The sequence below is a fragment of the Panthera uncia genome, chromosome B4 (assembly GCF_023721935.1).
Source record: "Panthera uncia isolate 11264 chromosome B4, Puncia_PCG_1.0, whole genome shotgun sequence".
In the NCBI taxonomy this organism is placed as follows: Eukaryota; Metazoa; Chordata; class Mammalia; order Carnivora; family Felidae; genus Panthera; species Panthera uncia.
This window is the reverse complement of record NC_064809.1, coordinates 42,526,135-42,598,223: the sequence shown is the minus strand read 5'-3', so window position 1 is coordinate 42,598,223 and position 72,089 is coordinate 42,526,135. Positions and strand designations below refer to the sequence as shown.

At 39.7% G+C, this 72,089-nt stretch overlaps 1 protein-coding gene and 1 long non-coding RNA gene across 4 annotated transcripts; one reads left to right on the top strand and one right to left on the bottom strand.

The window, feature by feature from the left end:
- Positions 1 to 29,499: 29,499 nt before the first annotated feature.
- On the bottom strand, positions 29,500 to 61,580 carry CLEC2D (C-type lectin domain family 2 member D). Of its 3 annotated transcripts, none has more exons than XM_049625064.1 (5): positions 61,494 to 61,580; positions 46,281 to 46,391; positions 39,783 to 39,967; positions 35,656 to 35,759; positions 29,500 to 34,103 (listed from the first exon to the last, which is right to left on the bottom strand). In XM_049625064.1, the coding sequence occupies exons 1-5, from the start codon at positions 61,501 to 61,503 to the stop codon at positions 33,965 to 33,967; spliced, it is 549 nt and encodes a 182-aa protein (XP_049481021.1). In that variant the 5' UTR covers positions 61,504 to 61,580; the 3' UTR covers positions 29,500 to 33,964. The 3 variants fall into 3 exon arrangements, with proteins under 3 accessions (XP_049481021.1, XP_049481020.1, XP_049481022.1); XM_049625063.1 differs by lacking the exon at positions 61,494 to 61,580 and adding an exon at positions 49,235 to 49,392; XM_049625065.1 differs by lacking the exons at positions 46,281 to 46,391; positions 61,494 to 61,580 and adding an exon at positions 49,235 to 49,392.
- LOC125918836 (uncharacterized) lies at positions 49,366 to 64,992 on the top strand. Its single transcript, XR_007456596.1, has 3 exons — positions 49,366 to 49,454; positions 58,740 to 61,811; positions 62,202 to 64,992. It is a non-coding gene; the product is annotated as an uncharacterized LOC125918836 (long non-coding RNA).
- Positions 64,993 to 72,089: the final 7,097 nt, after the last annotated feature.

Sequence of the window (72,089 nt, the reverse complement as noted above, 5' to 3'; positions counted from 1 at the left end):
CTGTAACCAGGCAGAGGCAGCTACTTCTTTTGTTACCTCTCCTATGACTGCAAATAAAACTTTTCTTCTTGTTCATTGGTCTTCTGACAGTTAATTCACATGCCCCCTGGTAGTAACTTAAGAGGGTGGAGGAAAAGTTTTTCCTCCCCTACAATGCAATGAAATATAACCACTTACTTGTGAAGTTTGTATTGTCCTGTTGTTTCCTGGGAGAAATATTCATGCCATCACAATCTTTGGTTCCTTTCTCACTACTTAGGCGACATACTAGCAAATAAAGTAGTAACACCAGTTAGATTTCTACAGGTACGACCTTGTGCCTTTTAATTATCCACTAAAGCAGAACTACAAGTGAATGTTCACACTGCTGGTTGAGAAATCGGTCTATAGCATTTCAATACTATAATGTGACAAAGGATGAATAAACTTAGAGACTCTGGAGATTTCCACTTGAAAACAAGTAAGTAGAAACAAACAATAACAAATTATCTAAATAAAATGAAACTATATTGAAATTTGTATCTGTTAAGTATGATAGGTTAGACTGCTGTGTGATCTTGAACAGATTACTAGCCTTTTCTGTTTCTCAGTTCCCTCATATATAAAAGGGGAAAATGTTGAACAAACCTGGAGTGTTTTGAGGCTAAAAAATAATGCATGTAAAATGCTTAACACAATTCCTAACACATAAAGGGTCACAACAAATAGAAACAATAACAGATATAATTACCCATAGCTCTTCTTGAAGCAGAGCTCATTTTAGGACTATATCTTAACTTTAACTGGGCCTTAAATTTTTAAGCAGCTCATAAATTTTGTCAAAACGTCAAAAAATCAAGTTACCCCTAAAGTCCAAAAGTTTTATGTAAAGGGCCAAATCAACTTCCACAAAATGAAGTGCTTTTACCAAAATACAAAATTTCAATTCACAGAATTGTGACAGCCATACCCACACTATTTACCAATTGATTATAAGTGGGGACGCCTTGAGTGGCTTGGTTGGTTAAGCAATAAACTCTTGATTTCAGCTCACCTCATGATCTCACAGTTTGTGGGTTTGAACCCCGTGTCTGGCTCCACTCTGGGCAAGGAGTCTGCTTAAGATTCCCTCTGTCCCTCTCCCTCTGCCCCTCCCCCACTCATTCTCTCTCTCTCTCTCTCTCTCTCTCTCTCTCTCTCTCCCCCCGTCTCAAAATAAATATATAAACTTAAAAAAAAATAACTATGGGGTGTCTAGGCGGCTCAGTCAGTTAAGCATCCGACTTTGGCTCAAGTCATGATCTCATGGTTCACGAGTTCAAGTCCCGCGTGGGGCTCTCTGCTGTCAGCACAGAGGGCGCTTCAGATCCTCCTCTGCCCCCCTCTCTCTGCCTCTCCCCCACACACTCTCTCTCTCTCAAAATTTTTTTAAAATTAAAAAAAAATAAATAAATACAATTATAAGCAGAATAGACTTTACAAATTAACAAGTTTGTTGTTTCCTGTGTATAAGAAAAAAAATACTTGCATTAATGAAATTATCAACTGTGTCCTTTAATATCGATGCAATTGAAGTAACAGGTAAATGTGAAAAATGATTCTGGAAAAGTTAGAGAAATGAAGGTAAACGCCAAGGAAAACGTATTAACCTCTCTAGTTGAACAGAGAGCTTTCAATTTACTTACCCAAAATGGTTAGTCCTATCACTATGGCAATGAGTATAACCAGTGCAATGCTGGACAATCTCAGAGCAGTTTGATGCCACTTGGGACATTTAGGGTAATCTGTAATAAATAATTTTTCTTTTTGAAACATATAGGCATTAAAAATGAACTTGGAAATGTGTCGTAGAAATGTAAAATTCTGAGGGTACACTATGTCTTAAGGAGGGGGGAAAGAAATATACAGCCTCTGTTTAAATTACCTTGATATGATCACATACATAATTATCTTGAAAGAATTGGATTTACTGATTCTAAGAGGTCAATATCTTTTATTTACTATTTATTAACTATCCTTTTTATGTAACACTTCTAGGAGAAAACTCCAATCCACAAACAATCAAATGGGTGGGGTATTAGCTGATCAACTGCTTAGTTAAAACATTTCCACTAAAATTTGTCATCTACCTTCATTTACATCTTTTCTCCATCACACAGGTAATATTCAGTGGGTTTGAAGTCCGGGAAGGCAAAATATAAGTAATACCAAAATAACTGACTAATAATAAAAATGAGCATCCAAAAAAGAAACATAAGATTGAGTATTGTAGCCGCCTTCTCAAATGTTGTTTGAAATAAAACTTTTATATTTATATCAATTAATGAAACCAAACTCAGATGCTAACTTTTATAATTACGTACTTTGCCTAATACAGCAGCATTATAACACTTTCACAATCTTCAACCCAGGTCAAATCACACCTGATCAATTACATTCAAGTTCACAATATTTATAAGGACATAACTACATACCAGAGGCTGAAATGGGTGTGAAGCTACAGATAAAGAAAAGGGTACAGTCTAGTGAAGAGGTATCTATGTAAACATATTTAAAAATAAGATAAAAACATTTCTCAACAACAGATTCTAGTTCAAGTTCTTAAAATTTCTCATTAAAAGTCTAGGATTAAAAGACCCACAGAAAATTCTAGCTATATTATAATCTGTGGTCTAATGGGAGGTTATGGATTCCTACCTTTGCATGTCCACTTGTGTTGACAATGATAGGGCTGTTTTCTTGTCTTCTGCATCATTGATCCCTCTGTGTTTTGCATCTGTCCAAACATCCTATAAATAGAATAATCCATATTTGAATGAGATGGAAAGAGAGGCATTACCTGATCAAAGCAGAGTCAGTTTCTCAGAACTGTGGCATTGAAATAAACCCAACAGCTGTAAAACCACAAAGGATATGATTTAAGAGTGAGGTGACCTTCATTTTTTTTTAAATAAACTATTCCTTTCAGGATCATTTTAGGTAGGCAGAAAAATGGTGAAATTAGTACAGAAAATCCCCATATACACAGCACCCAAATTTCTCTATTATTACCGTGTTACATTAGTATGGGACATTTGTCAAAATTAATGAATCAATATTGATGCATTATTATTAATTAAAGTCTCTACTTCGTTTTTACTTACTACCTTTTCTATTGAAGGACCCCATTTTGGATACCACAGTATCTATTTATTCTTTAAAATTTTTTTTTTAATTTTTATTTATTTTTTGAGAGAGAGAGAGACAGAATGTGAGCAGGGGAGGGGCAGAGAGAGAGGGAGACACAGAATCTGAAGCAGGCTCCAACTTCTGAGCTGTGGGGCTCGAACTCATGAACCACGAGATCATGACCTGAGCTAAAGTCAGACGCTCAACCGACTGAGCCACCCAGACACCCCATATTCTTTATGTCTTCTTAGGATAATCTTGGCTGACAATTTCTCTTGTTTTTGATGTATAGTTTTGGGTTTTTTTTTACGGTTTTGAGAACTGTTGATCATATGTCTTGTAGAATATTCTCCAATTGGAATAGTCCGATGTTTTTCTCATCATTACACTTGGGTTAAAGGTTTTTGGAGGAAGACCATAGGGATAAATTGCCATTTTTATCACATCTTGTAGAGTGCGTAGGACCAACATGGCTTATCACTATTATTATCTTTGATCACGTGGCTACAGTCGTGTTTTTCAGTTTAATCTACTATAAAGTTACTCTTTTTTCTCCATTTCCATACTGGACCCTTTGAAAGGAAGTCAATATGTACAGCCCACACTTTAAGAAGTGGAGAGTTATGCCCCACCTCTTCCATGACAGAGTATCTACATAAATTATTTAGAAATCTGCAGGTGATTTTTGCGTAGTCTCCCATTTACTTATTTATTCAATCATTTGTATCAGTAAAACTCATTCAAATTCATTTTATACTTTCCGTTCTAGCCCAATACTACCTTATTTATTTTGCTCCTCACACCGTTCCAGTTTGGCCATTGGAACTCTTTCAGCTGGTTCCATGAGTTCATGCGGAGGAACTTCAATAAATTACAGCACGGATCATCCTAACCCCCACCCTTCCACTTCCATTACCTCCTGCTCCAGCAGGTGAGAAACATGGCTGCCACCATCACCATTTATTTACTTTATTGCTCAATTCCAGGATACATTTTTTGTGGCTTTAGAATTGTTATCTCGTACCTTGTGGGAAACTACCGAAGACAGTGCTTATGTACAATTCCTTTTGTTACTAGTCTTACAAGTTAAAACTACACATTTTCAAGATTACTTAGATCTACGGACTTTATCCCCACATCCTTCAGTGAGGCTGTTTCATACGTCTACAATACATCAGATTCTTTTAGCAGTTCTTGCAATTCATAGTGGGGTACCATGGTGTGCTTGCTTGTGTTTCACTGAAATAAAAAGATAGGGAAATAAAGGATTTAGGAGACATAATTGGAAAAAGACTGATATGATTTTGGACATAAATGTGAGATATCTATTAGATATCCAGAGGGAAATGTCAAATAGGCAGTTAGATATTTGTACCAGGAACTCAAGAAAAAGAACCGTACGTGAAGCAGAGGGAGCTCACCTAGATAAAGAGTACTGACACGGGGTTGAGTCCTGTCCTTTGAGGATCATGACCTTGACTGTTGGAAAGCTAAAACAGAGGGGAGCCAGTAGGTAAGACGGAGAAGAGGCAGCTAAGAATAGAGGAGGAAATACAAAGGCATGTTCAGAAATCCATAGAAAAAAGTTTTTGTCAGCTGTATTATATGCTGCTGAAAGGTCAAGAAACGCAACGATAGCAAAATGGCCATTGAATTGGCAATGTGGAATTCCTAGTGACCGTTGTCAGAAATGATTTTGTGAAGAGAATAGAATGTATTGAAAAGAGAACAGAAGGTGAGGAATTTGAGGGTGTGAACTTAGCCAACTCTGTGGCAAGTATACTCTGAGAGGAATAATGGGATAGTAGCTAGAGGAATATGTCTGATCAGGGTGGTTTTTTTTAATGTTTATTTATTTATTTTGAGACACAGAGAGAGAGACAGAGCATGAGCAGGGGAGGGGCAGAGAGAGAGGGACACAGAGAATCTCAAGGAGGCTCCACACATCAGCACAGAGCCTGACACAGGGCTCAAACCCATAAACTGTGAGATCATGAACTGAGCTGAAATCTAGAGTCAGATGCTTAACCAACTGAGCCACCCAGGCGCCCCCGGTCAAGGGAGTTTTTAAAAAATATAGCGAGTGCTGGTGCATTTTATGATAATAGAAATGAATCAGTGTAAAGGAAAAAATCGACAGTGCAAGAAAGAGTGGAAGAGGAATAATTCAATAGCTTTTTGAGAGGTCAAGAGAAAATGGGTTTCAGAGTACACGTAGCTGGGTTGGCTTCTTATAGGAGCAAAAACATTATTTCTACTGGAACAGTGGAGAAAATAGGTAAGGATAAAGGTTTTAAATATATACTGTTGGTGACTAGAACAAGGATGATTCTATGCTTTGAATTCTAGACACGTTTGGTTCAATCTGCCGAGAGTTGTGTGCAGAACTACAAATTGTTTTTGTACATCAAAGAAAAGCAGCTGTGGAAGGCAAGCACAATCTCATCCTCTGCTGGCTACTCATTTCCTCTCTGCAGTGGTTCTGGCATTTCTCGGGTATATTCTGAAGACTGTGGTTAACCTAAAACTTTCATATATGTCCTATGCTTTCGTGATTTGTTTGAAATTTTGCAGAAAAAATAACAAATTAGACCAGCACGCATTTAAATGGAGATGACAGCAAACTGACTGCTTGGAAGCTAACTATATTATCTGTGTGTGTGTGTGTGTGTGTGTGTGTGTGTATAATATCATGTGTATTATATTAAAAGGAGAAGATTTGGAAGTAAAGGAGAGGCTCTTTCAATGGTATCGTTGCTTGAAGAGACTACTCTCCAAAAGGCTGGAGGGCAGTGAAGGAAATAGAGGGCAGAATATTGGGGGGAAATGTGAAGAAAAATGACAGAGGCTTAAAAAGAAAATGGTAACAAGATTATGGCAATAGAATTCCTAGTAATTTAAAAAGCAGAGTAAAGGGGCGCCTGGGTAGCTCAGTCAGTTAAGCGGCCGACTTCGGCTCAGGTCATGATCTCACAGTCCGTGAGTTCGAGCCCCGCGTCGGGCTCTGTGCTGACTGCTCAGAGCCTGGAGCCTGTTTCAGATTCTGTGTCTCCCTCTCTCTGACCCTCCCCCGTTCATGCTCTCTCTCTGTCTCAAAAATAAACATTAAAAAAAATTAAAAAAAATAAAAAATAAAAAAAAATAAAAAGCAGAGTAAAAAGCTAAGATTAACTTCCAAGATCATTGAGTAACTAAGAATTTTTTGAATTCTTCTACTTACCTTATGAATATTGGAGTTAACCTGTATAAGTAGTAGACATAATTTCTTGTCTATCTTCGGATTTACATCACCTGGTAGAATGACTGACAAATGTAGCTTGAAAAATAGATGTGTGTTGGAGGAACCTGGGTGGCTCAGTTGTTTGAGTGGCTGACTTCAACTCAGGTCGTGATCTCATGGTTCGTGAGTTCAAGCCCCATTTCGGGCTCTGTGCTGACAGCTTGGAACCTGGAGACTACTTCGGATTCTGTGTCTCCCTCTCTCTCTTCCCCTTCCCTGCTCATGCTCTGTCTCTCTCTCTCTCTCTCAAAAGTAAATAAACATTAAAAATTTTTTTTTAATATGTGTGTTGAATAAACAAATACATGAATGGGGTTGATGAAGTCCAGTTGATGCAAAGGGCGGTTTGTTTACACAAACACACTCTGATTTGTGTGCCTTATGACTGGAGACAGAAAATGCAAAAGATGAGATAGGTATGCATTTATTTTGAAATAATAAACACATAATTTATGACTTCCATTACTTACTTAAATAATAGATATTATTTTTAAATTGTATTTTTAAATTGTATTAAATTAAATTGACAGCTGGGTGGTTCAGTCGGTTGAGTGTCTGACTTCAGCTTAGAGGTCATGAACTCACAGCTCATGAGTTCGAGCCCCGTGTCGGGCTCTGCGCTGACAGCCCAGAGCCTGGAGCCTGCTTCAGATTCTGTGTCTCCCTCTCTCTCTGCCCCTAACCAACTCGCATTCTGTCTCCATCTCTCTCAACAATAAATAAACATTAAAAAAATAAATTACATTGATTATTTACAATATTAAATGGACACATATTATCTCACTTAACCATTCAAACCACTCTATGAGAGCTAGAATGTGGATCTGTACAGTCTGATGCAGAGTCTGAACTCTTAAACCTATGGTTATATCATCTCTCAAAACACACACAAACACACACATTTTCCCAAAGGCATCTATTCCAAACCATCTAAAAGTCTCCATTATCTGTTTACTCTATGAGAAATTTTACCTGTTATTATCAATGTGTGAACAATCATCTTTTTAATCACCTACTGTGCATTTGGTTCAACCAAGAATAATATAATAATAATAAAATAATAATAATATAGTAATATAATAACAATTAGTTGTTATTAAAGAAACACTTTGATAGGTAAAATAGTCAAAATGAGCATGAGGAACTTCAGGGTCTCCAAGACTAAGCGAGCAGAGTAAAGTGGTCTTTGGACAACCACACAACAATTTAGTCATGTGGAAGCTAGATCAAAAGATTCAAGAAGGAGAAATAGGTTATAAAGAGAATGATTTTCTATAACTGTCTAGAAAAGACAGGAACCATAAAGAAAAGACAGATAGATTTACAAACAGATAGATAAACAAATGTAAAACTTGTGTATACCATACCAAAAATGAAAGAAAAATAGTATGGAAAACATCTGCAATGCATATATAAAATAAGGAGTCTTGATACATAAGAGGCTCTTTCTAATCAGTGAAAAACAAAACAAAACAAACAAAAAGAACCCCACAAAAAGGGCAGAAAATATGCACCAACCATTTATGAAAGAAGAAAATACATTGTCAGTCCCACCTGAAAAAAATTCTTACTTGTATGAGTAAATAGCCCATCTGAGAACATTGACCGTCTCTCCATTTGTTTAGACTACAATGTATAATTTTATTAAAGATTATAGTATCCCACAAAAATGCATGAAATGTTATGGAATTGGTAGATGCCTTCCCTTTTCAATACCATTCGCCACATAGTGAAATAACAAAGCAGTATTGGACGGCAAGCAGGTAATTTATTCAATGGCCAGAGAATGTGTAAGGGGAGCTCGTATTCTAAAGGCACCTTCTCCTGAGAGGTGGGGGGGGGGGGTGTATATGACAGGGCTCAGGCAGACCCGCTCTGTTTGATGTCAGCCAGATTCCAGGGGGAGGAGGTGGAAACTTCCAGGAACATGGGCCACTCCCTTTTTCTTTCTTATTTGGCCAAGGGTTGCCTGTCATAACGCTCTGGGGGAGGAGATTTTAGTATGTTAAATGTAACATAGTGGAGGAATCATGTGATCTTTGGCCCACTTTGTCATCCTGGGCGTGTCTAGTTGAGATACTAGAAAAACACCCAGCTTTTAGAAAAATTCCCTGTGGAGTTCTTTGGGGACTCACCTGATGACAGAAACACACCTTTTTATATGTTAGTTGATTAATTATATTTTCTCTTATATTTAAAATTTTTTAAGAGATCTATTGCGGTATAATTGACATAACATAAAAACCATATGTTTATGGAATACAAATTGATAAATTTCCATATATGTATGCACCTGACACCATCACCACAACTAAAATAACTAACATACCCATTATCTTCGAGACTACTTCTGCTCCTCTGTGACCCTCCGAAATGCCCCTCTCTGCCCCACCTCAATCACTAGGCTATGTCTTCTGTCACCGTAGTGAGGTTTGAACTGTTTTTGGAATTTTATGCACGTTGAATAATAAAGTATGCACCGGTTTATAAACAGACTTAGTTCCTTCACTACAATTATTTGAACACTCATTGGTGGTATTTTATATGCCTTATGTCATTGCTATTCTATCACCGAATAGTATTCTTTTATATGAATATACCACAATTCCTTCAACCAATTCACTTGTTGTTGGACATTTGGCTTATTTCCGGTTTGGGCTTGTTACAAATGAAGTTGCCATGAATATTTGTATATGAGTCTCTGTATGAACGTGTGGTTTCATTATTCCTTAAACAAAACCCAAAGAGTGGGATAGTTCAGTCATATGATATGTTACCTTTTAAAAAATAACTTTATTGAGACAGGATTTACATACCATAAAGTTCATCAGCTTAAAATGTACAATTCAAAGTTTCTAGCATACTCACAGGGTTGTACAATCATACATAAAGCTCTGTACCCATTACTAGTCACTCGCTCCCCGTCTCCACCCCGGTCCTTACCTACCCCAAACCCTAGGAAACCACTAATCTACTTACTATCTCTACAGATTTGTTTATTCTCGGTGTATGGACATGTTATATAATACGTGGCCTTTTGTCGCTTAGCACGTTTTCCTTTTCAAGAAATGGCAACGTTGTTAAAAAGAAAAAAACACCACCAACAAAACACCGAAAGAAAGAAAGAAAGAAAGAAAGAAAGAAAGAAAACCAGCAACAAAAGAAGAAATGGCCAAGTTCTTTTCCAAAGAGGTTGTACCATTTTCTGTTTCCCCACCAACATCGTATGAGTTCCAGCAGCTGCGTGTACTTGCCAACAGTTAATGTGATCAAATTTCTTGATTTTGTATGTTATAATGCAGGCGTCCTCATATCAGATTTTTGCTTTGATTTTCATTTCCTTAATGACCAATGATGGTAAGCATCTTTTCACATGTTATCTACCACCCATGTATCTTCTTTTGTGTAGTGTCCACTCAAATTTTTTTTGTTAGTTGCTTGTCTTATCATCGAGTTTGGAAGGATATAGATAAGAAATATCAATATATAAATGTTTTATCTATAACAGATATAAAATACATATTTTTTAGCCTTTTATGAAAGGCTTTGCAAAAATGTTTTTCCTACCCAGTGGCCTGTCTTTTCTTTCTTTAAGAGCATCTTCCAAAGACCTGTTCTTAATTTTAAGTCCAATTTATATTTATTTTTTCTTTTGCATATTCTGTATTTGGGGTTGTATCTTGAAAATATCTTTACTTCTCTCAAGCTCAAAAGGGTTTTTTCCTGCTTTCTTCTAGAACTATTATAGCTTAAGGCTTTATAGTAGATCAATGATTAGTAGATTAATTTAGAGATAATTAACTTTATCCCCAGGCTAATATTTGTATATGGTGTGAATCATAGACTTAAGTTCATTATTTTTGCATATTGATGTTATATGCTACAATATTGCTAAACTCATTTGTTGATTGTAGCAACTTTTTTCTATTTTCTCTAGTATTTTCTACAAGTCACCTACAATTCTGCCTTTCCAGTCTGGATACCTTTTATCCTCTTGTCTTGGCTTCCTGCAGTGACTAGATCTTGTACTTTTAGTACAAAATTTGGAGGAAGTTATGATAGCAGACATCCCTATCTTGCTTATGCTAATAATTTTAGGGAGAAATCATTGAGTCCTTCACAGTTAAGTATACTGTTAGGTGTAAGGTTTCTGTAGATACTCCTTATGAGGTTGAGAAAACCTCCTTCTACTAATTTGCTGAAAAGCTTTATTAAGAATGAATGTTGGGTGTGAAAGGATCATATATATTCCTTTTTTTTCTCTATTAGTAGGTGAATAGATTAAGCCTCACATGCATATATAAACTGTACTTGGTCATGATGAATTATCTCTTTATATCTACATTTTCAATGCTAAGAACTTTTGCATCTATATTAATGAGAAATAATAATTTCTGTTATACTTCTCTTGTAATGTCATTTATCTTGCTATTGGATTAATGTGAGCTTCATAGAATGAGTCAGAAAATATTCCCTCCCCTTCAATTTTCAGGAAGAACTTGTTTTATTTCTTTTTTAAATGTCTTCAGTAAAGTTCTCAGTAAAGTCATAAGGGCCTGGAGGTCCTTTGTGGGAATATTTTTAACTGCTAATTCATTTTTATTATGTAGGTATAGGGATATATCCAAAGTATCTATGTATGAGTGACTAAGCTTTGATAGATTGTATACTTCAAGGAATTTGCTCATTGCATCAAAGTTGAATTTATTAGGATAAAGTTGTCCATAGTATTCCCTAACTATTCCTTCAGAGTCTGTAGAATTTGTAGTAACATCACTTCTCTCAGTTTTGATACTCGAGCTTCTGTCTTCTTCCTTTTTTTTCCTCATCCATCTGGCTAGAGGTTTATCAATCTTAATGTTCTTGACAAAGAACCAGCTCTTGTTTTCATTGATTTTTATATGGTTTTTCTGTATTCTATTTAATCAACTTTTCAATTTTATCTTAAGGCTTTCTTTCTTCTGCTTACACTGGATTTTATTTGCTTTTCTTCCAGTTTTGTAAGACAAAATCTGTAATCCTTCATTTAAGATTTTTCTTCTTTAATTTGGAATTTAGACCTATAAATTTTGGAGTAAGTATTGCTTTACTAGCATCTTGCAAATGTTTGTGTTTGTATTAATTTATAAATAGTTTCTAATTTTTCTCCAGATTTCTTATTTGACCCACAAATTATTTATAAATGTATTGTTTAGCTTACAAATATTTAAGAATGTGCTAGATATCTTTCAGTTGTTGATTTCTAATTTATTTCCATTTTGGTCTAACAGCATGTTTTTTATAATGAGTAATTCTACATTTGTTAAGATTTGTCTTGTTTTATGGCCCAGAATGTAGCCTATCCCATTAAGCATTCCGTCTGCACTTGAAATATATATATATATATATATATATACTGCAGGTACTGGGTGGAATGTTCCATAAATGCCAATTCATGCAAACCACAGGTTGGGAGAAAATATCTGTAAATTATATATTTGATAAAGACTGTGTAAAGAACACTTACAGTTCAATAATAAGAAAATAAGGAACTTAAATGAAAAGTGCTCAAAATACAGGAATAGACATTTCACCTATGAAGATATATAAGTAGCTAATAAGCACATGAAAAAATGTGTCCAGGATACCACTTATGAATGTGGATATTAAAAACTTAATAGCGGCACGCTTTTCTCTTGTCCTGAAAATTCCAGCAGCCTTTGTTTCTCCGGTCTTCAGGCTTCTTCTCAACTCAGGGAGACGACCAGGATGGGCTTTATCTGGAGTCTCACTGCACTGAAGCCTGGAAACATCCTCAAGTCAGTAAGCTAGAGCAATCGCAGAGCATACCTCATTTATTTCCCATTTCTCAGTGATGACTGTCGCTGATGTGCAGTGTTCCTAAAAGCCATTTTTGTAGATACAGTTTGGTTTTTCACTTGTTTCAAATGGGAGGAACAGAATTAATAGGAGATATTTTTTGTTTGTTTGTTTATTACAGTTTATTACTCGTGCAGTTATGGAGGCTGAGAAATCTTGCAATCTGCTGTCTGCAGACTAGAAAACCAGGAAACCTAGTGGTGTAATTCGGTCTAGTTCAAAGGCCAGATAGCCACGGCGTCTAAAGGCAGAGACAAGATGGATGTCCCAGCTGAAGCAAGCAGAGCAAATTCACCCTTCTTTTTGCTCTAATTCAGGCCCTGAGCAGATTGGATGATGTCCACCTGTATCGATGAAGGTGACCTTGTTTACTCAACCTGCCAATTCGAATGCTAACCTCTCCCAGAAACATTTTTGCAGACTCAAGCAGAAGTACACATCTATGGCGTAGCCCGTCGCCTGGTTAACACACAAAATTAAGTATCACGTGCACCTTAAATTGCTTGGTTACAGCCTGAGAGAGAACTGGTTTAGCAAGTGTGAAAAATTTAAAGGTTTTCATTGACTCCAAGCTTAATGTGCATCAGTGTCATAGCAAGGTTGCCAAAGAGAAGGAAAGGAAATAACCCAGCTAAGCAACTTTAGTTTGGCTTCACAGAGATGAACGGTCTGGAATGGCCAAGACAATGTTTCTGCTTTGCCTGCCTTGCATGAAGTGGATTGCTCCCAGAATACTGCACTCAGTTCTGGGCATTGCTCTGAACTGGATGTGGCAAACGTGGGGCACAAATGAAGGAAAGGGCCCCAGCAGGTCTTTCCACTCACTTGGAGTGATCTGTCTTCTCAGCTCCCAGTTTAGACTTCCACATTAAGAGTCATTCATTCATGCAGCGCTTACTCTCCGAAAAGCACAGGAATCTGTCCCCCAGTGGATCTACTCCAAAGCTGGTGAGGCTGAAGATTCAAACTCCTCTCTTGCCTGACTCCCTTCTAAGGCATTGGATGAACTTTGGCAATGTGTCCTCACGGCTGTGTGTCGTCACAGGTTTGTAAGCCTAAGATATAACTCATCCATACTGTGTCTTTCTGTTCTGATCTGCCTTCCATTGCATCACATTTCCTTCCACTTGTATTGGATGGCATTGGAGGCCAGTATTTTCTTCTTCTTTTCTGAAGGAGAAGTTGAGATGGCATTTTCAGCTTAGTCAACTCTCATGAATCTATGTAGTTTTCTGTCATATCAAAGTCTATTCAGGGATCAATATATTCTTGCTAGCCTTCGTGATACAAGTATGGCTTCCAGGAATATTCTTAACTGCCCTGTATTCCAGGAATACTCTTAAATACCTTGTATTAGGACATAGAGATGTAAGACTAGAAATCATATCATGATATGACTGGATCCCATGGCAGCCAGAACCAGAAGCACGTAGGAAATGAGGCGGAAACAAGATCTGAAATGTACAAAGACATAACTTAGTCTGTGGAAAATTCTTCCAAGAGTCACACAAGTAAAACTGTAAGCGGAGGACGGATTCCCGTCCACTCTTAGACAAAATATTTCTTTCCTGTAGGATAACATAAAAATATACTGGCATGAGGACATCTATGACACATTGGAAAATGAAGGTCATCGAGTCAAAGAGTATTTAAGATTCATCCCTGAACAAGAATACTTGAAATGTTCCCAAATCTTACAGCTATTTTAGGAAATAACTTGATAAGCATTAACATTACCATTAACAAGTTGTGATTTTCAAAAAGAAAACATTTTCAAGCTCTTAATCATATAAAACAAGTGTTGGTCAACCATGCTGGTATCAAAAATACATTACAGATTATTTTTATTTTTTTATTTTTTATATTTGTTTTAAATTTTTTTTAACGTTTTATTTATTTTTGAGACAGGGGGAGACAGAGCATGAAAGGGGGAGGGTCAGAGAGAGGGAGACACAGAATCCGAAACAGGCTCCAGGCTCTGAGCCATCAGCACAGAGCCCGACTCGGGGCTCGAACTCACGGACCGCGAGATCACGACCTGAGCCAAAGTCGGCCGCTTAACCGACTGAGCCACCCAGGTGCCCCAAGATTATTTTTAAATAGGAGGGTTTCCCCTTGTTCCAACTGAAGAAGAAGCAGAATCTGCATTACAATTTAAAAATCAGAAAACATCACCGCTGTGAACAAATCTAGTGTGGGAATGACACACATCTATATTTGTGGACAGAGGCGGAGGAAACAAATGTAGGAGGGAATAATCTGCTGCTCTTGAGACTAAAGAAGTGACTTCTAGAACATAAGGATATATAACCTAAGTCTTTTGAGAACCGTTTTAGCTCTCAGTCAAAAATCAAAACTTGTGACTGGTGGTTTATGGAGAAGTAACAGGATAGGATCTCAGATGGATTAAAGACATGGTAAGCCAACATTACTTTATTAAGAGAATCACTGAATTTCTACTAGATATCAGAATATCCAGAGAAGTTAAAGTACCAGTTTCTCCTCTCTGATAGTTTATCTACAATTTGAGACCAGAAAAAACTCATTATACTACTGTTTCAACATTGAGATTATGTTCCATTCATTTTCTTCCATTTTTAAAAAATTTAATCATACATGAGAGAATTTTATATCTGTTTAAACCTTAAGATTGTTTTATTCCTTATTAATAAGGTAGTTGAAATCATGAAATGCTTTTCCTCTCATAAAATTATTAAAATTATTTGCTTCCTATTTTTCTATGATGAATTCTAATTCACATCTCACAAATAGAAAGACTGCTTTTCATTACTGAGCTATAGTGAGGAAATATATAGGATGGGACAGAAATATATGCACTTTTTTTTACTTAAAATGTTCATTCAGATTCTTGAAACATTTTGGCACACTCCAATAGTCTTATACTTTGAAAAAAAAAAATGGGTCTCTAAGTCTCAAGTCCGAAATGAGCATTTAATCTATTAATTTACTTTTTTTTTTCTGACCAAACAAGTACAAATATTCTTATTTGGTTTCATACTCTAAATAATCTTACGAAAGATAATGATCAGGTCATCTTTGAAACAATACTCACTGAATGAAAGAGTTGATTTCCTGAGTATTAGAGAAAGGAAGCCCTGGTCAGAGAATCAAGTGTGATTTCTGTGAAAAGGAAAAATCGCATCACCTGTTCACACGTAACCTGATGTTATTTCTACACGATCAGCACAGAAAAGCCGACCTCAATCATAAACTCTTACAGGGCTTGGTCACGGCAACTCATTATGTGTGGAAAAATTTCCTTTGTTCTTCGTGCGCTGATGAAAATTTAACACAATTGACAAGAAATCCTAAACTAACGGAACTAAAACATTCTTTTAGGATTGCGTCTCATAACTCCTCTGGTACCAATGTGTTAACATAAAGATTTGAGTTGTTGATCCTGGGAGACAGTATATATGGGCACAATGTAGAAATAATTACAGTGGTGTAAACAGTGTCTTAGTAACTAATGAAATACACAACTGTGAATCATAGAATTTGAGTGTACAAGGAAACAATGAAATGGACTACTTGCGTAACTTTGAAGCTGAAATCAACCGTAGATATTAAGCGTTGCTCCAAATTTGTCATCATAGCTCTTAAAAAGTGCCGATTACTGGTCCCCAACCCAGATGATTCTAGTCCAATAGACTTGGGGCAGTATATGCGAATATATATTTTAAACAAAAACTCTCCAGATTATTATGACTCACATCATAACATGGAGCCATCGACCTAAACAGTTCGGTTTTGAAAACGAAAAGAAAACACACCTTATGATGTTAACTGCTCACCCAGATAACTGTGATAAAGAAGAAACTGGAACACAGCCTACCCGACTCTCTCTCCAGCATTCTTCTTATCATACAATATTGCATTATTAATTATTGCATGTTATTGCAAAAGTGATCCTTTCACTTCCATAAGTGTACTCTGACTAAAATGGAAGCGATAGCTTAAAAGAGAAGTTAAGTAAAATACAGCATCTTGCTATTTTTATTACCCCAAATATCTGTCTTTACTAGCCAGGTCATATGCCAGGTCATATTTTCATTTAGTGCCCAAATCACACTATTCCAAGCTCTATTCTTTTTTTACAAAAGAACGTCAGCATTCCCCTTCTCAAATCTGATGCCAGGGAGATTTTTACCTTTTTTTTACAAATAGGCATTAAATATTTATTACTTCGGCCAGGATTGTTCTAGAAGGTAAAACTCAACTATGTAGAAGTTGAGTAGCTTGCCCAGAGTCACAGAGGAAATAAGCAGAAAGTCGAGGCTTCCCCCAGGCAGCCTGGTTCCTACGCTTAATATCAAGCCACTACCCTCTGTGGTCAAGATGCTGGAGCTCTTGGCAAAGCTACTCCCCAGGCAAAATCAGAGGGGCCTTCCCAGTCCCAAGAGGTTCAGATTCCACAATCTCTCACCTCCCTCTTGGTTTCTTAGAGTTGTTGTTGATGCACTTCCCTCAGGGAAGCCCCAAGGGGCCCACGGTCTGAAGCTGCCTTCTCAAATAGACTGGAGAGAATTTAACTGCCAGAGTAACCCCCCTGTAAATTCTGGGGGGCTGAGCCAAGACCACTGCTGGCCATGTGGCACCCTTCACACACAGGGGGAAAAGCTCCCCTGGTGGAGGACGGAGTGGGTAAGGATACTTTTCCTAAAGGTATCTGCTCTGTGTTGAAGAATTACATAAAGGTGCCCCAGCTGGGCCTGGGGTAGCGCCGCCTTCGCAACCCACCCAGATGCAGGATTTCTGGGTTTTCTTACACCTGATCGCTCCTCTCGCCGTTTTCTCCCTATACAGCTTTGGCAGATTTTTTTTTAACCCAAAACTGTTGGCTTTAAAATTACCTTCGCCACTGGCTGGAGTATTTTGCCTCAGAGATGCCGTTCTGTGCAACTGACAAATATAGGGACTGTGCAGCCGGAAGGCTTTCATGATATTGGGCACACAGGCACAACACCGTTGTGCTCACTCCCGGGACCAGCGGTAGGTTTGATGCGCCTCCCCGTAAAGAAATCAGTGCTCTCCGGTGTGTTTTCTTTCTGTTCCGTGATGAAACTGGAGGGTTCTGCAGAACCCTCAACGGAAGAAACAACGTTATCGGGTCTCAGCCGGAGGAAGTGGTGCACCGGCTTTCTTAGTTTTCTCCTTGCAGAGGCGGTGGGAAGCAGGGGAGCAGGGGGTGGGGGTGGGGACATGAGGTGGGTGGGGGACATGCGGCGCTCGCGGGTCCCCGCAGTGCGGCGCCCGCGCTAGCCGGCTGGTCCTCCCGCGCGTCCCCCAGTCCCTGCGTGCGGATAGGTGGGTGGGGACATCCGGCGCTCGCGGGTCCCCGCAGTGCAGGGCGCGCTGCCGGGTCTTTCCTCCACGCGTCCCCCGGCGCCTCTGCGTGCGTGCGGTGGCGCTCTCTAGCCGGGACTGGAGGAGTCGGGGGAAGTGGCGACATCTCCCTCCTCTGCCCGGCGGGCGAGTTCCCCGGAGCTCCAGGGGCGCTGCCATCCCTCCTACCCCCTCTCACCCTCAGTTATTTTGCTAACCAGGGCTCCTGCCCCGGTGCCATCCCTCCAGAAGGTGGGGGGGGGGTGCGCTGGCCGGGGAGGAGACGCTGATTCTGGATTAAGGGAGGCCCCCGGTGACCTGGACAGGGCCAGTTTTGGTGACGTGGTAAGGGAAAAACAAAAGCAAGCAAACAAACCAGACTTACCCCTATGGGTTCAAGAGAGGACCGAGGAGAAGTGAAGAGGGGATTGTAGGCCTCCTTTCTGAAGAGCTGTAACCGCTGGGAATTGTAATCGACACAGTGCAATCGTGGTTAAAGCTATAGATCTTTAACCCGAAAGGATCCTTAACTTCTCTAGACATTGGTTTATGTTAACTTATTTAAGAGTTAAATCGGTTTGCTTAAAACCATCGTTTTACCCCTGCCAGAGAATTAACCTCCTGGGCACTAAGGCGCAAAGTGAGTTTGGATGGAGTGGCTGGCTAAAGATCGAGAGTAATCTGGTAAGAGCAACATTGTTTGCAAGGGTGGGTCCGGTCACAGGGGACTGTGGCGGGACTGTAGCATCGAAGTTTCAAGATGGGGAGTAGAAACTGGGAAGAACACTGAAAGAATAATGTTGAATGGCAGTAAGAAAAACACAATATCCTTCACAAGGCTTCCGGAGGCTCCCCATGCTGACAGTCTTCACGTTATCTTATTTACATTTTGCCACCGGAAGCCTCTAGGTCTCTACTTGTTCATCAGAGAGATCGCCTTACCAAGAAACGTGCTAGTGGTTTTCAGAGAAGAATGACACCTGGTTGGAGAGCCGAACAATGTGCAAAGAAAAACATAACTGCTGTGGTCATGACCCAGAATCCAAACAAACACGTGAGGACTTGAATACATGCCTGGAAATGTCCATAGTTAGTTAGTTAGTAAGGGAATTGTCTCTGCAATTATGTTTTTGTTATTCCTTTCTGTGACATAACAAAAAAAAAATACTAATAATCCATTGTGAGACGAGGATTTTGAGTCAGTCATTGAGTAACTACCCATTGGTTACTATCTTTAGTTCCTAGGAAACATGACAGGTGCCTCTCCACCTGAGGGTATCATAGAGTGAACTAGCAGAGATAGTCAAGGATTTTTTGCTGTCAAAGAGCCTTTCGGAAAAATGCTCAAATATCCTATCAGCAATGCTGATAATGTAATTTTGCGGTGTTCAAGTTTAGATCTTCATTGCTGTTTCCCAAACGAAGTATGACCTGCTCTTCACACACGGCTTCTAATGGGGATGTCCTTAGCTCCACGACAAAGCATTGGCCGGAACTTGACTCTTACCTGTACCCACCGGCAGTTCTTTATTTTCACTGCTCGTTGGGCAGGACTCAACACCATCCCCTGTCACCATCACAAATCCTTCATTCCAGAGCATAATAGGACGCATATGTGTTACTGAAGGTTTATAGAGAGTTTAATCAGAGAGGATCATAGTGCATAGGATACACCATTTTTTAAAACGACATCATTTCTTGCTTCCATGCCATTTATTTCTTGAAAGCAGAGCAGACAGCTGATCTCCTTGATGTCACCCCTGCCTTCTAGGTATTGCTTCAGGAGAATCACACAACTTTAAGGGCATCTGGCTCTTGAAGTTAACCTACCCAGCAGCATGCCTTGAGTTCACACTGCCGGCGTAAGCTCTAAGAACCTTCCCTTTATTTATCTTTCTTCAATCGTGTGTTTCGTGTCTACACATTCTAGTCCATTCTTCTTAAGCTACTGTCTTAAACGGCGTATGGAACAAAATGATATGTGGGCTAATGATTTACTCTGAACATGGACTTTAAAGCCATACCGTAATATAATGAAGGCTTCAAGAAAAACGGGTCCACAGAGTTGTACAACTCCAAATTAAGGGACTCAAAGTGACAAGACTTTTGTGTCAATGCGTCTGCTTTTTATTGCTGCTGTCATCCCTTGCTGCTTAAACTCCTGTTCCTCTGTAGGCATATTTTCATCCCTTACTTCTCATCCACTGTTTATATATAGCTTGTGAACCGATCGAAGAGTCAAGCCCATTGGAATTGTGCATAGTGTAACTACAAAACTGATTTTGAATCCAGATCGGAATGGGACACTCTTCTGAAAGGTACATATTAGCTTTATTTTGAGCACATTGTTTCAGCAGACCTCTATAAATTGACAGGGTATTTTAAAGTATTTATGTCTCTGCTTATTAATTTATATTTTTTATTTTGAACTCAATTACGGGAATTTTTCCTCAAATAAAACTTAGTCAAATGTTTTAACTCTTGAGTAGTATACAGTTTCTGGTGACTGAATTTACATTTCCTAATGTATAGAAGCAGCGTGTGTCAAAGATGTCCTGGGAGTGATTCAGTTAATAGGGTCCCATATTTTCCCTTTTACAAATAAGGCTGCGGGGCGCCTGGGTGGCTCAGTCAGCTAAGCATCCGACTTTGGCTCAGGTCATGATCTCGTGGTTTGTGAGTTCCAGCCCCAGGTTGGGCTCTGTGCCGACATCCCAGAACCTGGAGCCTGCTTCAGATTCTGTGTCTCCTTCTCTCTCTGCCCCTCCCTTGTTTGCACTCTGATTCTCTCCTTCTCAAAAATAAATAAACATAAAATGTAAAAGGGAAAAACAGATAAGGCTGCAAGATACATTACTGCATGGGTACTTATTCTGAGATTTTCTCCCCATTAGAAAAGTACAAGTACATATACATTCATATATATATATATATATATATACACACACACACACACACACACACACACATTGCAAGTACATTCTTCAACTTTATTGGATATTGACAAATTTTTCTTAAAAAGTACAAGTATATATATTCTTCAATATCTATATCTATATCTATATTTGTAGAAAGTATATATATATATATATATATGTTCTTCAACTTTATTAGATATTGACAAATTTTTCTTAAAAGTAATTTAACTGGGACACCTGTATAATTGAGTCTATTAAATGTCTGACCCTTGGTTTCAGCTGAGGTCATGATCTCACAGTTTGTGGGTTCAAGCCCCGTGTTGGCCTCTGGGCTGACAGTAATCATTTATACTTTTATTAGACAATAATGAGAATTATAGAAAATGATTGATCCTTGACTCCTCAAATATTGCCTCTCTTATTTTTTTCTTTTATTTTTTTCCCCTAGAATTTTTATTAGACATTTTCTGGAATGTTCTCATTCATCATTCAAGTTTTGAAATGTCTTACATATTTTTAATCTTTTCATTATCCTCTGTTTTAACTGAATCAGTTCTCCACTTCATTAAAAAATTTACTATTATGTTTTTCATTTGTGAAAGCTGTATTCACTTATGTAAAAATGTTATTCTTGAGGTGCCTGGGTGGCTCAGTTGGTTGAGCATCCAACTCTTGATTTTAGCCCAGGTCATGATCTCAGGGTCATGTGCTTGAGCCTCACCTCAGGCTCCGTGCTAAGCACGGAGCCTGCTTGAGATTCTCTCTCTGCCCCTCTCTGCTGCTCACATTCTCTCTCTCTCTAAAAATAAATAAGTAAATAAATAAATAAGTTCTTGTTGTGGGTTCTTCTGTTTCTAATCCTCCTGTTTGTTGTTTCTGTTGACTCAGATAGTGTTTTTGGTTTTCTATTATGAACTAACCTTCAGTATGAATTTTCCCACATTGTGGAAGTGTCACTCCAGAATAGGTTTTTTTTTTTAATTTTTTTTAATTGACATAAAATCGTCATAATGTAAAATCAACTCTTTTAAAGTGAATAACTCATGGCTCCTGGGTGGCTCAGTCGGTTGAGCATCCAGCTTCGGCTCAGGACGTGATCTCACGGTTCGTGAGTTCAAGCCCCACATCGGGCTCTGTGCTGACAGCTCAGAGCCAGGATCCTGCTTCCGATTCTGTGTCTCCCTCTCTTTCCGCCCCTTCCCTGCTCATACTCTCTCTGTGTCAAAATAAATAAACATTAAAAAAAACAAGTTAAAGTGAATAACTCAGTGGCATTTAGTTCATTCACAACATTGCTAAACCACCACCCCTACCTGGTTCAAAATCATTTCGATTATCACAAGAGAAACCCTTATACTCGTTAAGCAGTTGCACCCCATTTCTCACCACCACAGGTAGCCCCTGTCAACCACCAAGCTGCATCTGTTTCTGTGTTTTCACCTTTCTGGATATTTCATATATACGGAATCCTACACTGGGTGACCTTTTTTGTGTGGCTTCCTCCACTTAGCATAATGTTTTCAAGGATCATCCACATTGTAGCGTGTGTCAGTGCTTCATTTTTTTTTTATGTCTAAATAATACTCCAACTCCAGAATCGCTTTGCATTTGTTTCTGCTCATCGCCATGGACTTATTGATGGTTTAACATCATTGTATGTGTGTGTGTGTGTGTGTGTGTGTGTGTGCGTGTGTGTGTCAGTTTCATGCCCCCGTGTGGCAAGACCAAAAGCAAACAAAACATAAATATCAAAATCAAGAGGAGAAGCTCCGGCCCTTTTTTGCTTTCTGCTGTAAGCTCGAGTGCCTTATGTCAAGATGGGCAAGTTCATGGAACCCAGAAAAGTGGTGCTGTTCCTGGCTGGACATTATTCTGGACACAGAGTAGTTATGGTGAAGACCATTGATAATGGCGCCTCAGACTGTTCATAGAGCCATGTTCTGTTGGCTGGAATTGACTGCTATCTGCTCAAAGTGACAGCTGCCATGGGCAAGAAGAAAACGCCTAGAGGTCAAAGACCAAGTTCAAGTCTTAGGTGAAAGTTTGTAACTACAATCAGCTTGTGCCCACAAGGTACTCTGTGGATATCCTCTTGGACAAAAATGTCACGTGAGTGGGGCAGGGGCAGAGAGAGAGGAAGACACAGAATCTGAAGCAGGCTCCAGGCTCTGAGCTGTCAGCACAGAGCCCAATGTGGGGCTCAAACTCGGGACCACGAGATCATGACCTGAGCCAAAGTGGGACACTTAACCGACTGAGCCACCCAAACACCCCTACAGGGACCATGCTCTTAAATGTAAGGCCCAACAGGGAGGAGCCAAGATAGCAGAACAGCAAGGAAGTTTTTGTGTGTCTCGTGTCCATGAAATATAGCCAGACCAACACTAAACCATCCTACACACCTAGAAAACTGATTGGAGGATTAACACAACAATCTGCAAAACCTGAACCACAGAATTCAGCAGGTACATGGTGTGGAGAGGTGAAGTTGGGAAGACAGAAGACGCGGAGGGCAGGGAGCCACTTTTGCATGCAGAGAGAGGATGGAGATGGGGCGGGGCAGGGGGGGGAGGCGGGGAGAATACGGGAGAAGCACCACTCCCCAAAAGCAGCTGGAGAGAAGTTGAAAATTGGAAACAGCCACAGGGACTGAACTAAAAAGGGAGAAAGGAGAAAGGATAGGGTTTAAATTCCATTAAGACTATAAACAGGGGGAGTACAGAGTCTGAAACTCCACAGCTCAATACGTGGTGCTGATCTGGTGGGAAAGGCAAATCCCCAGGAGCAGAGTAAGTCCAGGAGGTTCTCGGGCCACACTGGGAGAAGTGGTTCCACTGTTGGAAGCACATTTGGTAGAGGCTGTGAGGCCACCTGGGCCCAGCAGACCCCAGAGAACAGCCACATTCGCTGGTGCTAGAACAAGGTCGTTGGGGTGCCAGATGTGTGTTGTGATTTTCCATAATCTCTGAAAAGCTGCTGCTACACTGTCTCATGAACTTTTTCTGGGGCGGGATGGCACCTGGCTGCAGTCTCTGGGCATCAGCAGCAGCACGGTTCTGCGAGCGTTCCTGGGTGTGGCCAGCACCCAGCCGTTGCTCGGTGAGACCCTCCGCAGAGGGGCGGAGCGGGTCAAAGCTACAGTCCTTCAGAAGTGGGGGACCGGGGAAGGCAGCCACATCTGAGACAAAACACGGGAGGGAGGTGCTACCTGGGGCTTGGTCACAGACAGCGGTGGAAGTGGGGAGTAGAGAGAAGCTGAAGATGAAGGATGGGTGCATGATTACTGATCGGGGAGAACAGAGTTCTGATGCTAGAGACTGGATAGCTGGGTGACATCATTTTCACCGCTCCCGCACATGCACATACACACCTACAAGCACCACAACAATCCACCCCAGTAGGCTAGCAGTGCCATCTAGTGGAGAACGGAGCCGTTACACGGAGCCCCGCCCAACTGGGCCAACCTCCCTCTTCAAGAACACAAGTCTCGGGGCGCCTGGGTGGCGTAGTCGGTTAAGCGTCCGACTTCAGCCAGGTCACAATCTCGCGGTCCGTGAGTTCGAGCCCCGCGTCAGGCTCTGGGCTGATGGCTCGGAGCCTGGAGCCTGTTTCCGATTCTGTGTCTCCCTCTCTCTCTGACCCTCCCCCGTTCATGCTCTGTCTCTCTCTGTCCCAAAAAATAAATAAATAAAAAACGTTGAAAAAAAAAAATTAAAAAAAAAAAAAAAAGAACACAAGTCTCACTGCTCGCTTAGTTTATGGACTATAAAGCACTTCATTGTTTGACTTCTAGGGGAAAACAAAGTAATTTCAGTCATACTTCAGTTTGTTAGCTGGTCCAACCATTCAATTTCTTTTCTTTTCTTTTTTTTTCTCTTTTTCGTTTCTTTCCTTTTTCTTGAATACAGAAAGAGAAAAAATTCATTTTTATTTTTAATTTTTATTAAAAATATTTCCTTTGATTTTTTTCTACTATATTTTTAACTTATGTGTAAATTTTTTCAAATTCTATTTTACTTCCATCATTTCATTTTAGTCTACTTCAGTGTATTCATTTTTTCAAATTTTCAAATGATTTCCTTTATTTTTCTTTTTTTACCCTTTTTTCTCTAATCTATCAAACCACTTTCAACACCCAGACCAAACATACCTAGGTTCTAGCATCATTTATTCAATTTTGTGTGTGTGTGTTTGTTTTTAATTTTTTAATTTTAATAGGTTTTTAACTTTAATTTTTTTAATTTTAATTTTTCTACCTCATTAATTCCTTTTTTCCCTTAAAAATGATGAAACGAAGGAATTCACCCTAAAAGAAAGAGCAGGAATACACGACAGCCAGGGACTTAACCAACAGAGAAACAAGCAAGATGTCTGAACCAGAATTTTAGAATCAAGATAATAACAATACTAGCTGGAGTTGAAAATAGATTAGAATCCCTTTCTGCAGAGATAAAAGAAGTAAAAACTAGTCAGGATGAAATAAAAACTGCTATAACTGAGCTGCAATCTCGAATGGATGCTGTTGTGGCAAGGATGGATGAGGCAGAACAGAGAATCAGTGATATAGAGGACAAACTTATGGAAAATAATGAAGCAGAAAAAAAGAGGGAGATTAAGGCAAAAGAGCACAATTTAAGTATTAGAGAAAACAGTGACTCATTAAAAAGGAACAACATCAGAATCATAGGGGTCCCAGAAGAGGAAGAGAGAGAAATAAAGGTAGAAGGGTTATGTGAGCAAATCATAGTGGAAAGCTTTCCTAACCTGGGGAAAGACACAGACATCGAAATCCAGGAAGCACAGAGGACTCCCATTAGATTCAACAAAAACCAAGCATCAACAAGGCATATCATAGTCAAATTCACAAAATACTCAGGCAAGAAGAGAATCATGAAAGCAGCAAGGGAAAAAGAGTCCCTAACCTACAAGGGACGACAGATCAGGTTTGCAGCAGACCTATCCACAGAAACTTGGCATGCCAGAAAGGAGTGGCGGGATATATTCAATGTGCTGAATCAGAAAAATATGCAGCCAAGAATTCTTTTTTTTTTAACGTTTATTTATTATTGAGACAGAGAGATGACAGAGCATGAACAGGGGAGGGGCAGAGAGAGAGGGAGACACAGAATCTGAAGCAGGCTCCAGACGCGCGGGGCTCGAACTCACGGACCGTGAGATCGTGACCTGAGCTGAAGTCGGATGCTTAACTGACCAAGCCACCCAGGCACCCCTGCGGCCAAGAATTCTTTATCCAGCAAGACTGTCATTCAAAATAAAAGGAGAGATAAAAAGTTTCCCAGACAAACAAAAATTAAAGGAGTTTGATCGCTAAACCAGCCCTGCAAGAAATTTTCAGGGGGACTCTCTGAGGGAAGAAAAGATGAAAAAAAAAAAAAAGATAAATGAATGAATGAATGAATGAATGAATAACAAATAAATAAATAAATACCAAAATCAACAAAGATTAGAAAGGACCAGAGAACACCACCAGAAACTCCAACTCTACAAGCAACATAATAGCAATAAATTCATATCTTTTAGTACTCACTCTAAACATCAATGGACTCAATGTTCCAATCAAAAGACATAGGGTACCAGAATGGCTAAGAAAGCAAGATCCATCTATATGCTGTTGACAAGAGACCCACTTGAGACCTAAAGACACCTTCAGATTGAAAATAAGGGGATGGAGAACCATCTATCACCCTAATGGTCAACAGAAGAAAGCCGGAGTAGCCATACTTATGTCAGACAATTTACACTTTAAAATAAAGACTTTATCAAGAGATGCAGAAGGGCATTATACCACAATCAAGGGGTCTATCCATCAAGAAGACCTAACAGTTGTAAACATTTATGCACCAAATGTGAGAACACCCAAATATATAAATCAATTAATCACAAACATAAAGAAACTCATCGATAGTCATACCATAATAGTAAGAGACTTCAACACCCACTCACAGCAATGGACAGATCATCTAATCAAAAAATCAACAAGGAAACAATGGCTTTGAATGACACACTGGACCAGAAGGACTTAATAGAATATTTCATCCTAAAGCAGCGGAATATACATTCTTCTCCAGTGCAAGTGGAACGTTCTCCAGAATAGACCACATAGTGGGACACAAATCAGCCCTCAGCAAGTACAAAAAGATCAAGATTATACCGTGCATATTTTCAGACCACAACCCTATGAAACTCAAAATCAACCACAAGAAAAAATTTGGAAAAGTAACAAATACTTGGAGACTAAAGAACATCCTACTAAAGAATGAATGGTCCAACCAAGAAGGTAAAGAGGAAATTAAAAAGTGTATGGAAGCCAATGAAAATGATAACACCACAACCCAAAACCTCTGGGATTCAGCAAAGGCAGTCATAAGATGAAATTATATAGCAATCCAGGCCTTCCTAAAGAAGGAAGAAAGATCTCAGATACACAACCTAAACTTACACCTTAAAGAGCTGGAAAAAGAACAGCAAATAAAACCCAAAACCAGCAGAAGACAGGAAATAATAAAGATAAGAGCAGAAATTAATGCTATCGAAACAAACAAACAAACAAAAAAAAAAAAAACCAGTAGAACAGATCAATAAAATCAGAAGCTGGTTCTTCGAAAGAATTAACAAAATTGATAAGCCACTAGCCAGTGTGATCAAAAAGAAAACGGAGAGGACCCAAATAAATAAAATCAAGAATGAACGAGGAGAGATCACAACTAACACAGCAGAAATAAAAACAATAAAAGAGAATATTATGAGCAATTATATGCCAATAAAATGGGCAATCTGGAAGAAACAGACAAATTCCTAGAAATATATACACTACCAAAACTGAAACAGGAAGAAATAGAAAATGTGAACAGACCCATAACCAGTAAAAAAAATCACATTAGTAATTAAAAATCTCCCCAAAAACAAGAGTCCAGGGTCAGACAGCTTTCCAGGGGAATTCTACCAAACATTTAAGGAAGAGCTAACACCTATTCTCTTGAACCTGTTCCAAAAAATAGAAATGGAAAGAAAACTTCCAAACTCTTTCTATGAAGCCAGCATTACCTTGATTCCAAAACCAGACAGAGACCCCACTAAAAAGGAGAATATAGACCAATTTCCCTGATGAACATGGATGCAAAGATCCTCAACAAGGTATTAGCCAACCGGATCCAACAATACATTAAAAAAATTGTTCACCACGACCAAGTGGGATTTATTCCTGGGATGCAGGGCTGGTTCAATATCTGCAAGACAATTAACGTGATTCATCATATCAATAAAAGAAACGACAAGAACCATATGATCCACTCAATAGATGCAGAGAAAGCATTTGACAAAATTTCTTGATAAAAACCCTCAAGAACGTAGGGATAGAAGGAGCATACCTTAAGATCATAAAGGCATATATGAACGACACAACGTTAATATCATCCTCAATGGGGAAAAACTGAGAGCTTCCCCCCCTAAGGTCAGGAAGACAGGGATGTCCACTCCCACCACTGTTATTCAACATATTATTGGAAGTCTTAGCCTCTGCAATCAGACAACACAAAGAAATAAAGGGAATCCAAATCAGCCAGGAGGAGGTCAAGCTTTCACTCTTCACAGATGACATGATATTCTATATGGAAAACCCAAAAGATTCCACCAAAAAACTGATAGAACTGATTCATGAATTCAGCAAAGTTGCAGGATATAAAATCAACACACAAAAATCTGCAGTTCTCCCAGCACCATTTGTTAAAGAGGATGTCTTTTTTCCATTGAATATTCTTTCCTGCTTTGTCAAAGATGAGTTGGCCATACTTTTGTGGGTCAAATTCTGGAGTGTCTATTCTATTCCATTGGTCTATGTGTCTGTTTTTGTGCCAATACCATGCTGTCTTGATGATTACAGCTTTGTAGTAGAGGCTAAAGTCTGGGGTTGTGATGCCTCCCACTTTGGTCTTCTTCTTCAATATTACTTTGGTTATTTGGGGGTTTTGTGGTTTCATATGAATGTCAGGATTGCTTGTTCTAGCTTAGAGAAGAATGCTGGTGCAATTTTGACTGGGATTGCATTGAATGTGTAGATAGCTTTAGGTAGTATTAACATTTTAACAATATGTATTCTTCCAATCCATGAGCACGGAATGTTTTTTGATTTCTTTGTATCTTCTTCAATTCCCTTCATAAGCTTTCTATAGTTTTCATCACACAGATCTTTTAAATCTTTGGTTAGGTTTATTCCTAGGTGTTTTATGATTCTTGGTGCAATTGTGAATGGGATCAGTTTCTTTATTTGTCTTTCTGCTGCCTCATTAATTGTGTATAGAAATGCAACTGATTTGTGTACATTAATGTTGTATCCTGAGACTTTGCTGAATTCATGTATCAGTTCTAGCAGACTTTTGGTGGAATCTATCGGGTTTTCCATGTATAGTATCATGTCATCTGCAAAAAGTGAAAGCTCGACTTCATCTTTGTCAATTTGGATGCCTTTGATTTCCTTTTGTTGTCTGATTGCTGATGCTAGGACTTCCAACACTATGTTAAACAACAGCGGTGAGAGTGGACATCCCTGTCGTGTTCCTGATCTCAGGGGGAAAGCTCTCAGTTTTTCCCCATTGAGGATGATATTAGCTGTGGGCTTTTCATAAATGGCTTTTATGATGTTTAAATATGTTCCTTCTATCCCGACTTTCTCGAGGGTTTTCATTAAGAAAGGATGCTGAATTTTGTCAAGTGCTTTTTCTGCATCGATTGTCAGGATCATATGGTCCTTTTCTTTTATTAATGTGATGTATCACATTGATTGATTTGCAACTGTTGAACCAGCCCTACAGTCCAGGAATGAATCCTACTTGATCATGGTGAATAATTCTTTTTACATGCTCTTGAATTCGATTTGCTAGTATCTTGTTGAGAATTTTTGCATCCATATTCATCAGTAATACTGACCTGTAGTTCTCTTTTTTTTTTTTTTTTTTGCTGGGTCTCTGTCTGGTTTGGGAATCAAAGTAACGCTGGCTTCATAGAATGAGTCTGGAAGTTTTCCTTCCCTTTCTATTTTTTGGAACAGCTTGAGAAGGATACGTATTATCTCTGCTTTAAATGTCTGGTAGAATTCCCCAGAGAAGCCATCTGGTCCTGGACTCTTATTTGTTGGGAGATTTTTGATAACTGATTCAATTTCTTCACTGGTTATGGGCCTGTTCAAGTTTTCTATTTCTTCCTGTTTGAATTTTGGAAGTGTGTGGGTGCTTAGGAATTTGTCCATTTCTTCCAGGTTGTCCAGTTTGTTGGCATATAATTTTTCATAGGATTCCCTGATAATTGCTTGTATCTCTGAAGGATTGGTTGTAATCATTCCATTTTCAGTCATGATTTTATCTATTTGGGTCCTCTCCCTTTTCTTTTTGAGAGGCCTGGCTAGAGGTTTATCAATTTTGTTTATTTTTTCAAAAAACTAACTCTTGGTTTCATTTATCTGCTCTACTGGTTTTTTTAGATTCTATATTGTTTATTTCTGCTCTAGTTTTTATTATTTCTCTTCTTCTGCTGGGTTTTGGGTGTCTTTGCTGTCCTTCTTCTAGTTCCTTTAGGTGTGCTGTTAGATTTTTTATTTGGGATTTTTCTTGTTTCTGGAGATAGGCCTGGATTGCAATGTATTTTCCTCTCAGGACTGCCTTCGCTGCATCCCAAAGCGTTTGAATCGTTGTATTTTCATTTTCATTTGTTTCCATATACTTTTAAATTTCTTCTCTAATTGCCTGGTTGACCCATTCATTCTTTAGTAGGGTGTTCTTTAACCTCTATGCTTTTGGAGGTTTTCTAGACTTTTTCCCGTGGTTGATTTCAAGTTTCATAGCATTGTGGTCTGAAAGTGTGCATGGTATGATTTCAATTCTTGTATACTTATGGAGGGCTGTTTTGTGACCCAGTATGTGATCTATCTTGGAGAATGTTCCATATGCACTCGAGACGAAAGTATATTCTGTTGCTTTGGGATGCAGAGTTCTAAATATATCTTTCAAGTCCATCTGATCCAATGTATTATTCAGGGCCCTTGTTTCTTAATTGATTCTGTGTCTAAATGATCTATCCATTGTTGTAAGGGAGTATTAAAGTCCCTGCAATTACCAAATTCTTGTGAATTAGGTTGCTTATGTTTGTAATTAATTGTTTTGTATATTTGGGGGCTCCCATATTCAGCGCATAGACATTTATAATTGTTAGTTCTTCCTGATAGAATTATTATATAATGCCCTGTAATAATTATACAATGCCCTTCTTCATCTCTTGTTACAGCCTTTAATTTAAAGTCTAGTTTTTCTGATATAAGTATGGCTACTCCAGCTTTCTTTTGACTTCCAGTAGCATGATAGATAGTTCTCCATCCCCTCACTTTCAATCTGAAGGTGTTCTCAGGTCTAAAATGAGTCTCTTGTAGACAGCAAATAGATGGGTCTTGTTTTTTTATCCATTCTGATACCCTATGTCTTTTAGTTGAAGCATTTAGTCCATTTACATTCAGTGTTATTATTGAAAGATATGGGTTTTGAGTCATTGTGATATCTGTAGGTTTCATGCTTGTAGTGATGTCTCTGTACTTTGTGGTCCTTGCAACACTTCACTCACAGAGTATCCCTTAGTATCTCTTGTAGGGCTGGTTTAGTGGTGATGAATTCCTTCAGTTTTTGCTTGTTTGGGAAAACCTTTATCTTTCCTTCTATTCTGAATGACAGACTTGCTGGATAAAGGATTCTTGGCTGTGTAATTTTTCTGTTCATCACATTGAAGATTTCCTGCCATTCCTTACTGGCCTGCTAAGTTTCAGTAGATAAGTCTGCTACTATTCTTATGTGTCTACCTTTGGATGTTAGGGCTTGTTTATCCCTAGCTGCTTTCAGAATTCTCTCTTTATCCTTGTATTTTGCCAGTTTCACTATGAAAGTCATGCAGAAGATCGATTCAAGTTATGTCTGAAGGGAGTTCTCTGTACCTCTTGAATTTCAATGCCTGTTTCCTTCCCCAGATCAGGGAAGTTCTCAGCTATGATTTGCTCAAGTACACCTTCAGCCCCTTTCTCTCTCTTCTTCTTCTGGAATTCCTATGATACGGATATTGTTCCGTTTGATTGCATCACTTAGTTCTCTAATTCTCCCCTCATACTCCTGGATTATTTTATCTCTCTTTCTTTCAGCTTCCTCTTTTTCCATAATTTTATCTTCTAATGCACCTATTCTCTCCTCTGCCTCTTCGATCTGTGCAATGGCTGCTCCATTTTATTTGCACCTCATTTATAGCATTTTTTTAATTCCTCATGACTATTTTTTGGTCCCTTGATCTTTGTAGCAATAGATTCTCTGCTGTCCTCTATGATTTTTTCAAGGCCAGCGATTAATCTTATGACTATCATTCTAAATTCTTGTTCTGTTATATTGCTTAAATCGGTTTTGATCAATTTGTTAGCTGTCGCTACTTCCTGGAGTTTCTTTTGAGGAGAATTCTTCCGTTTCATCATTTTGGGCAGTCCCTGCGGTAGCTCCAAACTGCAGGGCACTTCCCCTGTGCTGTCTGGAGTAACTGGTGCTGTTGGGTGGGCCGCAGTCAGACCTGATGTCTGCCCCCAGCCCCCCGCTGTGGCCACAGTCAGACCAGTGTGTACCTTATCGCCCCCTCTTCCAGGGGCAGGACTCATTGTGGAGTGGTGTGGTCCCTGTCTGGGCTGCTTGCACACTGCCAGGCTTGTGGTGCTGCTTCAATGGGATCTGGCCAAGGGCATATTAGACGGGGTGGATCCGCAAGGTGCACAAGGGCAGGAGAGGCAAGCTTAGCTAGCTTTGCCATCGGTGGTCCCCTGTGGGGGGGACCCTGCAGCACCAGGAGGGAGAAGACTCTGTTTTTTTGTTCGTCTCTTTCTTTGTTTTTTTTTTTTTTTGTTTCTTCAACTCCACATATGAGTGAATCATATGGCATTTGTCTTTCTCTGACTTATTTCACTAGGTTATCATATCCTCTAGCTCCATCTGTGTTGTTGCAAACGGCAAGATTTCATTCTTTTGTTAGCAAGTAATATTCCATTATATATATATATATATATATATATATACACACACACACACACACACACACACACACACAGACCACTTCTTCTTTAACCACTTATCTATCAATGAATACTTGGCATGTCTCTAGAGGCAAGGTAAACAGCAAAAATGCACTACTGGGATTTTGTGAAGATAAAAATTTTCTCCACAGCAAAGGAACAATCAACAAAACTAAAAGGCAATTTATGGAATGGGATAAGATATTTGCAAACAATATATCTCATACAGGGTTAGTATTCAAAATCTATAATGAAGTTATCAAACTCAAAAAACAATTCAGCCATAAAAAAGAATGAAATCTTGCCATGTGTAATAACAGAGATGGGGCTACAGTATAATGTAAGCAAAAGAAGTCAGAGAAAGAAAATACCATAGGTTTCACTCATATGTGGAATGTAAGAAATGAAACAAATGATCAAAGGATAAAAGAGAGACAGACTCTTAACTATAGAGAGCAAACCGATGGTTAGCTCAGGGGAGATAGGTGGGGGCATGGGTGAAATAGGTGAAAGGGATTAAGAGTACATTTATCACTTTTTAATCTCTTTTTTGTTTGTTTCACATTTTTATTTAAATTCTAGTCAGTTATCATATAGTGTAATAATATTTTCAGGAGCAGAACTTAGTAATTCATCACTAAATTACATACAACACCCAGTGCTCCTCACAAGTGTCCTCCTTTAGGAAGTATACTTACCATGATGAACCCTGAGTAATGTACACAATCGTTGAATCACTGTATTTACACCTGAAACTAATATAACACTGTGTGTTAACTCTACTGGAATTAAAATTAAAACTCAATAAAAATGAAAAAAAGTTAACATTTTAATGAGGTTGAGGAGAAAAAAAATGCTGAGATTTTTGATGTTTAAGGAGTATCTTCCAATCAAGAGGAATTAAAACTTGTAAAGTACGCAAGGACTTTTCAAAAGATGTTTCCCTTTTCATTCAGTCTCATATTTTATGTAAGTGAGAAGGCACGTAAAGAATGTCACCTTATGTTGCCAACACTAGGGAATGTTCTGAAAGTGCAATCAGGCCAAGAAGTTATGTACAAAAGAAACCGCTTTTATTCTCTCAATGAGGATTCTAGAAGGAAAGCTTTTTGGGTTGCTCGGGGTTTTCGGAAAAAAGTTACAAAGTTGAGTAACACAACAGCACCCGGATACAAAGCAATTATATGTAGCAGTCTCTCCGGGTGCTCATTTTTTATAATGTTTCTTTTTGATGGGGAGCAAGAGAGAGAATCCGCCGCAGGTTCCACACTGTCAGAGCTAAGACACATTAGGGAAGGAGTGCAATTCACAAGGGAAGAGTTACGTTGCATTTTGCCTCCTGATCTTGGTGTATGTGTCCTCTTTGGCACAGATCCACTTTCTCTCCGTGTAGTGCCTAGCACTACTGGCACCGTTGTCATTCAAATAGGCACACTCTCCTCCTCCTCTAATAGGAAAACTGCAATGAAAAAGCAGAGTCGCTCAGTTGGCCGCCGGATAGTTCTTCAAAAGCACAGGGAACACAGATGAGGAAATCAGGAAACTAACATTAATTCAGCCTCTAAAATATAAGATGCATCGCCCCGTATTCTCTCTTCGATATTAAAGATTACCCTGTGAGATACAGATCATCTCTTTTTACAGGCCGGAAAAAAAAAAAAAAAACCCACAACAAGCCAACACACAAAATTCACAGAATTTCCCAGGATTCTATAACAAATGAAACGAGGATTCATAACTAAATCAGTGAAAATACAGGGTCCACGCTATTCCCACCTTCTTCCCTTTGGGAAAGAGGAGAGAGAATGCTTGTCTACTCAGCATTTAAGCAGCCTGGCTCAGACATCTGGGTCAGCATTTAGACTAGAAGTTTTTCCCCTGTACTGTTTGAAATTGCTCAGGGCGACATGATTTGCCTTTTGTTAAGACATGCTAGCCCTTAATAAATGTATTTTTCACTTCTATGGTGATGAACCATTTTCAATGACTGAACAGTTAGCAATATATTTGCTCCTTAAACACTAGAGAATTAGATGAAGTAAACATTACTGTTTCACTATTATAAAGGGAGAAGTAAAGGTCAATCCTAAATATTTATCAAGCACCCACAATGGGCTAGGCACTGCAGATGCAACAGTGTATAAATATAAGCTCTAATTCCTAAAACTTAGTGTCTGTCCGAGATCAAAAAGCTAATAGGTAAGAACCAGTTTTCAAAATTACCAATGTCTGATCCATTGCTCTTTCCACTAAATAAAGTGACATTTCCAATGCTGACTACTTTATCATCATAAAACAACTTTTCAAAACCTCCTCATTATCTTCAGATAAGAAAACATGTAGTGAGGCTGCCTGAATCCAAGACTTCCGACATTATCCAAAATTCTTCTAGTGATATAAAGATCCAACAGATATGCAGTTGAGATTAAATGTGACAATGCTAACTGCACCTGTCCTAAACATTGTAATGATGATCTTATAAATAATAGACATTATTACCATCCCTCATAATCCCTATGTAAATGGTTGAAGACTGATGCAGCGATCAACGAAAATAGTAATTTACCTTGCATTGATATGACATTTAAAGTTAAATGGTGCCATGGTAAATATCAAAATCTCTGATTCTCATATCAACCCTGTGAAATCAATTGGGCAAGTACGACTAATTTTGTTGTGGAGTAAGCAATGGACTTAAAGATAGTGTGTAGTTTGCTCAAAGTGAAAGAGCTGGTAAATGACATAGCCGAGGCTGGAGTCAAGTTCACCACCATTCTACTGTGCCACCTATGATAGATTTTGTAGCGGTTTGAGGACGTTGCAAAACCTTTGCAGTCTACACTTTTTCACTTTGTTCCTTTATGACTAATCGCAAAATAAAAATTTTTAGAGAACACACTGGTTTCTGTGTTTGGTTTCCTGCAAAGTGAATTCAAAATGTTTGCTCCTTTAAACACTAGATATGTGCACAGTATGGTACAACTATTGCCACCATATTTTTCAGAACTCACCATCTGGTCCATTCAGTGCCATTTATCCATTTCCATGGTTGGCCTTCTTCTCTGCTGAGCCCAATCCAGTGGTCAGAGGGGCCTTTATACCGCAACAGGAAATCCTTTCAGAAAACAAAGATGATATGCATTAACCCGACATTATCTGGCCTCTCCCAGAAGAAATGTTGCTTCTATGCTATCTTCTCAACTGCTCTCACAATTTTCTTCTTTTTAATTTTGTATTGTTTGATAATACATACAGAATAGATATGCTACAGTAGCACACACAAATGAATATTAAAACGGAGAGAAATTGCTGATAACTTGTTTGCTTTTAATTCAGCATAGTGCCGCTTTGTCTTACTACTTCATAATTTGTTTATCTATTCTATTATTGATTTCCACTAGTATTATTTCAAGTTTGAAGCTATTATGAATGCTTTCATGGCATTCGTGGCCCCTGTCCTCCTGTCCTGGAATGAATGATTAGGCCACAGTAACGGTTATTGTCAATTTTACCAAATGACACCTAATTATTTTCTGATTCTATAATTGTAACAAATTGTATTCATACCAGCATTGTAGTTTTCCACGTTACACATCTCTGTCAACAGGCAGAGTGTCTTTTTATGATTACGAGTATTAATTTCTATATAATTCAATGTATCATTTTCCTTTACGATTAGTGGACTTCTCGGGGAAATCTTTACTCTTTGAAGATGACATTTATTTTGACTTCTCCATTTTTAGTTCCTTGACGTGTACAGTTGGGATACTGACTTCAAGTATTTATTTATTTTTTTCTTTAAGGGATGCATTTACAGTTATAAATTTCCCACTTAGTATTGCTTCTGCTGCATACCATAGGTTTCGGTATGTTACAAAACACTTATGTTTTGCATGTTTTCGTTTCGTTTGTTTCAATTCTAATTTCCCCCTGTGATTTCTTTTTTGCTCACTGAATGTTTAACAGTGGGCTGTTTAATTTCTATGTATTTGTGAATTTTCCAATTTTCCTTCTGTTGTTGATTTCTAGTTTCATTCCATTGTGTTTACAAAAGGAACTTTGCATGATTTCAATCTTTTCAAACTTACTAACTTGTTTTGTGGCCTATCATATGAACTATCCAGAAAAGTGTTCCACACACACATGAGAAGAATACGTACTCTGCTATTGTTGGGAGATGTTATCTGCAGGTCTTTTAGGTCGAATTGGTTTGCAGTACTGTTTAAGACTTGTATGTCCTCATTGTTCCTTTGTCTGGTTGTTCTATCCATTATTGAAAGTGGAATCATGAAGTCTTCAAATATTATTATAGAACTATCTATTTCTCATTTCAATTCTATCAATTGTTCCTTCATATATTTTGGTGCTGTGGGTACACTATGTTCATAATGGTTATATCTCCTTGCTGTAACAAAATTTTTATCAAGATATAATATTCCTTGTTTCTTGTAAGCTTTTTTGCTTTTATCTGTTTTGTCCAACAAAAATATAGTCACACAGCTCTATTTTGGTTACTGTTTGCATGCCATATCTTTTTCCAGCCTTTTACTTTAAACTTCTTTGAGTCCTTAGATCTATGGTGAGTCTCTAATAGCATATAGATGGATCTTGTTTTGTTTTTAGCCAACTGCCAGTCTCTGCTTTTTAATCAGATCGTTTCATCCATTTACATTGAATGTGATTATCATTAAAAGACTTAGTTCTACCATTTATTTATTTTTTATATGTCTTATATGTTTTTTATTCTCTAATTCCTCTACTATTGTGATTTTTATTTAATTGAGTTTTTGTAAGTACCATTTTTATTCCCTCCTTCTTTTACTGTATATATTTTAGTAATTTTATTAGTGGTTACCTTGGGGATTGCCATTAACATTTTAAAACTTATAACAACATAGTTTACAATATGAACTTGGTTATAATGGCAAATGAACATTTTGCCCCATCTCCAACCCTCTCTTCATAATATTGTCATAGACTATATATGTATATGCTATATACCCATTAACATAGATTTATAATTATTGTATTATGAATTCACCTGTTAAATCATATATGAAAGGAGATAAGTTACAAAGTAAACCAAAAGTATATTAATTCTGGCTTTTATATTGATCTATGTGGTTACTTTTATGAGTGTTGTTTCTTCCTTTGGCTCTGAGTTACTATCTAATGCACTTTAATTTCAGCCTTTATCATTGTTTATAGGATGGGTCTACTGATAAGAAACTCACTTAGCTGCTGTTCTTTTAGAAGTACCTTAAATTTTTTCCCATTACTAAAGATAGTTTGGACACATACAGAATTCTAGACTGGCAGGGTTTTTTTTAGAATTTAAAATACATCATTCCACTGTTTTCTGGATTCTATGGTATCTCAGGATAAATCAACTGTTAATTTTATTGAGGATCCTAGGTACATGACTAGTCCCTTCTCTTGCTGCTTTCAAACTTCTCTCTTTAGGCTTTGATAACTTGACTCTAATTTTAGTCTTCATGTAGTTTTCTTTGAATTTATCCTGCTTGGAGTTTGTTGAGATTCTTGGACATGTATATTCATCTTTTTCCTCAACTTTGGGAAGTTTCTGTCCATTATTTCTTTACATATTTCTTCTACTTCTTTTTCTCTTTTCCGTCTAGGATTCCCACAATGTATATGTTGGTTTGCTTGGCGGTATACTACACTTCCTTCATGATGTTTGTTTTTATTTTTAAATTTTCTTTCTATTGCTAGAGAGGATACTTTCAACTTTCTTATCTTCAAGTTTGCTGACTCTTTCTTCTTCCTGTTCAAATATTCTTTTGACTCCTCTAGTGAGTTTTTCATTTCAATTATTATACTTTTCAGGTCCAGAATTTCTATTTGGTTCCTTTTAATAATTTCTACCACTTTATTGATATTCTTACTTTATTTACATATCATTTTTCCTGATTTCTTTTACTTTTTTGGTGTATGGTTTCCCTTAGCTCATTGAACATATTTAATACAATAGATTTAACATCTTTGACTATATTTCAAATGTCTGGACTCCCTCACGGATGGTTTCTGTCAGATATTTCTTCCTGTGAATAAGCTATGCCTTCCTATTCCTTTATATGTTTTGTAATTTCTTTGTTAAAAACTGGACATTATGAATACTTTATTGTGTTAACTCTGGGAATATACTTCTTTTCTTCAGTGATTGTTGAATTTCAATTACTGAGATTCAGAGCCACCTGGTTGTGACTTTTCCAAACAATTTTTGCAAAATGTGCATTACCTACTGTGTGTGGTCACTGAAATTTCTATTCTGTTATTTTTATGGCCAGCCAGTTAACTGCCACAGGTTTTCTTAAATGTCTAGCTCCCAAAAGGGGTGGGGGGGGGGGCGGGAAACAAGTACTGTTTCTTTAAATGCTCTGAAAATCACTTCATTTGGTAGGAGTTGAATGAAAAATGGCAGCCCACCTCTGTGTCTGTCCCTCAGCAAAGAAAAGCAGCAATAAAAAATAACACCACAAAACCACAATATTTGAAGCACAATGTTCTTATTCACCATCCTGGCTCCAGCAAGCTTTACCAGGAACGTGGCCAGGAGTCCCCATGGCTGTAGAACATGATGGTGTATGGGGAATGGTAACCACTGAGTGGGAAGGCTGAAATTCATGGAGATTAACTGAAATTTACTAACCTCTTCATTAAGTTATCCCTTGGATGCTGCAAGACTCCAGAGCTCCAGATTCGTTGAGAGTTTCTGCCAGTCCAATAGGTGTTTAGGTGTAGGTACAGATTTCAAAGCTTCCTACTCTGCCATCTTCTCTGACATCACTCCTGCCTGATTTATTTTGAAGCAATGTTAACTTCATGCAGATTTAAAATGATGTTTCCCTCTTTAATTTTCTAATTCTGTTTGCACAGTTCTTGCTCATTAGTCAGAGAAAGCACTGTCTTGCTCTCTGGCCACTTTCCTGCTATGAATGTTAAGGTAACTGTAGATGATCTGCTGCAGAATGTAGCACCTGCTGGTTTTCTCTCCTTATGTTAAAAAAATCAATGTCTAGGCAAGTGTCTAAACCTGCACCTTAGACATTCTCACATAGAATTACGTAGTGTATTGATGGGGCACATTATTTTATTCTAGACAGAACTATTTTCTTACCAGTTCCTGGAGGGTTTCAATCTGAACAAGATCAGCACCATGTGAGACACAAAACCTCTGGCTGAATGTCCAATTTTTGATGTCATCAGAAAAATAGAAACACTTTCTTTGGAAACCAATCCAGTTTTCTGGGCATGCAGCTTCAAGGCACTCTGGCGGTATTTGATGGAATTTTCTTCTAGTTACTAAAAATAAAAACAACTTACTTTTATATGTTCCTATATGTACATTATCAAGTGCTTTCTAATACACTTTTCCATAGTTGTGTGATAGGCTAAATATATTATCCTTATTTTTCAAACAAGGAATATGATTCTGCAAGTCATTGCATATATTACACAGCAAATGTCAAAGCTGAGATTCAAACTAATGCCTTAGTTAGTGGATGAGTTGAATAAAGAATTACTAATGTCTTAAAATCCGGACTATAGACCTGCCTACTTAGATTTCAACAATGCTACCTTTCTTAAAATACTAGGCACATCAGTAACATTTTACCAGCCTTAGAGAACAGATAGTTCAAGAGCTCTAGACGCCTTCCTAAATAAAATGAGGGACAAGGCATAGATACCTTTTGTGAATAAAGTTTCTGGAAATGAAATAGTAGGATAAATGTGTAAAGAGTCCCATGATGATGAAAGAAGTGGGTTTACCCTGCATGTCCTTCTACTAAAGAACTTCCTTCAACTAAGGAAGTTTTGTGAGGCTTTCTCTATTTTGAAGCTGATAGTACTCCATGGGGTAAGCTTTTCTGATACACTTCCCATATAACCAGGAGAGATGCTCTCTAAAGGTGAGATTAAAAAGAAGAAAAGTCTCTCCAGGTGGCCTTTACTGATTTGCTAGTAGGTGAGGCTTTTATTTCTATAACCATTTTCTCTAAGTAACCTCACAGCTTCTTTCTTAAATAAATAATGTTAATTTAAATCTCTGTAGCTTTATTTTTGCTTCATCGATGTATAAGAGATTTTCTTTTTGGTAACAGAATGGCAAGAATAGATCATTCTCTGTGGAATCATAAAAATATTAAAAAAGAAATACGATCACCTGGAACATGGGAGAGTCCAAAGTAAAATCAAATCTTTGTCCCCAACTTTCAAACTAGACAAGAGACTGCTGCGTATGTTGACCAATTTCAAACGAGTCTCCCCTCTTCGTCTTTGTTTGGCAAAGTTCAAGTTTAGGCAGAGAAAGTGATAAGCAATCACTCTACTTGGGGTTTCTGTCCGGAGGTAATCCTGAGCAACTGTCGCACTGAGAAATCTTTAAACCGAGGATGACCACGGTGGATTATTACTTGTTTTATCTTTTCTTTATCTGTAAGCTTCTAACATTTCCATTAAAGATGGTAATGGTGATAGTGATACCGTTTATGATAACAAAATAGCAGCAAACAGTTTTTGAAGGTTTTATTTTTTATTAGGTGTATCCAGTTATTTAATGCATCAAATTATCTAATCCTGATTATATTTCAATACACTAAATTTACAATTACTTACTCCATTACCTTTCCATTTTAGAGTTAAAGGTAAATTCCACGCGTCTTGTCTATTAGTGGCCTTTTGCAACCCAGATATTTAAAAGCAAAGAAAGAAAAATACCATATGATTTCACTCATATGTGGAATTTAAGAAACAAAACCAAAGGAACAAAAGAAAGGTAAAGAGATGAACAAAAAGCAGATTCATTTTTTTTTTAACGTTTTTATTTATTTTTGAGACAGAGAGAGACAGAGCATGAAAGGGGGAGGAGGATCAGAGAGAGGGAGACACAGAATGTGAAACAGGCTCCAGGCTCTGAGCCATCAGCCCAGAGCCCGACGTGGGGCTCGAACTCACAGACTGTGAGATCGTGACCTGAGCCGAAGTCGGACGCTTAACCGACTGAGCCACCCAGGCGCCCCACAGATTCATTTTTTAATGCTCCTTTATTTATTCTGAGGGAGAGCGTGTTTACACGTGTATGTGCAGGGAGGGGCAGAGAGAGGGAGAGAGAGAGGATCCCAAGCTGGTTCTGTGGACATGGGGCTCGATCTCACGAACCGTGAGCTCATGACCTGAACCAAAATCAAGAGTCAGACACTTAACTGACTGAGCCACCCATGTGCTCCCAAAAAATAGACGCTTAACTATAGGGAACAGATGGTTACCAGAGGGGAGGTGAGTGAGGACATGGGTGAAATAAGTGAAAGGGATTAAGAGTATATCTTGGAGGGCCTGGGTGGCTCAGTCGGTTGAGCGGCCCACCTTGGCTCAGTTCATGATCTCATGGTGCATGAGTTCGAGGCCCACATCCTGCTCTGTGCTGACACCTCACAGCCTGGAGCCTGCTTCAGATTCTGTGTCTCCCTCTCTCTCTGCCTCTCCCCTGCTCATGCTCTGTCTGAACATTAAAAAAAAAAAAAATTTTTTAACGTTTATTTATTTTTGAGACAGAGAGAGACACAGCATGAATGGGGGAGGGGCAGAGAGAGAGGGAGACACAGAATCGGAAGCAGGCTCCAGGCTCTGAGCCATCAGCCCAGAGCCCGACGCGGGGCTCGAACTTGCGGACCGCGAGATCGTGCCCTGAGCTGAAGTCGGACGCTTAACCGACTGAGCCACCCAGGTGCCCCCAAAAAAAATTTTTTTAAGAGTATATTTAGTTTGACAAGTACTGAGTAATTACAGAAATGCTGAATCACTCTATTGTACACCTGAAATTAATATAACACAGTATCTTAACTATACTGGGATTAAAATAAAAATTAAAAATAAATTAATAAAAACAGACTTGTTTTCAGCTAACAGAGTCTGTATAATCTCTTACTGACACCAGAGGGCAGTCACAGATTTCAAAACGTCTGGTATGACTGAATAATAGCAAAATTCACAGTCCAAGGTAGGGCAGTATTAAGTTATTTTACCCATCAACCATGCTGAGTGGTTTGGATCACAGGGCTCAAAATTAGTTTTCTGTCAAAATAATATGAGAAATTTAAAAACAAATAAAAGTGCAGTAGTCTACATAGGATTGAAAAATTAGTCCCTCACCTATCAGCCATAGTGGCTATACAGAACATGCAGAAGAAAACCAGAGCAGAAAATGATTTAAAAAAAAAAATCATTATATACTTTATTTACTGGTTTATATACTTTATTTATATTAACTTATTAATGCTCATAACAGCCTTATGAAGTGGTTTGGTTTATCATCCCTATTTCACAGATGAAGAAATTAGGAATAGACGTTTAATTTTCTGAAAGTTCCACAGCTCACAAGTGCAGATTTGGGATTTGAACTCAGATAGTTTGGTGGTGAAAATGTGGATGTGCCTTATCACTAGACTACACCACTTTTCTAACTTTTAGAAGGAAAAATCCCTATCCAAAATTATAGTATGGATAGTATGATTAGAGAAGTTGGAAAACTGGAAGTGAAGCCGCGTATTTAAGATTATATTCAAAAGGATAAAAATATTAGAAATCTATACAATCAGTGATCATTTATGGAACACTTATTCTGTACTAAGCTAGGGACTAATGATATAGGAAAAAAATAGTATTTTTCCCTCAAGTTGCTCACCACAAACGTAAAAAATGCACATATAAATTAATAATTATAACCATCAGATAACAAATGCTATGAGAGCTCAGGGGTGCAATCAATATTAATATATTATTCCTGAAAAATGGAAGCACTTTATAAATTTGTCTGAACGTATACCTGCTTTAAAAGGAAGTCAATTCTAATGGAGCCAAAATAATTAGAGTCCTGCCTATGCCATAGATGAAATACATGACTTTGGGACAATTATTCAACCATTTCTGATTTTCATCACATTTATGGTGGATTCACATGATTCTATGAAATTTTAAATTTTTTACCAACATGCAGAGTCCGCTACTGTGTTTTAACTGAAAAAAATGTGAGTTTTCTAACAAGTAGCAGTAGTCATCGTCTACCAGCTGTGCTCCAGACATTGTCCAAGTTCAATCATACACAAATTTACTTCATTATTTCAACAACAGTAAGCAAACTGAAGCACCGAGAGGGTGTTAGAGCTGTCCAAGTTTACAAAGCTGCACAGACGAGAGAGCTAGAATTCAAACCGAAGCCATCTAAATCCAGAATCTGTACTCATATTTGTGCTTTTAAACTCTGTACTCTGATCGACCTATGAAGGACTAAGAAGTAGGTATTAGGTGTGATGAGGATGAGAAAAGACATAAAAATGGAGGCGGACGTGAACGTAGTACTTTAACCAATTATTACCTGCGTGTGAATTGCATCACGGATTTTGTTTTATGTTACTCAAGGGCATAATTTTCCATATTGTTCTGCTAACGCCAGGGCTTATCAGGGAGTCTGACCTTCTGTGAACCATCACTGTCTCCTGGGGCATGTAAGTTTGACAAGGCTATGATTCAACAGTAGACCTTTCACTGAGAAAATGAATGAATAACTTTCTTTGGCGGACTGTTCTTCTATCACAGTAATTCTCAAATATTCTTTGCAGTCAGAAGGAGAAAACAGTGGAAGGCAGCATGCACTTGCATACTTCCCTCAAAAGTATCTCCCCATCCCCAGGAGTAGAGGGCAGTACGATGGTGAACTGGGAAACCCCAAGTTCTTGTTCCTCCACAAGAACAACTTAAAAAATAAAAACAAACCAAAAAAAGCCCAAGAAATTAGCTGACTGAAACTGGTAAGACCTCGGGAAAACAAAGGTTTATAAAAGTCTACACAAATCAAGCCAACACCCAATCAATAAAGGCCATCTTCAAAATGGTAGGAAAACGTGTTTTCTTCTCATGCATGGAATACCTTCTGACTAGTGCAGCGGCAGTTTGGGCCTAAAGTAGAAGGCAGCCCCGTCCCCTGTTCCTTCTCTCAAAATGGAGGGAGCAGGACAGACATTTCTCTTACTAAAAAGGAAAAATTTCAGAAGGACTTAATATCAGATTTGAGCAGCAGAAGAAAGATTCAGGGAAGTTACCAGTAGGACAACTGAAATTATCAAGTAGGAGGAGCGGACAAAAAAAAAGAATGAAGAAAATGAACAGAGCTTAAGGCACTTGTTGGATGCCATGAAGCAAACCCACATATGCATCACAGGGGTCTCAGAAGAAGTCGGGAGACAAAGAGTGGCAGAGAGATTACTGGAGAAAGTAATGGCTGTAAACTTCCCAAATGTGATGAAATACATGATCTAAACATTCAAAAACTCAGCCAATGCCCAGTAGGATAAATACGCCCAAACCTCACCCTGAGACAAATCCTAATAAATTGTCAGGTCAAAGACAGAGACAGAGTTTCATTTCCGTGGGGCTTTCTTACTAAGTTTCCACAAATGAAACTTGAGTTGGAAGGGATTTATGCTACTTTCTGTCCTGGACCTTAAAAGACTGAGCAGCCCTCCTCATTGTACCCTATTCCTTTCTTTCAGGAAACCCAGCCTTGATGGTGGCACCTTACAGAAGCCAATGATATCTTAAGAGAATGATGGAAAATAGCAGCCCCACGGTCTTATTCACTCACGACAGCATTGAGAGGTCAAAGAAGTCTCTATTTTTTAAGCCACCATGGTTTTGTGGTCCTCTATTTTTTGAATATTATCTCAGCCTAGATCCTATTAATACATTGTTTAAAAATTACTGTGGGTGCCTAGGGAGGTCAGTCAGTTTAAGCATCTGACTTCAGCTCGGGTCATGATCTCACGGTTCAGAAATTCGAGCCCCAAGTCAGGCTCCGTGCTGACAGCTCAGAGCCTGGAGCCTGCTTCAGATTCTGTGTCTCCCTCTCTCTCTGCCCCTCCCCTGCTCACGCTCTGTCTCTGTCCCTCAAAAAAGTCAACATTAAAGAAAATTACTGAATTCTTGGCAAATATTCAAGCACAAATGCAATTTCATGAATCAAACACATCAGTTTCTACAGCTCTCTTTGGATGCGTCCTCCATCAGGACCTACACACAAGATCTTTGAAGTAATTTTAATTGAAAATGTAATTTCAATTATATTGTATGTCTGAAACTTATATAATGTTTTATGCCAACTATAGCTCTTTTTTGATATATCCTTAACCTAAGAAAATTTTTAAAAAGAAAATGTAATTTGAGAGTAAATTTATATATAAATATATTAAATATATAAATATATATTTGTAAGTAAATATTTATACATATATAATATATATATAAATGTATACATATATATAGTAAGACTACTTGATAAAAGGCCTAGCAATAATATAAATTAAAGCACAATATAACTGGCAATTGGGTTCTACCTTCTGCAAACTCTGAGCATTCTATTAAGTTTGTAATAATGTGACCTTTATATTACACAACTAAAATCTTAGACCCCACTTACAAGGTTATTGGAATTTAACTCAACTGGTGAAATGAAAAAAAAAAAAACCAACTTAGGAACTGTAAAGAACAGGGAAATCATCAATAAGTCCTCTCTTCTTTTGGAAAGTGGACTTCTCTAGATGAACAAAGATTACAAATTACTTACCTACAACATATATAATTATTCCACTCAATATAAGTATGAAACATGTGATGATGAAGGAAAAGGCTCTATTTGGTTTAACTTTAGTAGAATGCTTTTTTGAAGGCAGGTAATCTGGAAAAAACATAATGAAAAACACGTTTTTGTTTTAGGTTTGTTTTTTTTTTTTTTTCCATGTTAACTGCAGAACAGACGTCAGACTGCTAGAAGCATTAACCGTCAAAATGTTACTTCCTCTTCATTCCTTTTCACTACAGGGGACAACTGGCCTGTCATTTTATGAATGTACAATTTTGTCTCTGGAGTTTACTTACTCACAGAAGAACTGATCTTAGTGCACAAGCCATGAAGTGGCTTTGCACCTGTCCCCCAAAACTAAATACAAATCTTATTCTATTTCCAGATCCAGCTACCAATTTAACAGAAATGTAAGAGAGGGAGAATCATGTTAATTAAATGACAGGAACGAAATCAACAAAGTTGAGACTTGTAAATTCTACGTGATAAATTATCTTGAAACTTAAAAAAACATGGAAAGCGCATTTTAAAAAGCAATCACGGGGGTATCTTTTCATTAAAAGGGACTTAAAAGTCTTTTTATTTAAGTCAAAATTAAAGTGAGAAAATGATTCTCATAAAAGTCAATTTAGTGTTATTCCTAAAGACTGCCTAGAGGGCTGAGATGGGTGGCAAGCTTCTTTATCTGACAAAGATAGTATTTTTTTTTTTTTATTGAGAGAGAGAGAGAGAGAGGGAGGGAGAGAGAGAGTGTGTGAGCAGAGATGGGGCAGAGGGAGAGGGAGAGAGAGAATCCCAAGCAGGCTCCACACCCAGCATGGATTGTGAGATCATGATCTGAGCCAAAATCAAGAGTCAGCTGCCCAACCAAATGAGCCACCCAGGCACCCCAGACAAAGATAGCATTTAACAAGGATGCTCACCTTAGAATAATTCATTAAGCTGTATATGTGTTTTGTACACTTTTCTATATTTGTGTTGTATCTCAAAAGATCCTATGTTATCTAAAACCTGCTGTAAATGTTTTTTTTTTTAAATGTTTATTTTTGAGAGAGACACCATGAGCAGGGGAGGGGCACAGAGAGAGGGGGACAGAGGATCCGAAGCAGGCTCTGTGCTGACAGCAGAGAGCCCGATGGAGGGCCTGAACTTACGAACCATGAAAACATGACCTGAGCCAAAGTCAGACACTTAACTGACTGAGCCACCCAGGTGCCCCTAAACCCTCTTGTAAAATTTCCTGTTGGAACCCTCTTCAGAGTCCATCACGTGGCCACCATACACACTTTTAGCTACTTCTTTTAAAGACTTTCTTGATGAAACAGGCATATTTTCCTGTAACATTCTATCCACACTAGAAAGTTTCTCGTTAATGTTTCCCAGAACGATCAATGGTTGATGCACACCCAGGAAAGATCTGAATAACACTACAAAGGATCCAAACACCGAGCCGACATTGGAATTAGAGCCCACAGAATGCTGAACCAAGCCAGAGTAATTGCCGGCTAAAACCAAAAATATCAATACACCCCAAAATTTAAACAAAATCAAAAGTCTCGTAACAAAATGTTCATTCAAAATGTCCAGATGCCATGAAAATTTCAACGAACGTGGCCAAAGACAGTCAACGGAAGCTAATGCTGCGATGACAAGATGTTGGAATTATCTAACATATACTTTAAAGCAGCTCTTATGGAAATATGCAAAAATCCCAAAGGAATAAAGAAATAAATGAAGTCACTCAACAAGGATTAGACATCGTCTTCTCCTCATATGAACTGCCTTTTCTCTAAGTCGAGGACAACTTTTATCAAAGACAAAAGAAATTTTTTTCACTCCTAAATTATGCCACTTCGATTTTCTGCAGCTGGTCCAAAACGTTTTTTTTTCCCCCACTTACTAAGTCATCATATAAAGCCTTGAATACAAGTGGTTTTTTATAGTTTCAAGCTTTGTATAAATGTATAATATATATAATATATATATAATGTATAATATATATAATATATAACGTATCTCATATAATATATATGAGATTATATGTGTGTATATACATTATTTTCTTCATACTGTGCCTCCAATTTTAGATAATTCCATTTGAATGCTGTACTGTTTTTCCTTTGCCTTCTGTTTACTTTTTTTACTTGCTAAAAAACTCCATACTGTTTGCCTTTTCTTTGCTTTTTATTTCTATCTTTCCTATGTATGAGCTTCCATTGTAAATTTCCACCTCATTTTATTTATTTGTTTGTTTATTTATTTATTTTTAGAGAGAGAGAGAGAGAGAGACAGTGAGTAGAGGGAGAGAGAAAGAATCCAAAACAAGCTCCCTGCTGGGCATGGAGCCCTACATGGGGCTCAAACTCACCACCCTCAGATCATGCCCTGAGCCAAAATAAAGAGTCGGACGCTTAACTGACTGAGCCACCCAGGCGCCCTTATTTTCTACCTTATTTACCAATGATAATACCCTGCATCTGTATGACACTTTAAAATGTGCATTGTTCTTTTCAGTGAAATTCACTGTTATTAACATTTACTAAGTTTTAACCTCGTAATTTAATTTTTAATTCCATTTTCTTAAGTTTGAATTTTTACTATTTGTGAACTGATATTTATTAATAAAATATGACTGTATATGTCAGTGAGATTCATTGTTACAAGGTTTATCCTCTGTCATCAATGGAACCGGACTCGACTCTCTGACATCTTTCCTTAACAGTTCTCCCTCCTCACTTGTTGGCGCAAGTGTACCCAAGTAGCTGCATATTTTTATACCAATCATAAACCTGCAATTTATAACCTCTAGCATTCCATCTCTCAGCCTTGAAAACTCTCTCCAAAAGACTGTCTTCCCTGTGCAGAAACCAGACCCGCATTACTGCTCTTATCTTACCGCCCCAATTCCCACAGTCACTGCATACAGACCAGCTTCTTACTTGGGTTTCTCAGCAATTCCACCGGCACACAGGCTTTCTCCACACAACTGCTATCACGCATTTTGCCCCTACATCGCAGACAGCTAACAAGTGGCTTCAGATCGCTTCCAAGCCAAGAGAACAACCTCTCCTTTCAGTTTAGAACTTCCTCATTTACACACCCGCCTCACAAAAAGACAGGGGACCACATGAGTCAGAAAGCAGCTTGCCTTCAGAGAAGGTGGGTGCTTAGCAAAAATTTCTTTTCTTTTCTTTCTTTTTTTTTCTGCAAAAATTTCTTTAAAACTCGGTCATGGGAACAAATTTGTTAATGCTTGAGCATTACCAGAAGTATTGCTGTGAGGATGGAGGAGGTGATTCTCAGGGGCAGTAAATATGATGCACATAAAAAAGCAAGGGCAATCCTAATCTCCAATTAAAACTTATTCTCAAGAGCTCATTCTCCCTTAAAAAAAATTTTTTTTTAAATCCAGAATCTTTGCTGGTCTTCCAGTTAACCCTGAAAACTCTCCAATACCTTAAAAGACGTTTGCTCCAATGCCCTCAAAGAGGTGTTTCTGGTTTGTTTTTGTTTTTTTTTTTTTTTAATCAGCCCCTTCTGGTTCTCAGTGTAAGCTTGGGGTCTCTCAGCTTGTAATACCATCGGCAGAGTAAATATGAATTGTCAAGCTGGCCCTTTTTGTATTTTTTCACGATTTTGTCATCAAAGGGGACAGAAAGTAAACTTTGATAGGTTTCACACTATACTGGAGTTCCTACATAGGTGGCACAATTAAAAACATCAGTTTTACTATTATTATCATGGCATGATAACAAAAACCTACAGTTTATTACCCTTTACCATGATCTAGGAACACGCAGAAAAGATTTACACACGTGTTCTCATTTAACTGGTGCCGCTAAATAACGGGGCTGACATTATTACTTTTATTTTAAAATGAGCTCCTCAAGTTAAGGGCAAAGGCATTTGTCTACATTCAGTTACTGATAGATGCCATGATTAAATGATCTGTCTGAGGAACTAGTTTGAAACTAAGACCCTCCATAGTCAGTAAAGGTCAAATGTTGACCTTGTTAGTCAAAAAGCCACAAAAAACCCTCTCAGTTTCTGTTCCTGAAACAGCTCCTCTTAATGAGCAAAAGAAACGGAAAACTAGTGCATACAGTCCTGATAATGTGTTAGCTACATGAAAAACTACATTTCTAAAATACAAGGGCTCTATATTAAACTGTGTGAATTTCATGACTTATAAGCCCTAGGATTCTGTTCACTCTTCTTATGAAATCCTGTGTCTAACAGGTGTTACCCTATACACGATATACTGGCATGTTTTTACATGGTGAAAAGACAGAGTACCCAGACAGTTATTTCAAATTTCACTTAGAAAAAAGGATTTTTTTTTCTTTCCCCAAACAAGATTTTTTAAAATGAGGCATATATTTAAAAGGCACAAATGAGTGACTGTCTGGCTGTGGCGAAAAGCCCTTCAAGGTTCCCATCGCTACTCAATAGAAGGGACTCTCTCAAGTGACTAATGTAAAATTAATTTTAACAGATTTTGTTTTGTTGGAACAGCTCACTGATAAGAAACTATAGGAAAGAGCAAAACCTCATGAAAAGTATTTAGTCCTACTTTACCTCTGCCCCACTTTTCTTTGGCCTTTCTGGTTTTGACAACAGAACAGATGACAGATGTATTCAATGTGAGGAAACATAAAAGATTGTGTGAAAGAACATGGCCTTTGGAGCAAAATACTCTCAACTCAAACACAAGTCTTATAGCCTGGTAGTTGTTTAACTTTACGTGTATATGGTAGGCAGAATATTGGCCCCTCAAAGATTCCCTGTCCTAATCTCCAAGCCTGTGGATATGTTACCTTACATGGAAAAAAATTTAAAAATGTCTTTAAGAGGGGTGTCTGGATGGCTCAGTCAATTAAGCATCCAACTTTTGACTTCAGTTCAGCTCATGATCCAAGGCTATGGGATCGTGGCCCTCATGGGTCTCCATGTTGAGCATGGAGCCTGCTTGAGATTCTCTCTCTCTCTCTCTCTCTCTCTCTCTCCCTCTGCCCCTCTGCCCTATTCACACTCTCTCTCCCTCTAAATAAATTTTTTATTTAAAATAAAGAAAGTTGAGGCACCTGGGTGGCTCAGTCAGTTAAGCATCTGACTGCAGCTCAGGTCATGATCTCACAGTTCATGGGTTCGAGCCCCACATCGGGTTCTGTGCTGACAGTTCAGAGCCTGAAGCCTGTTTCAGATTCTGTGTCTCCCTCTTTCTCTGCCCCTCCCCTGCTGGCACTCTGTCTCTCTCTCTCTCTCTCTCAAAAATAAATAAACATTTAAAAAAATAAAACTAAATTAAAAACCAAAAAAGGTCTTTGAAGATGTGGTTAAGAATCCAGAAATGTGGTCCATATATACAATGAAATATTACTCAATGGTCAAAAAGAATGAAATCTTGCCATTTGCAACAATGTGGATAGAACTAGAAGGTATTATGCTAAGCAAAATGAGCCAGTCAGAAAAAGACAAACATCATATGATTTCACTCATATGTGGAACTTATGAAACAAATTAGATGAACATAGGGGAAGGGGAAAAAAGAGGGAAGCAAACCATAAGAGACTTAACTATAGAGAATAAACCTAGACTTGCTGGAGGGAAGGTGCATGGGGAATGGCCTAAATGGGTGATGGGTATTAAGGAGGGCACTTGTTGGGATGAGCACTGGGTGTTATATGGAAGTGATGAACCGCTGGGTTCTACCCTTGAAACCAATACAACATTATATGTTAACTAACTTGAATTTAAATAATTAGATTTTTGAAAAATTAAAAATTTTTTAAAAAATGAAGACTGTTGGGGCGCCTGGGTGGCTCAGTCAGTTAAACATCTGACTTCGGTTCAGGTCGTGATCTCGCGGTCCGTGAGTTCAAGCCCCGCGTCAGGCTCTGTGCTGACAGCTCAGAGCCTGGAGCCTGTTTCGGATTCTGTGTCTCCCTCTCTCTCTGACCCTCCCCCATTCATGCTCTGTCTCTCTCTGTCTCAAAAATAAATAAATGTTAAAAAAATTTTTTTTTTTAAATGAAGACTGTTAAGATGGAGAATTATTCTGGAATATGTGAGTGGCTCAATTTAATCACATGGGGATCTTTGTTCGAGGAAGGTGGCAGCGTTACCCAGAGAAAGGCTTGAAGGAGCTGTGCTGCCATCTTTGAAGATGAAGCAAGAGGCCACAAGCCAATGAATGCAAGTGGCTTCTAGAAGCCGCAAAAAGCAAGGAAATCGATTCTCCCCCAGAGTTCCAAAGAGAACAGAGCTCTACCAACACCCTGACTTTTGCCTATTAAGATCCATTTTGAAACTCTGACCTCCATAACTATAAGATAATAATTCATATTGTTTTTAAACCACAATGTGTGGTAATTCATTATTTCACAAATTATTACAGCACATTAACTAAATTCTCTCACCCGCAAGATCTATATGGTGACAGGCTTGCTCTGAAAAACGAAATCTATGATTTAGGTAAAGGTGTCCAATAAACTTCAGCTTAATACTTAGTATCCAATAACTGTTAATTTATGCCTGCTTCAGGAAACATTATGAACTTTAGTATCTAACATCTTCCTGCTGAAGCTTTGGTCTGGAGAATACCGACAACCTTTTTTCTGCCGGGTTCAGATAAAGCCATTTTCCCCAAGTGGACCACTGGCCAGAGATTACTCTGATTGGCTCATGCCTGGGTTAGAATATTCTGAACATCAATGTTTCTTCAAGGGTAAGAGTCATGGTGGGGGGGTGGCGCCTGGGTGGCTCAGTCAGTTGAGCGTCCAACTTCAGCTCAGGTCACGATCTCATGGTTTGTGAGTTTAAGCCCTGTGTCGAGCTCTGCGCCGACGGCTCGGAGCCTGGAACCTGCTTTGGATTCTCTGTCTCCCTCTCTCTCTACCCTTCCCACCTCCCTCTCAAAAATAAATATTAGAAAAAGCCGGGGGAGGGTAAGAGAAATGGTGTGTTTCATCCTAGTGCATCTTGAAAAGAATCTGAGAAAAATGAGGGAAGCCTTCCAGACAAAGCGATTATTGCTAAGTAGCTCAGTAAAGAAAGCACCCTCTTCAAGAAGCAAAAACACTGAACATGAGCAGTTAATGATGAATTGTAACTGGGGAGAAAAATGACTCTGTGCAGGACCAGGTACATGGACATCCAGTCTGTCCAGGAGCCGATCTCCATGCTCAAAGGGGCTTTATACTCAGTTTAATATGCTACCTTCAATGCCTTCAACTTATTACTAATATCTAAACAAGACACTCCACGCTTTTATTTTGCACGTGACCGTGCAAATTATGTAGCGGACCCTGACCCTTTGTGCATAAAAGAGGTGGCGTAGTTTTTGTCTCGTCCAATATAGCTTTCATTTTTTTTTTTTTTTAATTACACGTTTTTAGGCACACCTGGGTGACTCGGTTGGTTAAGCCTCAGATTCTTGGTTTCAGCTCAGGTCATGATCTCATGGTTTGTGGGATCAAGCCCCACGTCAGCTTTCCATTAAAAGGAGTTGGACCACACAAATCACATGACCACTTTGCCTGCTCGCTTTGACATGTTACCATCAATGTCTAACTTGCCTGCCTCAGAAAGCTAATGAGGCCAATAAGATGCTAATTCTGATGGAGTTTGGCATACCTGAAACTTCCGGGGGTCACTAAGAACAAAGACCAGGGTTTAATGAGCAACAGAGTTTAAAATACTGTGACTTCCAGTCGGTTAAGCGTCCAACTTCAGGCTCAGGCCATGACCTTGCAGCTTATGAGTTCGAGCCCCACGTCGAGCTCTGTGCTGACAGCTCAGGGCCTGGAACCTGCTTCGGATTCTGTGTCTCCCTCTCGCTCTCTACCCCTCCCCCTCTCATGCTCTGTCTCTGTCTCAAAAAAAAAATAAACATTAAAAAAAACGAAAATATTGTGACTTCCAGAAAGACTGGTGGAGTAGGAGAATCCTGAGCTCACCTGGTCCCATTGGTACACCTAAATAACACACACATCAGTGTAGCTCACCTAGAAAATGATCCCAAACTTGCTCGACAGACTCTTTTTAATTTTTTTATGTTTATTTATTTTTTGAGAGAGAGAGACAGACAGACAGAATGCGAGCAGGGGAAGGACAGAGAGAGAGGGAGGCACAGAATCTGAAGCAGGCTCCAGGCTCTAAGCTGTCAGCACAGAGCCTGACGTGGGGCTCGAACTCACGGACGGTGAGATCATGACCTGAGCCAAGTTGGATGCACAACTGACTGAGCCCCCCAGGCGCCCCTCTCCACTCTTAATCATAGGGAGGAGGCCACATCAAAACTGGAAAGATGGCCTGGAGACAGGCTGGGAACCAAACTAACCTGCAAGGCTCACCGCAATAGGGAGGTACACCATAGGCATGGAGAAGGGAGAGGAAGAGACCCACGCCGGGGACCCCAGACAAGGGGGACTTGCACTGAGAAGATGAATCCCCATCATGTCTGCCTTTGAAAATCACAGGGGCTGGGGCGCCTGGGTGGCTCAGTCGGTTAAGCGTCCGACTTCAGCTCAGGTCATGATCTCGCGGTCTGTGAGTTCGAGCCCCGCGTCGGGCTCTGTGCTGACAGCTCAGAGCCTGGAGCCTGTTTCAGATTCTGTGTCTCCCTCTCTCTCTGCCCCTCCCCTGTTCATGCTCTGTCTCTCTCTGTCTCAAAAATAAATAAACGTTAAAAAAAAAATAAAAAAAAAAAAGAAAGAAAATCACAGGGGCTTAACTTCACACGTTTTTATAATCAGCAGGGCTTAACACCGGAAACTCTAACAGTTAGCAGGTTTGGTTCTGAGGGAGCTTGAGGGTGACAGGGAAACTGAGTTTCAACCCTTAAAAAAAAAAAAGCATAAGAAACAACCCCATCTACACAGATATAGCATAAGAGCAGCAGTTTGAAAAGCATAGCATATGGGGTATACAGTAAGGTAGACTTATTTCCTGGCCTCAGAGCATGTACAGGAGGGGCAGATATCTTTGGGACACTTCTCTAAGAAGTGCCATCTGGCTGGTGCCATCTCTCTCCTCGGCCCACTAGCCTAGATACATGGACACCTGTGGGAATCAGCCCAAAGACTCTCCACCTAGCTTTGCTAATGGTGCACCCTGCCCCCACATTCTCCTGCAGACTACACCCTCCAACCATCCTCATTCAGCAGAGTCCCTCTAAAGTGGATGCAGGTCTCATCCCCAACAATGGCCAGCACCACTCCAAAGTGACTTGTCCTGGGGAGAGGGTAAGATAACCACACACGTAAGTATGACTCTAGCCCCAGCAGTGGGCTGAGACCGGGCGTCTATCTGGTCTGACCGAACTCAAGCCCAAGGTGGCCTAAGACTGGCCCTTTAACATCATGGAGACCAAACCCTGCCTATGACAGGCCAAGAGAGCCATTGCAGACAACTAGACTGAAGGCAAACACATCTCAACCACAATAATAGGGCAAACCTCTTTGCTCTGCTAATTTATCACCTTCTAGCCGCCCACTACCATAACCACTGACCTTTTTATTGTCTCCATAGTTTTGCTTTTTCCAGAAAGTCGTATAGTTGGGATCATAAACTTTTTCAAATTGATTTCTTTCACTTAGTAATGCGCACTTAAGTTTCCTCCAAGTATTTTCATGCACTGATAGCTTATTTCTTCATAGCTGTGAATAATGCTGCCTTGTCTGAATGTTCCGTAGTTTGTTTAACCACTCAGCCACTGAAGGACATTTGATTGCTTCCCAATTTTGGCAATTATGAATAAGGCTGCTGACATCCTTGTGCAGGTTTTTATGCGGATGTAAGATTCCAGCTTCTTTGGGTCAATACTAAGGAACATGATTCTCTATTTTGACCATTACGTTTGGAGACTCTGGGAGCTATACGTCCTTATTTTAGTAGGGAGTCAGCTTCTTTAGATGTAGCATGCACACTCTGGCCCACTTTTGAGTTCTGTGGTTCCAGTGACAATTTTCAGAGTCAGGGTTGTTTTGGTCTTGGTTTATCTGGTACCACAGGGGCTCCCGTGGTCTCTCCTGGTGCTGCAGGAGGGGGGCTGAAGGAGCGTTCTCAACCCGCCCAGCCTGGTGCATCCAGCTGGAAGAAGGGAGCCTTCAGCCACAGAAATGAAGAAAACTGCCTGGACAGTGTGCTCATTAGGGTGTGTTCACCCCTGCTGGCGTTCCTGGCCTTGTGGTGTCTCTGCATGGGAGAGGAGAGTCTCAGGTCTGGAAGGGTGAGTGCTTTCTTCAGCTGCTTACTGACAGTGGGGATCCCAGTAGATCCCTTTCACTAGCCCTACTGGACTTGCCTGGTAGTGTTAGTGGGAAGCCATCCATCAGTGCAAGAGAAGAATCTACTTGGGTTGTCTTTTATTGTTAGGTTGGGAGTCAGGAAATACCAAGCTGTAGTTGACTTCTTTTAGGTACAGTGGAAAGGGCATACAAGGTGCCCTGCCACTGTGTTAGTTCTCCAGTTCTAGGATCCCAAACCAGATCCCTTCCATCTCACCATCTTTAAAAATTCTCGACTGCCTATCCCTGGTGTGATTTTCAGACGGGGATCATGGACAGATAATGCTAGCCCAGCTTGTCCTAACAGAAGTTATGGCCCCATCCACATTTTCTATCTGAGTTCCTGTTGTGATAAATCTTATCCAAGTTCACTTCCTTTGTCTTTCTCTCCTTTTCCATTTTTATTACTTTGTATCTTCCCACGTCTTGCTCTCCACCTATTCTGTGGTTATCCCTGCTCTTGAGGTCTCAGTGGTCTCTCTGGTTATTACATTGTATTCTGAGAGACACAGAAGTCCAATCTTAGACCTAACGGGAATGCTGAAAGAATCCGATTTTCTGGGATGCCTAGTGGCTCAGTGTCCGACTCTTGGTTTGGGCTTCGATTGTGATCTCACGGTTCATGACACCGTGGAGCTTGCTTGGGATTCTTTCTCTCTCTCTCTCTCTGCTCCTCCTCCCCACTCTCTCTCTCTCTCTGAAAAATAAACGGATGGTGAGTTAATATGGCAGAGCAGCTTGGAGACGCTGAGCTTGTCTTTGTCCCTGAAACGCAGCTAGATCAGTACCAAACCATTCTCAACACCTAGGAAATTGATCTGAGGATTAACGTAACAATCCGTATAACTTGAGCCACAGAACTCAGCAGGTACCTGGTGTAGAGAGGTGAACTGGGGGAGAGAAAAGCCACAAAAAGTAGGGAGCCACTTTCACAGGGAGAGGACAGAGAGAAAGAGAAAGGGGGGAATTGTGGCACACCGGGATTGTGCAAGAAAAGTACTCCCCCTGAAAGTATCTGGAGAGAAAGAGTGAAAATGCTCGCAAGGGACTAAATAAGAAAACTTTTCCCCAAAATCATCGATGGGGAGAAAGGAGAGGGATTCAATACCACCAAGATTCTAAAAACAGTGGAGTGCAGAGTCTGAAGTTTCAGAGGTTAGTAACTGGCGGTGCTCTGGTGAGGAACTAGGGTGAATTCCCAGGAGCAAGCAGTGGGGTCTGAGGGGTCTGTATGCCGGAGAGAAGCGGTTCCCCTGCTTGGAGGGCCTTTGCCCCCCTACAGTCAAAGGTCCCAGCGGACCCTGGAAAGCAGCCACATTTGCTGGTATTGGGACAAAGAAACCAGAGTGTGGCGAAACCTGGTATTGGGCTGCGGGTTGTGACTTGGTATCTCTGAACCTCTGCTACTACGTGATCATAAGAACATTTTCTGGGGCAAGCCATTGTTCGGTGAGACCCTCCCCCAGAGAGTCAGTGGGGGTCCAAGCCACGGGGATCTCTGAAGTGTGGGGTTTGGAACACAACCCCATCTGAGATAAAGCTCTGGAGTGAACTGCCACCTGACAGGCAAACAGCTTGGACATGGACAGGGTAGAGGTGGGGAGTAGACGGAGGCCTGAGCCAAAGGGGAGGTGCTTGAATGCAGGTCAGTGAGAGCAAGAAGTTCCTTCCCCAGAGACTAGGGAGCTGGGTGAAGCCATTTTCACCTCTCACACGCACACAGATCCACCGCAGTAAGTTAAGCAGCAACACTTAGTGGAGAAAGGAGCTATTATACCAAGCCATTATACCATTAATCCAAGCACATCCCCCAGAAGACCAGCACAGTCCCTCCACCTGCTTAGCGTATGGACTATAGAATGCTTCATAGTTTCAGTTCTAGGGGAAACAGGATGTAACTTCATTTGGGTTTCATTCTGTTTGCTGGTTCATTTATTCGTTCATTCTCTTTGCTTCTGTTTTTGCTTAAATTGTTTTCTTTTTTTAGTTCCTTCTTTCTTTCTCTTGGACACAGAAAGAGAAAAATGTATTTCCTTTTATTTTATTTTTTATTTTTTAAAAAGTTTTATTCGATTTCATTTTATATTCTATTGTATTATACATTTTTTTAAATTTTTTAATTTTTTCTTTCCTTTCCCTTTTTTTCTCTATCAAGCTTCTTTCAACAAGGACACTGAAACACACCTAAAATCTAGCTTCCTTTGATTTTTTTTGTTTTGTTTTTAATCTTTTAAAAGTCACAGGATATAAAATCAACACACAAAAATCTATTGCATTTCAATACACCAATAATGAAGCAGCAGAAAGAGAAATCAAGGAATCGATCCCATTTATAAATGAACCAAAAACCATAAGATACCTAGGAATAAGCCTAACCAAAGAGGTGAAATATCTATGCACTGAAAACTATAGAAAGCTTATGAATGGAATTGAAGAAGACACAGAAAAATGGAAAAACATTCTATTCTCATGGGTTTGGAAAAACAAATATTGTTGAAATGTTGATCCGACCCAAAGCAATCTACATATTCAATGCAATCCCTACCAAAGAACACCAGCATTCTTCACAGAGCTAGAACAAACAATCCTAAAATTTGTATGGAACCAGAAAAGACCCCAAATAGCTAAAGTAATGTTGAAAAAGAAAACCAAAGTGGGAGGCATCACAATTCCAGACTTCAATCTATATTACAAAGCTGTAATCATCAAGGCAGTATGGTACTGACACAGAAACAGACGCATAGAATAGATCAAGGGAACAGAAGAGAAAACCCAGAAACGGACCCACATACATATGGCTAACTAATCTTTGACAAAGCAAGAAAGAATACCCAATGGAAAAGAGGCAGTCTCTTTAGCAAATGGTGTTGGGTAAACTGGACAGTGACATGCAGAAGAATGAATCTGGAGCACTTTCTTACACCATACATAAAAATAAACTCAAAATGGATGAAATACCTAAATGTAAGAGGGGAAGCCATCAAAATCCTAGAGAAGAAAATAGGCAACAACTTCTTTGATCTCAGCCATAGCAACTTCTTACTTGACGTATCTTCAGAGGAAAGAGAAACTAAAGCAAAAATGAACTATGGGACTTCATCAAGATTAAAAGCTTCTGCACAGCAAACAATCAGCACAATTAAAAGGCAACCGACGAAATGGGAGAAGATATTTGCAAATGACATATGTGATAAAGGGTTAGTATCCAAAATCTATAAAGGACTTGTCAAACTCAACACCCAAAAAACAAATAATCCAGCGAAGAAATGGGCAAAAGACATAAATAGACATGTTTCCAAAGAAGACATCCGGATGGCTAATGGACACATGAAAAGATGCTCAACATCACTCATCATCAGGGAAATACTAGTCAAAACCACCATGAGATACCACCTCATATCTGTCAGAATGGCTAAAATGAACAGCGTATGTTGGTGAGCATGTGGAGAAAGCGGAACCCTTTTGCACAGCTGGTGGAAGTGCAAGCTGGTGCAGCCACTCTGGAAAACAATATGGAGGTTCCTCAAAAAATTAAAAATAGAACTACCCTATGACCCAGCAATTGCATTACTGGGTATTTATCTGAAGGATACAAAACTGCTGATTTGAAGGAGAACATGCACCCCAACGTTTATAGCAGTGCTATCAACATTAGCCAAATTATGTAAAGAGCCCAAATGTCCATCGACTGATGAATGGATAAAGAAGTGGTATATATACACAATGGAATATTACTTGGCAATCAAAAAGAATGAAATCTTAACATTTGCAACAACGTGGATGAAATTAGGATTGACGATGCTAAGTGAAGTAAGTTAGGCAGAGAAAAACAAATATCATATTATTTCACTCACAAGTGGAATTTAAGAAACAAAACAGATGAACATAGGAGAAGGGAAGGAAAAATAAGATAAAAACAGAGAAGGAGACAAACCATAAGAGACTCTTAAATACAGAGAACAAGCTAAGGGTTGCTGGAGGTGTTGGGGGGGGATGGGCTAAATGAGTGATGGGCATGAAGGAGGGCACTTGTTGGGATGAGCACTGGGTGTTCTGTGTAAGTGATAAATCACCAAATTCTATCCCCGAAATCATTATTACACTATATGTTAACTAACTTGGATTTAAATAAATAAATAAATATTTAGGAAAAAATGTAATCCTTTCCCTTTTTATTGTGATCACGAAACTGAAGGAAACCACAATACGTACCCCAAAATATTAATTAACTTAATTGAATTACTACTGTCAGGGACCTCACAAAGCAATGAGAACATAAGCAAGAAGTCACTGTGACTTCTCCTTGCATGCTGCAACACTGTTATTGGGAAATAAGAAAACTGGGTAAGTAACAGAAACAGTGTAATGAGGTTTCTGTTGGGGAAGTAACAACTTTGGGAACACAAGCATGTCGAGAAACTCAGAAAGTATCTCCACGAAAGGCCATGATTAAATGAAGACTAAGGATGAGTTGACAAAACTCCTCTGTGGTTGCAGCTCTCTACACATAAACCACACCCCCAGTTGATCCACTCCTTCAGTCTCTCTCCATCGTCTACGCCAGAATTCAGGTCTATGGAACCCCAGCTGCTGACGCGACTATAATCCCAATTACTCCTAGACGGCTGCGCCCTGAATGCTTCTCAAGTTGCTAAAAAAGCAATGCAGCAGTCCCCCTGTATCCACAGGGAACACGTTCTAAGATCCCCAGTGGATGCCTGCAACTGCAGATAGTACTGGGCGCACACACACACACACACACCCCTACGACAGAGGTTAACTTATAAAGTATGCACAGCAAGAGATAAGCAATAACAATAAGAAAAGAGAACAACTGGAACAACACGCTGTAATAAAAGTTACGCTGATGCGGTCTCTCTTTCAATTGATCTGCTTTTCTTATACTCACCCTTCCTCATGCGATGGTTGAGACGATAAAATGCCTATGTGATGAGATGAACTGAGGTGAATGATGTAGGCAGGCAGGGAGATGTAGTGTTAGGCTACTGCTGACCTTCCGATGTTATGTCAGGACAATCGTCTACTTCCAGACCACAGTTTACCAAGGGTCTCTGAAACCACAGAATAAAGAGACCGTGTGTAAGTGGGCAACTCCTGCTATCATTTCCAGTGGACGTGAACACCACGGAGCTCTGGCTTGACTACTGCACATTCTGGAACGCTTCCACCAGTCCGGAGGTATCCAGTGGCCGGAAATGTATTTAGGGTACGATTTCTTTTATTTATTTATTTTTTGGTAACAAGGTCGGGGAGATGGGGCACAGGCATTTTAGAGATGGAAAGGAAACAGTGACATAACTCTATCATGTGGCCTTAGCTACTGTTAGGAATTTGGGTTGCACACTGAGAGCAGAGGAGGAATTATAGAAAGATTTTATGCAAGAACGTGACCTGATCCTATCCGTATTAAAATGATCTCTCTGGTCACAATGTGAAGAATGAATCAGAATGTATTTAAATTAGGAAACTGGGTAAGTCCCAAATTACCTAGACTTTTTCTGTTATAAACCGTGTACTTTTGCAAGCTTGTTCTTATAAGGACATGTTTCACACATGCACTTTGAATGATTAATTGAACTAATCATGATTTCCACAGAAGTATCAGCAATTGACTTAAACAGCTCACTGACTTCCTGCTGGGAGGAGCAGAAGACGGACGATGAACTTAACGTCACTTTGAATTCCCCACGCTGGTAGCAGAACTATTGCTGGTATTTTATTTTTATTTCCATAGAGCTATAATGGAAGAACAACACATTTTAACATTTACTATGAGCTTCACATGCTGGCAAAGACTTTCATGTTATCTCATTTGAACCTTGTCCCTAGGCAGTGAAACTGCTCTTCTTATACTTACTGTTCATATGAAAACATTCTGCTCAAGGGGCTTGGTCATGGATCAAGGTCACAGCCGGTTGAGAAATGGAATCCATGCTTTAGATATATGCCTCGGAACCTAGTTTGTGAAAGAACACCAGGTTAGGGCCACGCTTTGACTCAAATTTCATCTGTGAGTCAGTCACACACAGTTTATCAACGTAAAGTCTTAGGGTTTTTGCTTTGTTCTGTTTTTTACTCTCCAGACATCTGGAGAAATTTACCCGTCTTCGTCAAAAAGTTCACAGGAAGAGTCTTATAATAATGAAGGCATGTCCACAGACCAGTCTCGAACATGTGCTTTATTTGAGACACATTGCTAGTCTCTGAGGATACAGACGTGAACTAGATGGGAGTTCGTGCCTCTTGGAAACCCTGAGCTATAACAGATTGGATGGCAAAAAGCATCATATTCAGGGTGAAATAAAGTTACTACTCACTGGAAAAAAAGATTTAATCCCTGAATGAAATGTATTTGTATGCAGCTAATAACATAGCCTTAAAGGATATATAATAAAAATTTCATGGAATTACAAGAAGAAATTGACAGATACACCAACAAAGGAGGAGAAATGGAATAAGGGAAAATTGCAGTGTCAATTCCTATTTGTTCTTTTGGGGATCCATCAGTCCCGTGTAGCTAACACTATTAAGGATTTTTAACATTTTGTTTTTTAAAACTCAATAGTATAGAAACAGCCTTGACATTGGGTGCTGAATGCATAAAGCGTTCAAGAAATTAACTCTTTGTGATTTAATCTGGGATAAAAACAGAATTTTAAAGCCAAGAAAAGGTAAAATAAAGAGTGCTATTGGTTTATAGGTATATTTATTTAGCACCCTGTAATTTAAGACATAAACACCAAGAATTAAAGTGCAAAAAGCACTTTTCAGTGTTTCTAAGTTTTTAACATACAGAGGACAAAGTAAAGAGTTTCAGCACTTTTCAAATTTTCCTATATAACTGTAATGGACAATGAGAGAATTTTGAATGTGTTAACACTTTTTAAAGGCCAGTCGCAGGCCAGTTTGTAATTTTTCTCATTGGTTATCAAAATAATTTAATAAATGGAAGAGCGCAAAAAGAATTTATATATCTTATCCCATTGTGCAATACGTGTTCCATGAGGTTAAATTTTTCCCATAAATACAATGTCCATGTGTGAGCCATACATAATCCCAGTAGAAAGAAAAGAAAGCTCAAAATATACCAGACGCTATATTCAGTGTTGTCTGTACATTTCCAAGTGTGATGGGATGATTCTCTGCTAAGGCCTATCTGAAGGTCAGAAGGGCTTTTTATCTTTACAGGAAATTCTATTCTAAAAGGAAATTCTACTTACAGGAAGTAAGTACATGTGTTATCTTTCTGTCACATTGCTTTTGGGCCTCTCTTCTCTACAGCCTTCTCTCTTTGTGGGTGGTAGCATGGTAATAAGGAGAAGCACGGACTTTGGGGTTTGACTTCCCAATTTCGAGCTTAACTCATTCAATGTCTCTGATTCCAGCTTACTTTTGTGAAACTGACCAAAAATCCCAGCTCAGGGAAGTCCCAGTTTATGCCTGTTGTGCTACAGAACCCTCTGGTCATTTTCACTTCTTAAATGAAGATGATTAAGATGATATTTAGATGACAAACTATATGATCACCATACTTCTTCATACAGTGGGAGTGACAGAGCTAGTCTTGTAGGCTAATTATGCAGATTACATGAAAGAGTTGACCTAAAATACCTCACAGGTTTCCAGGAAGAGAATACAATAAATGTTAGGTACTAATATGCACCCAGGCTCCCAAGTCTGCTGGAATAGGGTTCTTCCTTATCCTTCAGCTTTAATCCTATGCAGTCTACCCCTCTCAGAGGGCGAAGTATTCAACAAACAGAATGATCCAAAAACATTTTTTACCAGTTCTTCCAGGGTTTCAAACTGAACCATGGCAGCTTGAGTCACAGAAGGTCTAAGTGGCTCCCTGCAGGTTCCCACTAACCTAGGGCCTCCCCCCCCACCAGTGCCAGCCAGCTCCAGTGACCAGGATCTGGGCAGGGTCCCGGAAACCCAGGCGTCATTTCATCCAGGCACCTGCTGTCTCCAATGGCCCCAAAGCCACTCCTGTGACTCCCCTGCAGGCTCCCAGGAATCATGAAACCAGCTCATCCAGCACCTGCCTGATCCAGAGGTCCCAGACACCATCCACGGCTCCAGGCAGCTGCCAAGGCAAGGTTCCCTGCAGGCTCCCAAGAATCTAGGCCTTCATTGCATCCAGGAATCTGGCAGCCCCAGCAGCCCCATGTGGCTCCAGCAGCCCCACGTGGAATCCTTGACTCAGGCAGGGAAGCACCCGTGGCCCTAGGCAGCTCCCATGACACCAGGTTCTACGACGCTCCCATGAGAACAGACCCTGGTTCACTCTGGAACCTTCCAGTTCCAGTGACCCCAGGCAGGCTACACGCTCTAGGCAGCTTCACTGGCCCGGCCTCACAGAGGGCCCCTGGGAAATGAGGCTCCTGGCCCACCTTTATGCCAGCTAGCTCCAGTAGCCCCTAGTGGCTCAGAGGCCACAGGGAGCCCCCATAACTCCAGGTATCTTTTACTGTTCTCATGAGTTCGGGCCCCTGATCCACTCCATCACCTATCAGGCCCCTATGGCCCCAGGTAGCTCCAGCTGGCTCCCATGGCTCTGGGTGACTCCTATGAACTCAGGCTCCCAATCAATACCCACAAACCCTAGCTCCATGGGAGCAACACCTATGAACCCAAGGTCCCACTAGGGCTCAACATCAGGGTGAATACAGCTGGTCCAGACATACAACCATTTTCAGCATCAGGTCACCCAAGGACTCCAATAGCAAGCCCACCCCTGGATAACACTAGACTGCCCACCTGAATCTCTGGACAAGCTGAGTAGTGAAAGGCTGGCCTTCCAATACTAGTTTGTGAAGACTGGAGAGGTGCCTATATCCTCAAATGTACAGACACCAATACAAGGCCACAGTAATCATGAGTAAGCAAGGAAACATGACACCATGGACCCTAAAGAAATGGAGATCTATGGACTGTCTGATGAAGAATTCAGAAGAATCCTCCTAAAGAAATCCAGTGAACTCTAAGAAAACACAGATAGACAACTAAAGAAAATTCAAAAAACAATGCATAGACAAAACGAGATGTTCAACAAAGGAACAGAAAACATTATAATAAGTCAAGCAGAAATTCTAGAGTCCAAGACTGCAATGCCTGCGCTAAAGAACTCAAAGAGAGCTTCAACAGGAGACTGCAACAAGCAGGAGTAGTGAACTACAATACAGGTCTATTAAAATCATATGGCCAGAGAAGCAAAATGAAAAATAATGAAAAAAAGAGTGAAGAAAGCCTATATGAATTATAGGATATCATGCAAAGAAATAATCTGTGCATTGCTGGACCCTCCAAAGGAGAAGAGTGGGCAAAAGGAACAGAAAGTTTGTTTATTTTTTTTAATTTTTATTTTTTTAATTTTTTTTAATGTTTATTTATTTTTGAGACAGAGAGAGAGAGCATGAACAGGGGAGGGGCAGAGAAAGAGGGAGGCACAGAATCTGAAACAGGCTCCAGGCTCTGAGCTATCAGCACAGAGCCCCATGCGGGGCTCGAACTCACGGACCGTGAGATCATGACCTGAGCCGAAGTCGGACACTTAACCGCCTGAGCCACCCAGGCACCCCAGAAAGTTTGTTTAAAGAAAGAACATCTGAGAACTTCCCAAATATGGGGAGGAACTTAGATATCCAAGTTCACGAAGCAATTAAGTCACCCCACACTTTCAACCTAAAACAATCTTCTCCAAACCACAAAATAACAAAACGGTATAAAATCACAAAGAGAGAATCTTTAAAGGAGCAAGAGAAAATGAGTTTTTCACAAATAAAGTAACCCCCATAACGTTATTAGATTTCTCATCAAACGCCTTGCGAGCCAAGAGAGACTGCGATGACATATTTAAAGAGCAAAAGAAAAAACCTGCAAACCAAAATTACTTTACAGGGCAAATTTGTCTTTCAGGAATAAAGGAGAGATAAAGACTTTCCCAAACCATCATAAACTGGTGGTGTTCACCACCACTGGACCTACCTCACAAGAAATGCTGAAAAAAGAGTTCCTCGGGATGAAACAAAAGGATGCTAATTAGTAACAAGAAAACATGAAATTGTAAAACATCCTGGTAAAGACATATACAGTAAATATATATAGTCAAGTTCAGAATATTCAAATACTGTACTATGGTGCTATGTAACCATGGCTTTAGCATAAAGGCTTAATGGGCAAAACTGTTAAGAAATAACTATAGTTACAAGACTGTTTTCATGGACCCACATCATAAAAAGAAATAAATTAGGACACTGAGAACACAAATCATTGAGGGGTAAGTAAAAGGGTAAAGTTTTTGTGAGCGAGCCAAGTTTTCAGCATAAAATGCTCTGTTTTATATGCAACACATGTTATGTAACCTTCATGGTAACCACAGACCCAAACCCATGGTAAATTCATCAAGCATAAACAGACCAAATCCACTGCATACCCCTAGAGAAAATCAATCAGCTACAAAGAAAGCCAACAAAAGACAAAGAAAGGAACACAGAACTCCAAAAACAGTCAGAAAACAACAGGACGGTGTTAGCAAGCCCTTACTTATCAGTAATTACTTTAATTCTCCAATCAAAAGGCACAGAGTCGCTAAAAAGGATTTAAAAACAAGTTGCAACTGGTCATTTCTTATCCAATCACCAAATATTTGTAGAATGTTTACTGTTGTGGCTTGAGAAAGGAAAGTTTTGCATACTCTGAGGGGGGCGGGGAGAGGAGGGGAGCAAGCACCTTTGACCTCTGCAAGAGAGGGCTGGACAGATTTTCCAGAATGAGCCAGGCAAGGTGGGTGGTGTCTAGTCAAGAGAAGGATATCTCAAAAGGTCATGATTATATCGTACCCTGAAAACCATGGCAAAGCCAAGAGCAATACGTTAGGAAAACAGTGGCACAGATAAGCTGCCTGATAAAGGAAATTTTTTTTTTTAACACACCCCTGCTCTGCCACCAGGGGCTTGAGGACACCCAGACCCACTTTATTTTTATTATTTTTTTTTTTAATGTTTATTTATTTTTGAGACAGAGAGACACAGAGCATGAACGGGGGAGGGTCAGAGAGAGAGGGAGACACAGAATCTGAAGCAGGCTCCAGGCTCTGAGCTGTCAGCACAGAGCCCCATGCGGGGCTTGAACTCAGGGACCGTGAGATCATGACCTGAGCCGAAGTCGGACGCTTAACCAACTGAGCCACCCAGGCGCCCCAAGACCCACTTTAAAAACAAGTCTCCCCCCAAAAGTTAGGGTATTTGTGTTCGTGGAAAAGGAGACAGGGACCAGTTCCAAGTGGATCTCTACCTTCCACTTAAAATACCAACGCTTCTTGAGCAGCTTTCACAGATTTTCCACCCAGGAAGGCCAAGGAGTTGGGGACGAGTGGGGGGAGGACGATATTGAGAAATAAGAAGGGCAGGGACCCTGAACTGGAACACTAAACACTTGTTTCCCCCTGCAGCCTTTCCAAAAGTCCTGAAGCCTCAGCCCATGGGGTCTGTCCCAGGGACTCCGTTACTCGCCCCCCCCCCCCCACCCCGCCCCTAAGTTCTGCAAACTCTGATGAACAGAATAGGTCAGGGGCTCAGGACGTCTGGGGTGGGGGTCTTAGGTCGTATTTTTTCAAGTGGCCTGGCCAAGGCATGTTCACCAGGCTAGGAAGGCCCTCCGAGGTCACACCCTGGGCGAAACCCGGGTAGCCTTTTCTTCTTCCGCCTTTTTTGGCTCCCGATGCTGGTTCCTCCTTCACTCTCTGGGAACTCCGGAGAAAGAGGAAAAGTGGGGACGGAGGAGTCTTAGGGCTGCCCACCTCGGCAGGCCTTGCCTTGGCGTCTGCAGAAGCCCTGTGCTCCGCGCCCCAGCTTCTAGGCCGCACAGGCCTGTCCAGGGCCGTGCCAGGTGGCGCCGGCAGCCGCCCAAACCACGAACGGGGCCTGACTGCCACCTGGTCGGGTTCTTACTCTCAGTTTCACTTCTTTGTGTTTCTATTCGCTGCGACGAGTTTTGAAATAGACAAAGAGGAAGAACGGAGCCGCGCAAGCCTGTAAACAGGAAGCCAAAGCGGTTCACTGGCTCCTTGCCACACTCAGCTGGGCCGCTCGACCTGCTGTTTGGGGTCCTGGTGGACAACTGTGGGGACGCCTTTACCCTTGTCCTGAGTGGGGACGGAGCTCCTCCCAAGGCCCCTGCCATGCCCTGCTGGGCCACTCACTGCAGGGGAAAAGTCTGCTCCGGACTCTACATCGTGGGCGTGGCCTGGCCTAGCAAAGATGGCGACAGGGCTCTGCCTCTTTGGGTTAAGTCTGTCTCCATCACCCTCTCTTGGATTTTCTTGGGGGGGGGGGGATTAGATTTCAAAGCCGACGATGGTCCACAGTGAGATTTGTCCAGTTGGAGCAGCAATGACACGTGTTTCTATTAAAACAAGACAGTAACTGAGGAAATCGGTCTTAGTTTCAACATTTTTCCCCTCCGTGGACTGTTTTAATTTCTGATACATTTTAGAAGTTTCAGCAGGTGATGATAATAACAAAGCACTTGACTGTGAAAGGCAGAATTTCTTAAGAAACTAAATATGCTTATCTTAGGATCCAGACCTCGGCATTTCACAAATGAGTTTCATTCTCTGGGCATTTCACAAATGAGTTGAAAATGGAGTTGAAAACTGATGTCCACGAAATACCTGCCCAAGCTTGTTTGTAGCAGCTTGTTTGTCTGTCTGTCCCACAGCCACCATGTCTGTCAGTAGATGGATGGATAAGCAGTGTGGAACATCCAAACAATGGCATATTATCTAGGGACTTAAATAAAGAGTGGGGGGGGGGGCAGTCCTTAGGTCAAGAAAAGACCTAAAAGAAACTGTAATGCATGTTGCTAAGTGAAAGAAGACGATCTGACAAGTCTACATACTATAAAACCCCAACAATTTGGCATCCTGGAAAAGGCAGAACTATGGAGACAGTGAAAAGATCTGTGATTCACAAGGCTGAGGGGTAAGAGAAGGGAGGGATAAAGAGGCAGAACCCATGGGATTTTCAGGGCAGTGAAACTATTCTGATACTGTAATGCTGGACATGTTCTTATAGATTTGTCAAAACACAGAGAATATATAAATAGAGACAGCCTTAATGGAAAGTATGGATTTTTTTGGCAACAAATGCACCACGCTAATGCAAGATGTCAGTAAGAGGGGAAAATGAGAAGGGAGGGGAAAGTTGGCATATGGGAACTTATTTTCATCTGTTACTATGTGGACGTAGGTTGGTAAGTGGACATACCCTGACCTCTAAAACTCCGACCTTCTCCTATGACCGGCTCCCTGGAGATATCACCCCATTGTTGAAAGGTAAACTGAAACATATTTAAAATGCTGAGGGTTTATTTGAACGAAAATGGATTCGACTCAGCAGCATCCAGTCTAGCAGACGGAAGGAAGCTTTGAAGAGTTTTACAAAATGAAAGACTCTACAAGATAAAAGAAGGGAGTAGCATCAAGGAAGTTGTATTAGGAAAAAAAGTTAGGTCGATCTTCACAAAGTTACCTTCCTTTAGGGGATCGCAGGGGTCTATCAGGCAAATAACCTCGCTAGCACTGATCAGGCGATTTCTGATTGCCTGGCTTAAGATGCCATTTCTGGGAAATCTGAAATTATAATTAAGTCTTTTCGGTAATGTGGAGCTTAACACAAGTGACTCCATTTGGGACCTGTTGTTTTGTTCGTAACACCACGAATGCCATTCCATAAACCTCTAATTTTTTCCACATACTCTTGAAGTAAATTTCCCTTTATGCACGTCCCAGATAGCCCAGAGGCAGGGGGGGAGTACCCATAACTGCCAACCATACCTCCTCCCTTAACTCACTTTCCTTATAGACTCCTCACCCGGTGAGAAAGTCACTTCCCACGTCTGTCTCCATCACCTTCAAAACCATTCAGTTGCTCTTTCCCTCTTTCCCCATTGCCAGGCTCAGAAAGAAGTGTAGTTTTAAAGAGAAAAACTTCTTGGGCTTTAAAGAAGTCTGAAACTGACTCTGAAATCTTTGTTAGGTAAGTAATCTGCATCCCTCCTTGTACCTGAGTTTAGCATAGCTGTATACCGAAGTAAGAAAGTTAAAGCTACCTGCCAAGTGCCTAAATCCACATTATTTAGTTTGATGCACCAATAACTGTGTTGTTGACTGTGCAGATGAGGGCTACACCCTGCGATAAAGTTTAGTGCTTCCTGTGCAAAACTGCAAAGAAGCCTTTGCAGATTAAAAATCCGATATGCACAATAATGACTTTCCTCCCTACTTCACAAATTACTTAAAAGATAACAATAACACCCTTTTCCATGACTTTTTTTGAATGATCAAAGGACGTTATATATACTTTTATGAATAATTTGTGTGTGTGTGTGTGTGTGTGTTTATTTTTGTAGAGACTGTAACTTAGCATAGGCAACATATATTAGGCCAACAGAGGAGTGAACCTACCACCAGCCAGAAACTTTCTTTTTTTTTTTTTTTTTTTTTTAACGTTTATTCATTTTTGAGAGACAGATCATGAGCGGGGAAGGGGCAGAGAGAGAGGGAGACACAGAATTCGAAGCAGGTTCCGGGCTCCGAGCCGTCAGCACAGAGCCTGATGCGGGGCTCGAACCCACAAACTGTGAGATCATGACCTGAGCTGAAGTCGGACGTTCAACCAACCGAGCCACCCAGGCGCCCCCCAGAAACTTTCTTAAACCCATTACACATGTGGTCTCAGTCTCCACAAAGCACCCTTATCTCCCGATTGTACTGGTTGTACTAAGAAATCTCCTCATCGTACTAAGAAATAGGTCTGAAAAGATTACTATATCTTGTCCAAGGCAACAAAATAAGTAAACAGGAAAGGGAGAGCGTGAATCTTCACAATTTGATTCTAGGGTTTATACAAACTGACAGTTGAAAGACCTAGTATGTTGTAACTACTAAGTGAAACCTAAGTCAGGCACAGTTCTGTGGGTCTGAACCACAACTAGGCTTAATCCTTTACACTCTACTAAGGTACATTCAAGCTAAAAGTATGAATGAATGATCCCTATGACAACAAAATGACTAGAATAAAGTACCAAATAAGTGAGTACCATTTTCACCTATTAAGCTGGCAAATATTAGAGAAATGAAAGGAAAGTTCTTGGGGATGTTAAGAATGAGAAGTGGCACTGTTATGCTTAATCAGCATGGAATTTAATTGACACAACCTTTCTAGAAAACAATTGGCAAGAGATCGAGGATCTTAAAATTTTTGAGACCTTAAAGACCCAAAGATAAACAGTGTGGACAAAAATCCATCTCTCCTCATTTGTATGACAGTGTACATTTTGTTTATGGGAAGCTTGTCTCCTTAATTTCTCAGATCTGTATACCTAGAGAAACTGTACTTAAAGAACTATGTCCATGGGGCGCCTGGGTGGCTCAGTCGGTTAAGCGCCGACTTCAGCTCAGGTCACGATCTTGCGGTCTGTG

What these genes read in the sequence shown, in the direction of transcription:
- CLEC2D (XM_049625063.1), bottom strand. Translation starts at nt 49,295, where the DNA reads ATGCGTGATAGCAGTTGTGTGGAGAAAGCCTGTGTGCCGGTGGAATTG. An exon ending in GGAATTGCTGAGAAACCCAA is followed by an intron (nt 46,392 to 49,234) that starts GTAAGAAGCTGG and finishes TGTTTTTTCCAG; the next exon opens with ATTACCTGCCTTCAAAAAAG. An exon ending in AATAATTATATATGTTGTAG is followed by an intron (nt 39,968 to 46,280) that starts GTAAGTAATTTG and finishes TTTTATTTTTAG; the next exon opens with TAACTAGAAGAAAATTCCAT.